The following is a 60948-nucleotide window of genomic DNA, read 5'->3' on the forward strand; positions in this document are numbered from 1 at the left end:
GGAAATAAAGACGATAACACCAGTGTCGTCCCTGTCTTCATGCTTCAAGTCATTTTGGCTTTTGTCACCTCCAAGCTAGTCTATTTTGTTCTCAAACCTTTGAAACAACCGTACTTTGTCTACAATGTCTTGGTAATTATTAATTTGCCTACATCTAAATCAATTCAATTTGAAGCATCTCTTAATTATCTTCTGATTGCATATCCTTTTTCCTGCTAAGTGGAATTATTTTAGGACCCTTTGCTTTGATTGTAACTAGAGATTCTTGGACACAATTTTTCCACCGAGAGAGATGGTGGTGGTTAATTCATTATCAACGCTCGGTGGGATATACAAATCTTCATAGTGACAGTGAAAATGGACCTGAAAGGAATCCTAAGAATAGTTAAGAATGCTTGGAAGGTTGGTGTAACTTGCTTAATAGTTCCCTTAACAATCATAATGACCCTCTCCTGTGTTCTGAGCAACCGTATGCCTTGACTTACCAGAGGACTTCTTTTCTTTCTCACGTTCAGTTGCAGTTTGTCTCAAACTCATTTCCCTCTTATCGCTGCCATTGATGAACTCGATTTATTAACTACAGAATTAGGCCAATTCACAGTGCCTTTTGCGGTGCTCCATGAGATGGCAGGATGGTTAAATCTTGCCTTGGTAACATTGTTCTCTTGTGGAGAAAAAAGGGTGATATTAGAAACCAAACTTAGCATGTGTGCATTGATATTCATCACAGTCTTCATTTTACGACCAGCAATGTGGTGGATTATAAGGAGAACGCCGGAGGGGCAACCCGTTGAACAAATTTATGTCATTGCCAGTACTTAGTGGACCTTTAATCATGGGAATTTTAAGTGAAAGTGTAGGTTCATCCTTCGTGTGGGGGCCTCTTTTGATGGGCTTAACAATACCAGCTGAACCTCCTCTAGGTTCAACACTAGTACAGAGATGTGAAGTCATGATCTTAAACCTTTTCTTGCCTTTCTTCTATATTCGGATAGGTCAACTTATCTATGTAAATTTGATAACAAATTGGGGGGAATTTGTATCACTTGAGTGTGTTATATTGGCATCGTATTTAGGGAAGTTGGCTGCAAGCATGATGGCTTTTATATGGTTCAGAGGGAGTTTCCGAAATTCTATCATATTTAGCTTCATTTTAAACATCAAGAGTGTATTTGACTTGATTTTAATCATGCTATGGGCAAGTAATCAGGTAATATTTTAATTGTGTCACTTCTCTAATTAGTTTTTAGATGAATTTTTAGTGGGCTAAATCAATTCTTAGCCTCGTATTTTTTAGCTTGTAGATCAACAGTGTTTTGCAACACTGGTGTTAAAGGTGAGAATTTGGGAACGGACCCAAAAAAACCCACCCAAAAACCTAGGTTTAGGATCGGTCCTATAAGGTTTGGTCTTAAAGCCAAACCATGACCATGGAGGGCGGCTTGGGCCTTGGATATGTCCCTCCTTCAAGGCCCAATCCTAGGCCCGGCCCAAACCCTTTTTTTTTTTAAATAGACAATTAAAATGGTGGTTAAAATGATATTTTACCCAAAAAAATTGAAATGCAACCTACGGTCAGTTGACTGTTAAGCCAACTGTCACATAGGGGGAAAGTTTTTTTTTATTTTTCACTCCCCCCATAAACCTCAACTATAAAAACCCCCCTAAACCTCCATTTTCTTCATAACTCAACTCTCAATCTATTCTCTCATTCTTTTAATCTCTTTATTCTAATTTTCAAATTCTCTTCAATTGAATTTATGTTTACATTTATTCATATTATTCAATTTTTTCCATTTTTCCATTTCATCTAGTATTCATATTATTATTCAATTTTGTTGATGCAAAAATTACACCAACTAGAGTGATTCGATTGACCTTAGTGGAATCGGAACCGATGTGCGTGATTAAAAATAACCAGTAATGTAATATGAATGTAATAACAATAATGTAAAGAACATGAAAGGTTTTTAAAGTGGTTTGGTAAGTTTGAATCTTGAGCCTACGTCCATTGTTTTTCTTATTTGCTTAGAGCATGGTTGTTAGTATCCTACAATACTCAATATGTATCCTATGATACAATTCAATACGGGTCGCCAACGATACGTATCAGAGGATATATCGCAAACCTTTCGATACATTGATATGTATCCTACGATACAATATGTATCGGTCTGTATCCTTAAAAATATTGATACAAACTGATACGACTTTTTAATTTGGGCCTTCGACCCAAAATATTTTTCGAGTCGGGTTGAAATATATCGGGTCAGATTTGGGTCACCCGACTCGGTTCACTTAAACCCGCCCAAATTTACCCATCCCTAATTTTACCCTAGCTAGCTTCACTCATGGTGAAAGAGTAGTTGCACCTTAGCCTCTTGGTCCCTACTCCTCAGCAATTATTAAACCAATTAAATTGAAAATCACCCAAGTTCTACACGAATTGATTCAGGTAAACTACTCTTTTTCTCTTTTCATTACATATTTAATCCTCTTCTTTTTGTTAAAGACTTTACAAGTAATAAAATATTACAAAAGCCTTGATTTGTTTGTCTTGCACTCTTGCTCATCATAAATCAAAAAGTGATTTATCTTTGTTGAATACAACTGGAGGCAATTAAATGATATAATATTAGAATACCAAGAAATTACTAATTGCATTATTTTATGGATAACAAATTTACAGACCTCTTGTATGTGAGTTTTGATTTGTTTTCCTTCTGTTTATGCTTTTTCATTTGGTTTTTTGCAGCCTCTTTTGGTCTATAAAATTAAGATTGAGATTTGAATCATAAGAAATAAGAAGGGAAAATTAGATGATATCACATGAGAGCACTGTAAAAAAGTGAATAAGGAAAATAGATTGCATCTTACATGTAACTATTGTGGTATACCATATTGGGGTGGTGTAATACGAATGAAAAATCATCTTGTTGGAACCCATATCCAAGTTAAGCCATGTAGTCAAGTTCCTGAAGATGTTAAGATAAAATTTCAAGACATTTTGGTAGCAAAGAAAGTTATTATTATTATTGTTATTTTTAAAAAGGCGTATCCTACGATACGTGATACGCAATTCAAAAAATTAGGTATTCAATCCGCGATACGAAACGCAATTTGACAATCATGGCTTAGAGAGCTTACAAGAAAGTAATATAATGCCTAGAACAATTTGCTAACCCCTCTTCCATTGTTGGAAGGGGTTTATATACAAGTTTTTTACAAAGAAAAGAGCGAAATTAAAGGAATTACAATCAAGATAATAGTGCAACTTTGATATTCTCACGATTGAGTGCTAAGATCGAGCTATCATTATTGTTGATATGATCTCTCCCAAAATATCTGGGATTTGAGCTTATCTATGATTTTCTTGAACAACTGTTGAGATTGGTTGCGACTAACTTATGCTGGGTCAAGGTATCTCAACGAGCTTATGTTGGGTCAGACAAGTGTTGAGACGAACTTCTGGGTTGAACTATAACCTTGCGGAACTTTTACTTCTCCGAGCTTAATGAAAAAATCACACACAATATTTGTCCCCTAGTGTTCGGTGCTTGTTTCGAGCTTCGAAGACTAATTGTTCGATTTGATATTAAACTCAAACTTCACAAGTTGTATGTTGAATGCAAATTTGGCCAAGCTTCATGAGTCAAACTTAATTTCAGTCGACATGAAAAAGACTTAGCATTTTTCATGCTGTGACATCCACCATAAAATTGGAATTTGAAATAAGGGACATGCGAGTAATTTCCATGCGATGGTCTTGCATTAAATGCAGTCAACTTTTGTAGTTAATTTTTGTCATGCGTGAGCGACTACAACTGTCCACACGCAAAGTCGAGGTGAGGTGCATCGATGGTTATGATTGCAGAAGTTTGACAGTTGATCGCTCTTTGTGGATGATTGACATGTGGCCACATCGAGCGGTTAAGATTGCTTGACGAACAGAAGGTTGAGATTCATCGAAGATCAACGGTCGAGGTCGAATCTCGCCTCTTCGTCTCCCATGTTCACCACTATAAAAGCGAGCATCCTTCGTTAGAAATTCATTCTTACAAAATTTCAGAGTTTACTTGTTGCTTTCGCTCCATCGTTGCTCTCTCAACTTCATGGCAATTTTTCGGCGAACTCCCATCGCATTCTACTCTTCGGTAGGACTCTTTTCTTCTCTCTTATGCGTATTAAACTTTCTTTACTATTGAGGGTGGCCATTGCCGTGGCTATATTAGCTTTTTAGGGGTTTTTTTAGTGTATCCACTGGTTTTAGTTTTATAAGGGTTTAAGGAGGTGGCCGCCAGAATCTTGGTAGCTCGCTTGTATCTGTTGATCGATGCGAGCTACCCTGGGTGCCTAAACTGAAAGCAAAATGTGGATAGGTCACCAAAATTTAAAGCTCTGACATTTGATTGCTTCTACTTCAGGTACCCAGAGGCATGCTTCCACCATGTCTTTGTCCAGCAGCCACAATATAGATCGGCTCTTTGATTCCTCGACGACTTCGGCTATCTGTGGGGAAGTTGTCCCGGAGGTTTCTAAGGACTTCATCGTGAGGAGCTCGGACAGCGATGTCGCGAGCTCCTCGGACCATGCTTCTATGGAGACTCTTTCACTTAGGAGGCCTCCAATTCATGACAAGCCCCGAAAGGAACCAAGTTCCTCAATTGGAGCTGATGATATTGAGCGCATAAAAAATGTTTATGCGACTCAACTTTCATTGAGGGCTCTAGGAGATATCTCCCGGAAAAATCCCCCCAAAAGTTGGGCGGCAATTTCAAATACCCTCTTGAGGTGTAGGATGTCCATTTCCCCTCATTATTTCATTAACAACGTTTTAAATAGGTTTGACATTCCCCTCCAATTGACGGGGAACTCATATATAATCATAGTAGGAATGTACATAGCGTACATGATAGCTGAGTTGGGCGAGCTATTTGTGGAAGAGCTTGTTCACTTGTATAGGTTGAAAAAGAGTCATGACCAAACGTACTACCTCTCTAAGGCGAAGAAAGTACACTTTAACAATTTGGTAAGAGTCCCGAAGAAGATTTTGAACTAGGACTCCCAATATTTTTTGACTTTTGCCTCGAAAGCTAGTAAGACTCCGATCTTTATGCGAATAGAGAGTGTTTCCTAGTCTGAGAAGTGACTAACCCTATATTCTCTTTATTTTGCAGTAAATGTCGAGCAAAACTTCTTTCCTAAAACGAGCTTAAAACGGCTTCAACGTTTTAGCAACCTTCCCAATAGTGAGGGCGTCGTTACCGAGCTCATCACTCTCTCTCGTTTGGCAGCGTATTGCTTATGTGTAGTGACTTTGTAAAGTTCTACACCATTTTTTAGAAAGGTAAGTACTCGGTAGCTCGCTGTTTATGTCTTCATCTTGATAGGTCGCTAATAACTTATCTTTCTTTACAGACATGTGGGCCGAGAAATCAAAAGGCTTGAAGAAGAAGGCACCAGTCTGTGGGGGTGCCAAGAAGCCACCGATAGACCTAGAGAAGAAGTAGCTTGAAGATACCGTTAGGGCAGTCAGGCAAGGTATGTCGTGGTCGACCCTTAAACACAATAGAAGCGATCTTGGGTTCCAAGTGCAAAGAAGCCCACAATTGCCTCTAAGGCAATCAGGCAGAAGGGTGCCCCCGAGCCCCCCAAGGGTTCAACAAAGAAAACCCCTGAGCAAGTTGGGGGCTCGGGGAAGGAGAAGGTGTCCAAGCAACAAGAGGGCTCGGGCAAGAAAAAATCAACCGAGCAGTAGGGAGGCTCAAGCCTCGCTCTGTGAACCTCATTTGTCGGAAAACTCCTATGAAAATGATGTTCTTTGCACTGCCATTGTCGATCATTATCCTGAGTATTCGAGCATTTCCAATCCTTATTGCGATCATAATCGCATCATGGTTGTGGCGAGGAGATTGTTCACATTCTTCCTTGGTGAACCCTATCACCTTGCTTTCTGGAGTAGGCCATTCCAGCGGCCTTTGCTTATAGCTTATTACTCGGGAGATCGAGTCTGTCTTGGCCTCCCATGCATATTACTCGCAAGAGCGCCTAGAACACCCTACAATGTCGGGTCCCCCGCAGATCATACCCACCATTAATACATCGTTGTTCAGTTGGGTCTGTTGGATCTAATTATTTTGCTTGCTTTGATTTTCATGAGATGACTCCTTTTTGACAAATTCTTTTAAGTGGCCTCTTCTGATCAAATCCTCGATGACGTCTTTCAAAGCCTAACACTCATTAGTGTTGTGCCTGATGTCTCGGTGGTACCGACAATATTTTTAGCGATCACTTCTACCAGGTGCTCCCCCTCATTCCTTCTAACGCCAAAATATTGATGCAAGAATTACACCAAATAGAGTGATCCGATTAACCTTGGTGGAACCGGAACCGATGTGTGCATGATTAAAAATAACCAGAATGTATTAACAATAATATAAAGAACACAAAAGGTTTTTAAAATGGTTCGACAAGTTTGAATCTTAAGCCTACGCCAACTGCTTTTCTTATTTGCTTAGAGAGCTTACAAGAAAGTAATATATTGCCTAGAACAATTTGCTAACCACTCTTCCATTGTTTGAAGGGGTTTATATACAAGTTTTTTACAAAAGAAAGAGCGAAATTAAAAGAATTACAATTAAGATAAAAGTACAACTCCGATATTCTCCTGATTAAGCACTAAGATTGCACTACCATTGTTGTTGATTTGATCTCTCTCAAAATATTTGGGACCTGAGCTTATTTATGATTTGCTTGAACAACTATTGGGATTGGTCATGACCTTCTTATGCTGGGTCGAGCTATCTCTCAACGAGCTTATGCTAGGTTGGACAAGTGTTGAGACGAACTAATTCTGGGTCAAACTATAACCTTGCAGAACTCTGACTTCTCCGAGCTTAATGGAAAAATCACACACAACAAATTTCTTTCATTTTAATTATTTATTAATTTATTATAAATTCATAATGGATTTATGAAATTATGCATTCGAAGGATCATCCTCAAATGAGTTTTACGTTCTATCCATCGAAGAAATGGATGAGTTTGATCCATTGTCACCATTTCTAGAGGTAACAACTGCAATTCTACACAACCACAAATGGTCGGGACATCATCTAGCCAAACACAAGCAAGCTGCGACTCCATGACTCGATCATAAAAAAGGGCCATGTTTGGGGTATAACAATTCTTCTGTAAATCAAAATGGCCAAAGCCAAATGGGTTGGGGGAAGAGACGTGTGAGGAATATAATTTTTGTCCAACTGTTATCGGCATTTAGAACATGACTTTGATGATGCGGCGACACTTGGAGAAGAAGCACCCCTAATATATGCAGCAGTCCCGCAAGTTCAGTTCAACTTCAATCAGGCTTGATAAGCAAATTCAAACTCAACTTAACTTTAATCCACAATCCTCAACTCTCTCAACATGGCAATACAATGTAGTCAAAGCATGAGGGCGCACCCATGAGACTCAGGTGACCGAGACGTGCCATGTGGGAAATCTATGAAACCTGTTTATGAATGAAAACATCATAAAACTCTTCTAGTTAAAACATTTATAAGCACTCCTTTTTGTTTCTCACAAGTAAATATAACATCATTTGTAAATAAACAAATGCAATTGAATTTATTTTTCTCGAAATGAAACATATGGTATCAGATTTTTCCATATCTTTTACAATCCAAAACTTGAAATAAAATACATGATGAAGAAACATAAACTTTGCAGTGGAAAATAAAACAAAACTATGACACATATGATGAAATGAAGTCGTGTGGCCCAACCTTGAGTAAGATTCACTCCTCTGCACGATCTCCTTCTTGACCTAGTGGAGAGAAAGAAAAACATTTGAAAATGAGGGGTAAACTCAATGAGTGGGGAATGTGTTAGTATGCAATAAAATATTTCAATATACAATAAAACATTCATGCTCATAAAATCTCATTTCCATAAACATATTTTATAATTTAAACCATCTTTCATAACCAATGTTGAAATCTCTCACTATAAAAACTTCTTTCTGAAAAATTTTATGGTAACAAATCAATACTCACGTTTCTCTAAAAATATCATTTTTAAAAACATTTCATATACAGATAGCACTTGCATTTATAAATTTCCATTTCAAGCACATGATATACATATACATATCCAAACCATCTCTCAATCACATGTGAAAACTCTCACCCAACTAGTACCCAAGGGTAAATCTGCCCAACCTAGCAAGATCTAACATCGCGTGGGTTGAACCACTGAATCCATCCTGCGAGGCGGAATTGATCATCGCTCAAGTCTTCAACCCAGCGAGATCGTGCATCGCTTAGGTCGGCATAATCATATCTTGTCTAGCAATATCTGCCTCGCTCGGGCCTTTAACCCACTTGGGCTGGCAAAATCAACTCATATCTAGCGATATCTATCTGACTCAAGCCTTCGACCCACTTGGGCTGGCAAAGTCAAATCATGTCTAGCGATATCTACCTCGCTCGAGCCTTTGACCCACTTGGGCCAACAAAGTCAAATCATGTCTAGCGGTATCTATCTTGCTTGAGCCTTCGACCCACTTGGGCCGGCAAAGGACCAATCATACGCGTGCGTAAAATTAAATCAATATCATGAGAGGGATGGATACTATATATGGTGGTTTGAAAGCTATTGTCATCAATATACATACCTTTAACTCATCATTTTTCATAAATCTCATGCCTTCATTCATAAAGAAAACGTATAACATAACATTATATTCTCATGTGCAGTATAAGGCTAAAATACAAGTTTTTAACATGATTTCATAATAACACTTTAGACCAATTTTTGTATTATCAACAATAATTTTCCCAAAGAAACTTCAATTTCTCATGTAAACCAATAACATTAGCAATGAATCATATTTATATAAAGAAAATCACTAAATTATGGAGAATAGTAAGCCAAAACAACTCATTTGAAGTTTGTTACAAACATTGATTTCAAAATGAAAGGGTTTGGATTTTTCCACTCACCATTTTGGAGCTCGACCCTTAAGTCAAAAAAAGATTGAAATCCTCTAACGATGCCCTCGCTTGCCTATCCCTATATACAAAATCCAATAAATCCTCCATACATAAGTCCCCCTAAGGTAACACCTTAACATTGAAATCATTGTACACTTCACGCACCAAAAGATTAACCTAACTTCTTCTTTACCAAAACTATCTCATAAGCAAGCATTGGTTGCTCTCGGATTTTTCATAAAAAAATTCATTCATCAATTTAAGCTATAATTTTAATGGGCCATTCTAGAGACACATAAGTTGTTCCCATAATTTTCTCAAGTCATTCCAGAATCAATAACTATTTAAAAACAATTTTCTTTCAACTCATTCAAAACTGCCAACTATTTCCAGAATTGAGGTTACTGACTTGTAAAATTCGTAACAATATAACCTTTGATTGAAACCTCACAAAACTCTTCAGAATTAAACTAGACACATATAGGACTTACCAGAATTTAAAATCATTCAATTTGGAAAAGTATAGCCACACTAACTCTTTTACTAAAATGCGAGCTGTGCAGAAAACGAAAATTCCAAAATTTTCACGGCAAACTTCAAAAATCTATAAAAAAATCCAATACCTCGAATTTTTGAGTGAAATAATTTTTCAAACACTCCTCAAGAAGTCTAAAACAACATATCCGGATTTGAGCTCCAACCGAAAACCTAGAGTTTAGATAAATTTTTCAAAAATCCAAATGATCAGGCTTCACAGTGTAAACTTCCACACCCAAAATCAAATCTATAACAAATTGGGTTTAAGAACAACATATATGCTCTACCCACCTAAATTATTGCAATCAATCTCCACATTTCAGTTTTGTTTTCATGAATTTATACCAAATCATAGACAAAACAATCCAAAGAGAATTCTTTAAATCAATTGAATCATAAATCACCAAAAAGGGAAATATAAAGCTTTACTCACCTCCTATTTCTTTATATGAAATCCTTATTTTGTTGAAATGATTAAAAGTGCCTTTTGTTATTTTGGAGAGTAAAGTGTTAGATTTTAAAAGTTTTGAGGGAGTAAAGTGTAATAATCGAAAACAAGTGAGGACCAAAGTGGAGTTTGCCATATATTTTTTATGAATAGAAATAGATTTTAAATGAGGAAGGATCGGGAAGAAGAGGAAGAAAAGAGAGAAAAGAAAAGAGAAAAGGAAGAGAACAAAGAGGAGAAAAGAAGGAGAAGAAGAAAAGAAACGGAGAAGAAGAAAAGAAAAGGAAAAAGAAGAGATGGAAAGGAAGTTCGGCCAAGAAGGAGAGAGAGAAAAGTAGAGAGCGATGTTGGTGGCTGAAAAAGGTGTTGCCGGAGAGCAAATTCCGGTGATCGGAAAGTCCGTTTTTTTTTGTTGAAATGATTAAAAGTGCTACAGACTCTCATATTTCTTTATCAGAAAATCCTTTTTTCGTTAAAATGATTAAAAGTGTTTTTTGTCCAGCATTTACCCCTGTTAGTATAGGTACAATTAGAAAGGACATACTAAGATTTTATGATAAAATAAAAGATCAACTTAAAAAAGAATTTAAAAATTTTAGGACTATATCTATTACACTTACTTCAGATATATGAGCTACTAGATCAAAAACAGATTTTTTGAGTGTCACAATATATTACCTAGATCATAGTGGGCATTTACAATAAAAATTGATGGGTTTTAATGCATTATATGAAAAACATAGTGTTAATACTATTTATTTTACAATTATAGAAGTTTTGCAAGAATATTTATTATCTGAGAGAGTTATGGCACTAACGCTTGATAATACAGCTAATAACACATCGACGATTTCTTTATTTGAAAAGAGATTGGATCCACTTGGTGAAGGCAAATTTTTTCATCAGAGATGTGCTTGCCACACAATTAATTTGATTGTTGAAGCAAGTTTAAAAGTTATACATTCGAGGATTGAAAGGGTGCCCATGGGTATCAGATTCATCACCAATAGCAATTCAAGATGGATTGAGTTCCGCAAATATTGTTGACAAAAGGATCCATCGATTGAACCAAAGAAGTTATGTACAGACATACCTATCTGTTGGAACTCCACGTACTTGATGTTGCAAAAAGTTATACCAACCACAAGACAAATTATAGAGTTCGTCAACTGGAAGAACTATTCGGATGAAGTCGTCAACGAATCCAATTAGACAGTTAGTAAAATGTTTTTTTTTTTTTTTTTTTTGTTTCTTAAAGTTTTTTATGATTTCATTGCTACATTAAGGGATATTTATTATCCTACTACTAATGTAGCATTAGATATTTTACTTCGAATTTCTGCAACTTTTGCTACATATAGATATAATGAAGATTTGCGCAACATTGTTGTTCCAATGGAAAAATAATACCGGAAATATTGGTTAGATACTCCATTCTTATATGGATTAGGTCTTAATGTAGATCCTAGATTTAAAATTAATCGTATTTAATCATATGGTTGCTGAGATAGTTCATAATGTACAATATGACTACAGTTCATATTTGATAGACTTTAACAGAAAATTAGAAAGTCTTTTTTCTTTGTATAAAACTAGGCACATTCAAGTGTCTAGCGCCAGTAGAGACGAGCAGCAGGACCCTGATGAAGACCAAGGATGGCAAGGAACAAGCACCTGGAGGTTTATGGAACGCGGCAACAGTGGTGGTGGAAGTAGTAGCTCGTATAAACAACTTAGACCAAATGAGCTGCATTGACACTTACAAATGGACATGTCCTACATGACTAAGAAGGAGAAACGTGAGATGAATGTGTTTCAATGGTGGAACTACAATGCAAGTCGATCCCCTACAGTAGCCCAAATGGCACGTGACAATTTTTTTGTGCCAATTTCGACAATTGCATCCGAGTCAACATTCTCAATTAGTTGCTGCATTGTTGAAGAGAAAATATGCTCTTTAACCAATGAGATGGTTGAAGTCATAATTAACATGTTTACGAGATTGGACTCATGTATACAGAAGAGATCAACAACACCTTGAAGATCCCGAACTACTCAACCTCTTCAAAAACACAGATTTGGAGGATATAAATATTGTTGATGATGTAAATTAATAATTTAATAAAATCAAATTTATTTAACTGTTTCTTTGAGAAGTGTGATTGTGTGAATATTATATTTATATTAAAATTAAATTATTATTATCTCCTTAAAGTTTTAATTAAAAACACCCTAAATTTATAACCAGTTAAGAATTAAGTCATTATTCATTAACATTTAACCATTCATTTATATTTAATTATTTATTTACTAATTAATTAAAAAATTTACAAATTACCTCTAAAATATTACATAAACCTCTCTACATAATTTTGATTAAGTCCTTAAATAGCTAAAAAAATCAAAGGGGCAAATGAAAATTTTTAGTCCCATGGGACCGATCCAAACTCCCAAGACATAGACGTTCCGGCCCTGAAAGTTTTCCCTTTTGAAGCTGGTCCCAACCGGGCCCAGACCCGGGCCTGGTCCCTACCCATTTCTAACTTGTGTTATTCCACACGACAATGACAACAATTGTAACGCCTTTAATAAGTATCAAACCATCAATTATAGGCCTCAAATGAGACTTGAAAAGTCTGCCATGGTAAAATACGGCATTACAACTCTCCAATCAATGCCTCTGAGTATTGAATTACGAATCCTTTTCTGTGTTCGTCAAGAAGAGAATGTCCACAACATCATCACTCTACTTGAAGCACTTAAAGCATCTGAATGCAGCACAATTCGTGCATATGTTGTCCACCTTATTGAGATTATTGGTCCAGCCGCACCAATTTTAGCATCCTACAATGGCAAAGGAACGAAAACGAAGACAAATTCCACTGATGAGATCATGAAAGCATTAACGAAATACACAAAAAACTCTGACCATGAGCTTGCAATTCATCCTTATGCAATGATTGCCTCAAACAAGTCAATGCACCAAAACATTTGCAGGCTAGCTCGAGGCAAATGTATCCCGCTCATTATCATCCCTTACCATCAAACAGAAGAAGCTCATGAACGAACCGCCCGCATGCACACGCACCATGCACGGTTGGGATTTTTCTAGATAGGAGTTCGCGAAGCTTTTTCAAGCTAATCCATGATTTCTCTTACCATGTTGCCATCTTCTTCTTGGGAGGACTTGACGATAGAGAAGCTTTGGCATTGGTGTCACGAATGTCACTGTGATGAGGATCGATTTAAGAGATTATCATCAAGAGGAAGATAAATTTGAGAGGGAACTTGATGATAGTGCCATTAAAGAACTTATGGCAGGAAATATAGGTAATACAAATATTGAGTATCTTGACTTGAAGGCGAACGACACAAGGCAAGTAATGGAAACAATTCGTTGGGTAGAAAACTATTTTGACCTTGTAATTGTGCGAAAGAGACGAGCGATTTGCAGGTTGGAGAAAGAAATGATGCCATGGGTTGAATATGAGGAGCTTGGTGTAATTGGTGATTTGCTAGCATCGGTTAATTTTTGTGACGCGTTGGTTGCTGTTTTGGTGATACAATGTGTTGCGAAAATCACTGAAAACAATCATGATAAAATAAAAGATCAACTTAAAAAAGAATTTGAAAATTTAGGAATATATCTATTGACATACTTCACGATATATGGGTTGCTAGATCAAAAACATATTTTTTGAGTGTTACAATATATTACCTAGATCATAGTTGGCATTTCAAAAAATTGATAGGTTTTAAAGTCATATGAAAAACATAATCTTTACACATTTATTTATATTATTGAAGTTTTGCAAGAAATTTATTATCTGAGAGAGTTGGCACTAACGCTTGATAATGAACTAATCACACATCGACATTTCTTTATTTAAAAAGAGATTGGGACACTTGATGAAGACAATTTTTTTCACCAGCGATGTGATTGCCACACAATCAATTTGATTGTTCAAGCAGTTTAAAAGTTATACATACGAGGATTGAAAGGGTACCCGCGACTATCAGATTCATCACCGATAGTAATTCAAGATGGATTGAGTTCCGCAAATATTGTCGACAAGAGGACCATGATTGAACCAAAGAAGTTATGTACAGAATACCTGTCTCGGGTGGGGTGTTATGTTTGGTGGATTGGTTATGCCCGTTGTCTGGTGGTGTTTTCCCTGGGTTTTCTTCTGTTGTCCTGCTTTTCTGTTTTTGGATTGTTGTTTGGCTTTGGTTGACAAGTCTGCCCAGATCTTTGTCTAGTTTCCAATGCTTCAATCTATTTATCAATTGAACTTTTATTGAGCAAATTATGACCAATTTACCACTAATAATTGAATTCTGGCAAATAAAATGTCTACCTCCAATATCTCGGTAAGATCTAACATCATGCAAGTTGAACCACTAAATCCATCCTACGAGGCGAAATTGATCACCGCTCAAGTCTTCGACCTAGCGAGATCGTGCATCGCTCAGGTCGGCATAGTCATATCTTGTCTAGCAATATCTGTCTTGCTTGGGCCTTCAACCCACTTGGGATGGCAAAATCAACTCATATCTAGCGATATCTGCCTAGCTCAAGCCTTCGACCCACTTGGGCTGGCAAAGTCAAATCATGTCTAGCAATATCTGTCTCGCTTGAGCCTTCAACCCACTTGGCCGGCAAATGATTAATCATACGCATGCATAGAATCAAATCAATATCATGAGAGGAATGGGTACGATATATGGTGATTTGAAAGCTATTGTCATCAATATACATACCTTTAACTCACCATTTTTCATAAATCTCATGCCGTCATTCATAAAGAAAACATATAACATAACATTATATTCTCATATGCAGTATAAGGCTAAAATGCAAGTTTTCAACATGATTTCAAATAACACTTTAGACCAATTTTTGTATTATCAACAACAATTTTCCCAAAGAAACTTCAATTTCTCATGTAAACCAATAACATTAATAATTAATCATATTTATATAAAGAAAATCACTAAATTATGGAGAATAGTAAACCAAAACAACTCATTTGAAGTTTGTTACAAACATTGATTTCAAAATGAAAGGGTTTGGATTTTCCCACTCACCATTTTGGAGCTCGACCCTTAAAACAAGAAAAGATTCAAATCCTCTAACGATGCCCCCGCTTGCCTATCCCTATATACAAAATCCAATAAATCCTCCATACATAAGTCCCCCTAAGGTAACACCTCAACATTAAAATTATTGGACACTTCACACACCAAAAGATTAACCTAATTTCTTCTTTACCAAAACTATCTCATAAGCGAGCATTGGTTGCTCTCAGATTTTTCATAAAAAATTTCATTCATCAATTAAAGCTATAATTTTAATGGCGCATTCTAGAGACACATAAGTTGTTCCCATAATTTTATCAAGTCATTCTAGAATCAATAACTATTTAAAAATAATTTTATTTCAACCCATTCAAAACTGCCAACTATTTCCAGAATTGAGGTTACTGACTTGTAAAATTCGTAACAATATAACCTTTAATTGAAACCTCACAAACTCTTTAGAATTAAACTATACACATATAGGACTTACTAGAATTTAAAATCATTCAATTTGGAAAAGTATAGCCACACTAACTCTTTTACTAAAATGCGTGTTCTGCAGAAAACGAAAATTCCAAAATTTTAAGGCAAAGTTCAAAAATATATAAAAAAATTCAATACTTCAAATTTTTGAGTGAAATAATTTTTCAAACACTCCTCAAGAAGTCTAAAACAACATATCTGAATTTGAGCTCCAACCGAAAACCTAGAGTTTAAATAAATTTTTCAAAAATCCAAATGGTCAGGCTTCACAGTGTAAACTTTCATACCCAAAATCACATCTATAACAAATTGGGTTTAAGAACAACATATATGCTCTACCCACCTAAATTATTGCAATCAATCTCCACATTTTAGTTTTGTTTTCATGAATTTATACCAAATCATAGACAAAACAATCCAAAGAGAGTTCTTTAAATCAATTGAATCATAAATCACCAAAAAGGGAAATATCAAGCTTTACTCACCTCCTATTTCTTTATATGAAATCCTTATTTTGTTGAAATGATTAAAAGTGCCTTTTGTTATTTTGGAGAGTAAAGTGTTAGATTTTAAAAGTTTTGAGGGAGTAAAGTGTAATAATAATAAACAAGCGAGGACCAAAGGAATTTGCCATATATTTTTTTATGAATAGTAATAGATTTTCAATCAGGAAGGATCGGGAAGAAGAGGAAGAAAAGAGAGAAAAGAAAAGAGAAAAGGAAGAGAACAGAGAGGAGAAAAGAAGGAGAAGAAGAAAAGAAAAAGAAAAAGAGAATAGGTGGAAAGGAAGTTAGGTAAAGAAGGAGAGAGAGAAAAGTAGAGAGCGATGGTGGTGGCTGAAAGAGGGTCGTCGACGAGCAAATTCTGATGATCGAAAAGTCCATATTTTTTGTTGAAATGATTAAAAGTGCTACAAACTCTCCTATTTCTTTATCTGAAAATCCTTATTTTGTTAAAATGATTAAAAGTGTTTTTTGTCTAGCATTTACCCCTGTTAGTATAGGTACAATTAGAAGGGACATACTAAGACTTTATGATAAAATAAAAGATCAACTTAAAAAAGAATTTGAAAATTTTAGGAATATATCTATTGCACTTACTTCAGATATATGGGTTGCTAGATCAAAAACATATTTTTTGAGTGTTACAATATATTACCTAGATCATAGTTGGCATTTACAACAAAAATTGATAGGTTTTAAAGCATCATATGAAAAACATAATCTTTACACTATTTATTTTATAATTATTGAAGTTTTGCAAGAATATTTATTATCTGAGAGAGTTGTGGCACTAACGCTTGATAATGCAACTAATCACACATCGACAATTTCTTTATTTAAAAAGAGATTGGATCCACTTGATGAAGACAATTTTTTTCACCAGCGATGTGATTGCCACACAATCAATTTGATTGTTCAAGCAAGTTTAAAAGTTATACATACGAGGATTGAAAGGGTACCCGCGACTATCAGATTCATCACCGATAGTAATTCAAGATGGATTGAGTTCCGCAAATATTGTCGCCAAGAGGATCCATTGATTGAACCAAAGAAGTTATGTACAGACATACCTGTCTGTTGGAACTCCACATACCTGATGTTGCAAAAAGTTATAACAATTACAAGACAAATTACAGAGCTTGTCAACCGGAAGAACTATTCAGATGAACTCGTCAACGAATCCGATAAGACAGTTAGCAACCTTTTTTTTTTTTTTTTTTTTTTTGTTTGTTTCTTAAAGTTTTTTATGATTCTATTACTACATTAAGGGATATTTATTATCCTACTAGTAATGTAGCATTAGATATTTTACTTCGAATTTCTACAATTTTTACCACATATAGATATAATGAAGATTTGCGCGACATTGTTGTTCCAATGGAAAAATAATACCGGAAATATTGGTTAGATACTCCATTCTTATATAGATTAGGTCTTATTGTAGATCCTAGATTTAAAATTAATCATATTTAATTGTACAGTTACTAAGATAGTTCATAATGTACAATACGACTATAGTTCCTATTTGATAAACTTTAACAGAAAATTGGAAAGTCTTTTTTCTTTGTATAAAACTAGGCACATTCGAGTGTTTAGCGCCAGTAGAGATGAGTAGCAGGACCCTGATGAAGACCAAGGATTGCAAGGAACAAGCATCTGGAGGTTTGTGGAACGCGGCAACAGTGGTGGTGGAAGTAGTAGCTCGTATAAACAACTTAGACCAAATGAGCTGCATTGGTACTTACAAATGGACATGTCCTACATGACCAAGAAGGAGAAACGAGAAATGAATGTGCTTCAATGGTGGAACCACAATGCAAGTCGATCCCCTATAGTAGCTCAAATGGCACGTGACAGTCTTTTTGTGCCAGTTTCGACAATTGCATCTGAGTTAACATTCTCAATTAGTGGTTGCATTGTTGAAGAGAGAATATGCTTTTTAACCAATGAGATGGTTGAAGTCATAACATGTTTACGGGATTGGACTCATGTATACAGAAAAGATCAGCAGCACCCTGAAGATCCCGAACTACTCAACCTCTTCAGAAACACAAATTTGGAGGATATAATTATTGTTGATGATGTAAATTAATAATTTAATAAAATCAAATTTATTTAATTGTTTCTTTGTGAAGTGTGATTGTGTGAATATTATATTTATGTTAAAATTAAATTATTATTATCTCCTTAAAGTTTTAATTAAAAACATCCTAAATTTATAACCAATTAAGAATTAAGTCATTATTCATTAACATTTAACCATTCATTTATATTTAATTATTTATTTACTAATTAATTAAAAATTTTAAAAATTACCTCTAAAATATTACATAAAACCTTCTACATAATTTTGATTAAGTCCCTAAATAGAAAAAATAAATAAAAGGATCAAATGAAAATTTTTTAGTCCCATGGGACCTATCCCAGGACATAAGACCGGTCCGGCCCTGAAAGTTATCCCTTTTGAAACTGGTCCCAACCGGGCCAAGACCCGGGCCTGGTCCCTACCCATTTCTAACTTGTGTTATCCCATGCGACAATGACGACAATTGTAACGCCTTTAATAAGTATCAAATATCAATTACAGGCCTCAAATGAGACTTGAAAAGTCTGCCATGGTAAAATACGGCATTAGAACTCTCCAGTCAATGCCTCTGAGTATTGAATTACGAATCCTTTTCTGTGTTCGTCAAGAAGAAAATGTCCACAACATCATCACTCTACTTGAAGCACTTAAAGCATCTGAATGCAGCACAATTCGTGCATATGTTGTCCACCTTATTGAGATTATTTGTCCAGCCGCACCAATTTTAGCATCCTACAATGGCAAAGGAACGAAAACGAAGACAAATTCCACTGATGAGATCATGAAAGCATTAACGAAATACACAAAAAGCTCTGACCATGAGCTTGCAATGATTGCCTCAAACAAGTCAATGCACCAAAACATTTGCAGGCAAGCTCGAGACAAATATATCCCTCTCATTATCATCCCTTACCATCAAACAGAAGAAGCTCATGAACGAACCGCCCGCATGCGTGATTTTGACATAAATGTTCAAGCACACGCACCATGCACGGTTGGGATTTTTATAGACAAGAGTTCGTGAAGCTTTTTCAAGTTAATCCATGATTTCTCTTACCATGTTGCCATCTTCTTCTTGGGAGGACTTGACGATAGAGAAGCTTTGGCATTGGTGTCACGAATGTCACACAATCCTAGTTTGACAATCACTGTGGTGAGGATCGATTTAAGAGATTATCATCAAGAGGAAGATAAATTTGAGAGGGAACTTGATGATAGTGCCATTGAAGAACTTATTTGCAGGAAATATAGGTAATACAAATTAATATTGAGTATCTTGACTTGAAGGCGAACGACACAAGGCAAGTAATGGAAACAATTCGTTGGGTAGAACACTATTTTGACCTTTTAATTGTGGGAAAGAGACGAGCGATTTGCAGGTTGGAGAAAGAAATGATGCCATGGGTTGAATATGAGGAGCTTGGTGTAATTGGTGATTTGCTAGCATCGGTTGATTTTTGTGACGGGTTGGTTGCTGTTTTGGTGATACAATGTGTTGCGAAAATCACTGAAAACAATTTTTCATGCCCCGAGAAAAATAGTTCTATGACAGAGACTAGCTACTCTTATTTTTCAACATCAAATTGCCATAGAAATCAAGATGATTATAATGTTATAGGAACTGATTCAAGATTTTGTACAAAAGTATAAATCGATTGCGATTTTTATTTGTTTTGTATTTAGTTGTTCATATATATATATATATATATAAACAATTTTGATTTTACAGTAACTTATGAATTCATTTAAATAGCTGGAGAGTTTTTATTTATTCCTTTTTAGTAGAAAATATTAAATTTTTAATCTATTTAAATTTATAAACTCATAAAACTCTTATTTAGAAAATAGTAATTTATCAAATTAATATTATCTTTATTTATCTTCCTTCCCAATATATAGTACACATTTTAAATGATAAAAAAGCTCAATATATCAAGTGAATACTCTTTTATTAATGCGAGTGTTTAACATCAATAAGATCTTTCATTATATTAAAAATTTTGTTAGCCTACGACCAACCTGAAAATCAATTTCAGGTTTGTTGAGTGTAATTCCTTAAAAATAATATTAAATTCTTATTATAAAAGCTTTATTCTAATGAAAATTTTATGAATTAAAATTGTACCATGTGATCTATTTATTATGCTACTTAAGACCCTATTCATAATGTTAAGTCGTTATAGCACTCAAAATTAAGAGTTGGACTAAAAAACAATTAAATCCTGTGAGTAACTATTGGAAAATTATATACACAATGACCAACAAATTGAAGACTCAACAACTTTGACCCCAGATTAAGTCGGGGTCTCTTTGAAAATAAACAAACTTTATTTGCCAGAGTACCGCCACCTCGTTACAACTCATTTTCAATTGACGAAGTTACATAACTGGAATCCATCCGTCGACTCCAGATATAACCATCCAGCTTAAACGCGCGCGCTGTCTCAGATTTATAGTGTAAATTAACCAAGTCTTCTTCAATCCCTTTTTCTGTCCGCAGGTGGAGATTTTGCAGAGAAAGAAGAAAGAGTGTTTCATTTCCCAAATACAAATTAAGATACTATAATGGCAACCTTTATTAATGTCTCATCCTCCAATGAGTTTAGTTTCTTACTTGATAGAGATTTTAAGACTTGTGTTCTAGAAAAGAAGGACGTAATTTACAAAGGAGGCATTCCTTTCGCAGAAAGACACAGCTCCACCAACGTCTTTCCCATATTCATGATTCAAGTCATCTTCTTCTTTTTAACCTCTCAATTCTTCTACTTTATTCTCAGACCTCTCAAGCAACCAAAAACTGTCTGCAATCTCTTGGTATGTATGCTTTGCCTAAGCAATTTTTTCTTTTGTTTTTCCTAATTATTATATATAATTGCATATGAAATAGGGCACTAATGAGTTTTAATTGTTTCATGCAGAGTGGAATGATCTTAGGACCCTCTGTCCTAGGCCGCAACAAGAAACTCTGGGATAAACTTTTTCCGGCAAAAGAGATGGTTCTTATCAATTCAACATCGTTGTTCGGCGTAATATACTTGTTCTTTTTACTTGCAGTAAAAATTGACACGGTTATGACCATAAACATGGCAAAGAGTATTTGGAAACTTAGTTTGATAGTCTTAATGATTCCTTTCATAATCACTATGACCCTCACGGGTCTGCTTATACGCTACATTCCTGGACTTACACCAGGACCCTTTATATACTTTTTCAGCATGCTTTTATCGAGTTCTTATTTTACGTCTACTGCAAATGCCGTTGGTGATCTGGATCTACCTACTTCTGACTTAGGCAGACTTGCCCTTGCCTGCTCAATATTCCATGAATTAATTGGGTGGGGTAATATGGCACTGGGAATAATGATTTCAGGAGGCAGTAAATCTGCAGTAATTAAAGCGGAGATTAGTATGTTTGCGTTGTTATTATTCGTATTCTTCATTGTACGGCCAGCAGTTAAGATGATTATAAGAAGAACACCCGAGGAGAAGCCAGTGAAAACAGAATACATTATTGGAATATTAATTCTCACGGTGGTTGTTTCAATCGTGAGTGATCATATAGGTTCATCTTTTGTAGCCGGGGCTCTACTAATGGGTTTAGTTATACCAGCTGGGCCACCTCTAGGTTCAGCGCTAGTAGAAAAAAGTGATGTAATAATCTCAAATATTTTCATGCCTTTCCTCTACATTCGTATTGGTCAGAACATCAATATACCCACAATAACCGATTGGAGTCAATTTTTTGCGATTGAGACCATCATGATCATGATCTATATATCGAAGATCGCTGCAAGTATTTTGGCCTTCATCTTCTTCAAGAAAAACGTTAGAAGTTCTATCTTATTCGGCTTTATTTTGAACTTCAAAGGCATACCTGATTTTGTCCTAATTTCAGGTTGGAATGTGCGCAAGGTTAGTTAATACTTATATCCCTACTTCTTATTATTATTATTATTATTTGGTTACCGGGCGTGTCGGTGTTAGCTCGACTAATCCTTCAACCTAGAACAAGGTTTTTGAAATAGGACAAATCCTATATTCTGTGGTTAATAATATTATTAATCATTCTTGTGGTTCGAACGTGAGACCATAGGGGAGCAAACCCCTTAACCCCAAGCCTTTATTATTCAGCCAACCCATTGTCGGTTAATTTCTACATAATTTGGCTCATTTGCAAATTTCATTCTTCACGAACTTGAAAAATTGGCTAATTTTATGCACATATTTATTTCTGATTGTGCAGCTGGTAGATGAACAGGTTGTAACTACAATACTGTTGTCCCACATGCTAATATCAGCAATTGCGACTCCTATAATAGAGATCTATTATAAGCCTGAAAGAAGACTCATAACTACTGACTCAATTGGACAACGCATGATGAAACCACTCCAAGGGATGCCACTTGAAATGGAATTACGAATCCTTTTCTGCATTAACAATGAAGATAACGTCAACAGTCTCATCACTCTGTTTAAAGCATGGAATCCGATTGAAACGACTCCATTTTGTGCCTATCCAGTCCACCTTATGGAGCTTACTGGCCGAGCTGTACCACTTTTAATCCCTTACAATAACCATAAGTTTAAGTTAAATTCAAATTCCACTGACCGAATCATGCGTTCTTTGACAAAATTCACAAAGAAATCGGGTTTTTCTATCACAATTCAGCCATTCACAATGATTGCTCCATACAAAAACATGCACGAAAGCATCTGCAATCTTGTGCGAGATAAATATATCCCTCTTGTTATCATTCCCTTTCATAAAAGCCTACAAGAAAATACAAAAACAACCATCTTCCGAAAATTAAACACTAAAATACAAACCTATGCACCATGCACAGTTGGGATTTTCATAGATAGAGGCTTGCATGATCATCATTTGAGCTCTCGCCCCTTCTTTTACAATGTTGTGGTTTTCTTCTTAGGAGGGCCTGATGACCGAGAAGCAATGGCATTTGTTTCACGAATGAATAGTCAACCTGGTTTAGTCATTACCGTGTTTTTGATAGACTTCAAAGGAGATTATCTCGTTGAAAATGAATTTGAGACGGATCTTGATAACAGCATTATAAAAGAATTTCGAGCAAGGAGTATCAAAAATCCATGTGTGGTGTTTCAAGAGGTTGTGGCATATGATTCAGTTCAAGTCATGGGAGCAATCCATTCTATAGAAGACAAATATGACCTTGTTATTGTAGGAAAGAGGCGAATTGCAAAGTCTATATTAGATAAAGAACTGGTGCGATGGGTTGAGCAAAAAGAGCTTGGTGTTATTGGTGATGTGGTAGCATCTTCAGATTTTTATGGAGGAATGACATCTGTTTTGGTTATACAATCTTGTGTAACAAATGGTGAAAATGTTGAATCAACTATATTTACATCTTCAGAAGGAACAAGTGATTTCTCTACGTGTAGTGGAGATGATAGCTATGGTGGAAGTTTTCATACCCAACCTGAAAGAGATCAGTTGAGACTTTGTACAAAAGTATGAGATCAGTTTTATTCCAAAACTTTTCTCTTATACTTCCTTTTTCGATTAGTTCTTGTGTATTTTTGTAGATTTATATTTAGAATCAATCGATCATTAGATTATTAAAAGATAGTTGTATATTATTACTACATATTGTAGGTTTTAATTTGTAAATTTATGCGATCGTCACACTATATTTATATATCTAATTTGGTTAAGAAATAATTTTAATTCTTTAATCTCTAATTTCGGCTCCTTTTGGTATTTTGTATAAACTTGTGCCTTGGCTATGCCCGAGGTCTTGTCTCTAAAGGGTGATCCTTTTATAGGTTGTTATTTCTATTATTTCTTTTAATACAATTACCGAGTTTACCCAAAAAAAAAAAAAAAAAAAAATTCTTTTGTGCATACTTAAAAAAATTGGTTAGCCTAACCTGGCCGGAAATTAATTTATCGGTCGTTGAGAGCATTTTGTGATATTAATTTTCTTTCAATTTAAGGTATGTACTAAATATTTTTATTTTTCCTATAAATAAATGACTACTTACCTAAACACCTCAATAAATCAGAAATATTAACAAAACGTTATAAATGAGACTTTTGTTAGTTATCTATCTGAAAATTGTTCGATGTGTTGAATCAATTTCTTATTATAAGAGCTTTATCCATGATATTTTTATCAAGAGTAACATTATATTTACAAAATCTTTAATAAACCAAGTTGATTATCCTTTGATCGATTTGAAACTAGTTTAATATTTACACCCCGAGTCTTTATACAAGAAATGAATACAAATTGATATGGTATTACTCATTAATGAATGAAGTTAATTTTGTAATTTTATCACTTTACTATTTTGATACATCGTTATAATATATATATATATATATATATATATATATATATATATATATACAATTTATAAGTATAATTTTATATATGTTTAATGAGCATATTCTAATGAGATTTTTATTGAAAAAAACTGGATATCTAATTTATTAGATATGCATACTTAAAGGAAGAATATACGCTGGTGCCTAGAAAATGGATAAGAGAATTTTTTTTAGTATAAGTTTCGGATTTCAGCAAAACAATATGATTTGAATGGGTTGGATTAAAAAATTAAAATAGAAAACCTCACTGGTCACAGCTCCGATGAGTCCTGTCCTGTATGAGCAGTGGCGGACCCAGGATTTTTGTCCAGGGGAGGCCCCCTCGCTTTGCCACTGCTTGCCAATCAATTAATGAAATAAATTACAAAGAAACACAAGAAAATTGTTACGTGGAAAAACCTCCTCAATGTGAAGAGAAAAAACATCACGGGAATCTAACGATCCACTAAATCTAATATATTAAAAGAGTCTACTGATGCGTATTTTATTAAGGTGGAAAAGTAACCGCGGCCCGGCCCGGGCGGGTTACTTTGTTTGGCGGGGGCGGGCTTAACCCGCCTGCCAACAAAGGCAGGCGGTTAGGCCGGCCATTTTCTCTAAAATGGTGGCCCGCCAGCCCTAACCCGCCGGTTAGGTGGCGGGCCTGGGTCGGGTTAGCCCGATTTTCCTGTTTTTTTGTTTTTTTTTTTTAACTTTTCAAATAAATAATTATAAATACAATTGTTTTTAATTAACTTTTCAAATATCATAATTCAATTCAATTTTTTTGTTTTAACATTTCAAATATTAATTCAATTTTGATACAATAAAATTATAATATAGAAAAATTAGACTTATTCATTTATAAAAAAAATAAGAATTACAACAATTATTGCCTCGTTAAAACTCACCAAGAAAAACCCAATGGGATAAAACTTGATGTAGAAAGAATAAAAAATAAGAAAGAGAATTGAGTATGGAAATTGGAATTTGGAAAATTGGAAATATGAATTAAAAATTACAAAAACTAATAAAAATTAAAATATGAGCAAATTGCAAAACTAATAAATGATAATTGAGAGATTAGAGATTAGAGAATATGAGAGAATGAGAGAATTTGAGTTGTGAGAAAAATGTGAGAACTTAGGGCCAATTTATAGGAAAAAATGGGAAAGAGAAATGATGAAAAAAACCCTTCCAACGGCTATATTTCAAGGGTAAAGGGGTAATTTGAAAAATAAAATAAAAAGTTTATTTTTTTTCGGCCACCCGCCGGGTTGCACATAACCAACCGGCGGGTTGCCGGGTCTCTTGCAAAAGAGACAAAATAGCAACGCCAGGTTGCGGGTTGCCATGTGCAACCCGGCCCGCCGGGGGTTGCTGCCGGGTTAGGTCAACCCGGACCGCCATCTTGCTGGCGGGCTTAACCCTCATTTTCCCGGGCCGGGTTAGGGTTAACCCGCCTAACCAGGCCCAAATTTTCCACCTCTATTTTGCACAACATGCAAATGTAGCAAGTGCATAGTCGCAAAAAGTAATAAAATGATAAGTAGAGTATCGTTCCCACGAGGATACTGTTACTAAGTACCGATTTCTCTAGTTTAAGTCCTAATTGAAGCAACAATAAATTAGATTGATGGAAAAACGAACTAAATACAATTTAAGAAAATATAAAGAATTATAATGAAATTAAAGCAAAACCCAACAACTAACTATTAACAAAATGCAAAAAAAATGCTAGGGTGTTGATTTCACCTAGATACGCTAACCCAAATCATAGAATCTATTACCAAGTTCAATTCCTTGATAAAAACCATCCTAAGTTGTAAAAACATATATTTCAGGCTATATTTTCCTACTTATCCTATAGCTCCGCACCCAACAAAATGAAGATTAATAGTTCAAAGTTTTTTAAGCTTTATGGAATTCTATCTAGATTTCATAAATCGGTAAAACTATTTCTAGCGTTTGCTTAATCTACGGTATTATCTCAAGAGGCACAATCAATCACTTCTTAGTCCCATTGTCAACAATACACATTTGAATGGTGATACAGCATCCAAAGTCATTAAGCAAAGGATAACACTCAATCATGAAATTAAAACTCAAAGTAAATAATTAATAAATTTGAATCATGTATCAAAGTTACATCAAACCCTAGCTAAACAACTCAATTCATACTCAAAAACAAATAAAATAACAAAAACAAACTGAATCAAGATTCATCATTGAAAAAAAAGCAAAAGATGGAGAAATCTTCTTAATTTGAAGATCAAATCTCAATAATCTTCTCTTCCAAGAGCTGCCTTCCAAATGAAAAACAAGAACCTTTTTCTTCATTTTCATGCTAATTTATACCTCTTTTGCTTAAGGACGAAGCCCTAGCAAGCCAAAACACTTCATTTTATTTTTCACATCTGACGCAGTTTTACCGCGGCAAAGCTTTTCCTTATAGCAGCGAGAATCTTTCGGGCCAAATTTGAGCATTAAAGAGTCTGAATCTGGGAAAAGTGGTTAAACACATGAATTATAGCCCTTTAAATTATCTTTACTATGTTCAAGAATCAGCACAATCCGAGGTCTAAAGCTCAAGTTATGGCAGAAATACTAAAGCACATCCAAAGACGTTTTTTTCCGTTTCAACATTCTGTTCCCGATTTCAAGCCAAGTTTTCACCCTTGTCCAGTCAGAATTAGGAAAAACCCAAAACCTGAAAGTTGTAGCTCTGGTTCTTAGCTTTCCAAATCTTCTAAAATCAGGTCATTCTGTGTTTCCAAGCTCAAGTTGCAATTTATAGTCAAAACGTCATTTATGCTCAAAATCATCGGTTAGGCTTACAAAGACAAATTAATAGAATTAGGTAACAGTTAAGGCCCAAATTGTAGGAAAATCCTAAATCCTATCGAAATTAATGCAAAATCATAGGAAAAAATATGATTACCATTTACAACACCACAATCACCAAAATATTCTATATAAATTTAGAGCTCAATCACAACTCTAACAAAAATAAAATAACACAAAGGTTTACTAAAAGATGAATTACAATCACTCCAAATTCAGATCCGCATGTAAGAGGAAAGTTGGGAATTGGGAAAGAAAAACTTGAATATAAAAAGATAAAACCTACTTTTTATTTTTAACTTTTAACTTTTCTTTTTAATTTTTAACTTTTAACTTTTTTTTTTTTTTTTTTTTTGACCTTTTAATAAAACTTTCCAATTTTTCTTTTACAGTTGAGGGCAGGCTTGGGCCTACCCTCAAGGGCCTGGGTCCGCCCCTGTGTATGAGTAACTATATATGAGAAAATTAATTGACCAACAAATTGAAGACTCAACAACTTTGACCTCAGATTAAGTTGCAGTTTCTTTGAAAATTTTATGTGCCAGATTACTGCCACCTCGTTACAACTCATTTTCCTGACAAATTTTAACAGGAATTCATTTTATATGCGCCATCGATCGACGCTCTCAGATTGATATTGCAAATTAATTAATTAACCAGAGTCTTCTTCTTCTTCAAACCCTTACCAGTTCTGCTAGATTTCATTTAGGTAATGGCAATCTATAATGTCTCAGCCTCCGGAGGATTTAGTTTCTTACTTGATAGAAATTTCAAGACTTGTGTACTAGAAAAGAAGGACGTATTTTACCGAGGAAGCATTGCTTTCGGAGAAAGAAACAGCGCCACAAACGTCTTTCCTATATTCATGATTCAGGTCATATTGTCCTTTTTGTTATCTTGATTCATCTACTTTATTCTCAGACCTCTCAAGCAACCCAAAACTGTCTGCAATCTTTTGGTATGTATGCTTTGCCTTCTCTATTATTGCCGATTATACTGTTGAATCCAAAACCTTTTATGCAACATATATAAAGAAAATCATTTGCCATATGTTGTTGTCAAATGTTCTTTGGTTAGTTTATTAAGTAATCAAAATATAAAAATGAAAAAATAAAATAAAATAAAATATATCTGGTATTTAAAAAATGATGAAAAATGTTGAATGATGTATTTTCATAAAGAGTAAACTAATTTTTCCCAACCCAAGGTTTGCCTTAATGATACTTTGCCACCCAAAGTTTATATTTTGTTAACACTCGAAGCTGATTTTAGTTGATTCCGAAGACAAAAATTCTCTCTGTCACTACCATTTGAACATTCGGTCTCTTCTATACAAAACTCATTTTACTCTGGCACCTAATTTCTCGCCGATTGTTGACTACCGCAAATCTAAGATTTCTTGTTCTTAGCTGATTTCTAGCTGATTCCGATAGTGAATATTCAATCGGTCACCACCATTCTATCCATTGTCCTCCACTTTATAAAACCCCTCTTACTCTGGCTCCTAGTAACTCACTGAACGTCAGCTGAGAAAGTGAAGTATATTTTGGGTATTAACAGAATATAAACTTTGGGTGGGAAAGTGGTATTTTGAAACTTTTTGAGTGGAAAAATGTCGGCAAACCTTGGGTGGGAAAAAGTTGTTTACTCTTTTCATAAAATGAAATAAAGGGGTGTTAATGTTAAAACACAAAATAGAAGGGTTTTCCAAATTCAGGGGAGCATGAGCACCCACTCACCCCTTAGTGGCTCCGTCCCTTTATACTTGCAGATTTAATATATTAGTGATGAATTTTAATTTCTTTCCTGCAGAGTGGAATTATCTTAGGACCCTCTGTCCTAGGCCGCACCAAGAAACCCTGGGATAATTTTTTTCCAACAGAGGAGATGATTATGATTAATGCAACCTCTTTAATCGGCATAATATACATATTCTTTATAATTGGAGTAAAAATTGACACAGTCATGACCATAAATATGGCTAAGAGTGTTTGGAAAATTAGTTTGACAATCCTGATGATTCCTTTCATAATCACTATGATCCTCACGAGTTTACTTATAGGCTACATGCCTGGAGTTACACCAGGACCCTTCATATACTTTTTCAGCATTATCTTAACGAGTTCTTATTTTTCGTCTACTGCATGCACATGCCATTGTTGATCTCAATCTTGTTAATTCTGAGTTATGCAGACTTGCCCTTGCTTGCGCAATATTCCATGAATTAGTTGGGTGGTGTAATATGGCACTGGGAATATTTCTTTCAGGGGATGATAAATATATGATAATTAAAGCGGAGGTTTTACTGATTGCAGTGTTATTATTTGTATTCTTCATTGCACGGCCAGCGGTTATGATGATTATAAGGAGCACACCGGAGGGGAAACCGGTGAATAAAGAATATATCATTGGATTATTAATTCTTACCTTGGTGGTTTCTGTGATGAGTGATTTATTAGGTTCATCTTATATAACCGGAGCTCTAATGATGGGTTCAATTATACCAGCTGGGCCACCATTAGGTTCAGCACTAGTAGAAAAAAGTGAGTTTATAATCTCAGATATTTTCTTGCCATTCTTCCACATTCGCATGGGTCAGAACGTCAATATATCCACAATAACCAATTGGCAGCAATTTTTTGTACTTGAGTCTATCTTGGTCACCGCGTATTTATCGAAGATCCTTGCTAGTATGTTGGCATTCATCGTCTTCAAGAAAAGCCTTAGAGATTCTCTCTTATTCGGCTTTATTTTAAACTTCAAAGGCATGCCTGATTATGTCCTTATTGGAGGTTGGAGAATGCGCCTGGTTAGTTAATACTTCAATCGCTTATTCTTTTTTGTTTTTATTCTCTACATAGTTTGCCCCTTTTTTTTTTGGTCTAATATATATATATATACAAGTATTTCTTGTTGTGCAGTTGGTAGACGACGAAGTTTTAACTACATTGATGTTGTCTCATATGATAGTGACAGCAATTTCAGCACCTATAATACATATCTTTTATAAGCCTGAAAGAAGACTCATGTCGACTGGCTCATCAATTGAGCAACGCATGATGAAGCCACTCCAAGGGATGCCACTAGAAGTGGAATTACGAATCCTTTTCTGCATTAACAATGAAGATAATGTCAACAGCCTCATCACTCTGTTTAAAGCATGGACTCCTACTGAAATAAGTCCAATTTGTGCCTATGCAGTCCACCTTATGGAGCTTATTGGTCGAGCTGTACCACTTTTAGTCCCTTATAATAACCATAGGTTTAAATTGAATTCAAATTCCAATGATCGGATTATGCGTTCTTTGACAAAATTCACAAAACAAATCGCGTTTTTCTGTCACGAGTCAGCCATTCACAATGATTGCTCCATAGCAAACCATGCACGAAAGCATTTGCAATCTAGTACGAGATAAATATATCCCTCTTCTTATCATTCCCTTTCATAAAAGCCAACAAGATGATACAAAAACAGCCATCTTCCGCAATTTAAACATTAAAATACAAGCCTATGCACCATGCACAGTTGGGATTTTCGTAGATAGAGGCTTGCCTCATCATTTGAGCTCTCGCCGCTTCTCTTACAATGTTGTGGTTTTCTTCTTAGGAGGGCCTGATGATAGAGAAGCAATGGCATTTGTTTCACGAATGAGTAGTCAACCTGGTTTCGTCATTACTGTGTTTCTGATTGACTTCAAAGGAGATTATCTTGTTGGAAATGAATTGGAGACGGATCTTGATAATACTGCGGTTAAAGAATTTCGAACAAGGACTATTAATAATTCAAGTGTGGGGTTTCATGAGATTGAGGCATATGATTCAGTTCAAGTCATGAAAGCAATAATCTCTATAGAAGACAAATATGACCTTGTTACAGTAGGAAAGAGGCGAGTTGCCAATTCTATATTGGAAAAAGAAATGGTGCCATGGGTTGAGCAAAAAGAGCTTGGTATTCTTGGTGATCTGATAGCATCTTCAGACTTTTATCGAGGAATGACATCAATTTTGGTGATACAGTCTGCTGTAACTGTTCGTGGAAGCCTTAAATCAACTGTAATAACCTCTTCAGAAATATCAAGTGGTTTCTCTACTTCTACTGGAGATGATAGTTATCATGGTAGAACTTTTGGCCGTGCATCTGAAAGAGTACTTGAGATAATTTGTACAAAAATATGAAATCCTTTTTATTCAAAATTTGTCTCTTTTATACTTCCTTTTCGGGATAGTTCTTAGAGAATTTTTGTAGAAATAAATTTAGAATTAATTTTCTTTTAGGAAACTTATATTTAAATTATTAGGAGATCCATTTATCTTATAATATTGTAGGTTTTAATTTGTCCATATTATGTAATCGTCACTATATATATATATATGATTTTATTAAAACTATATTTAGTGTTGACCTATAAAAAACACAATACCTTGAAAATAAAATGTCGCATTTGATTTCCTTCATATCTTCCTCCTTTGTGTGACGCCTCTCAAGCATTTTATCAAATACTTAGTGTGCGTCACCCCGATATTTTAGAACCTTCCGAAGTACTCTTGTGTGATGCCTCTCAAGCATTTTATCAAACACTTAGTAAGCGTCATCCCAACATTCTAGAACTTTCTAGAATACTCTTGTATATGCTAGATTCTTGTAATTAATCCGGTAATTGGTAAATGATAGTTGATAGGTGGTAGTTTGGAGTTAACTAATCTCCACCATTATAGAAATATTTTTAGAAATATATATATTTTTTTAAGGAAACTTATATTTAAATTATTAGGAGATCCATTTATCTTATAGTATTGTAGGTTTTAATTTGTCAATATTATTTGATTTCTTTCGTATCTTCCTCCCATGGCATTAAAAGTATATTATTTTTCTAAGGGTGCAAACCTTGGAATTGAAGTAAGAATTTTCTCTTGATCAGTTAATAAAATTAATAATCATTAATTTTGGTACTCAACTCATCAACCGTTCGAGTTATTTGAACTCAAGTTCGACCTGAGCTGCTCGCAGGCAGCTCGGCTCGGTTACACCCCTACATGGAGAGCCTAAACACGGCCAATATAATGAGTAACTAACAAAAATCAAGAAACTACAATGAATCAAATCATAATGCGTCATGAAGATTAAAGAATTCTTAATCAAAACAATAACAAAATCAAGAAAACACCAAAATGAGGCAATTTGAAAGGCCGGACCAAAATATATAAATCAAATGAGCTATCGAAATGGATAATGTATACATACTCGTACATATTCCAGCTTCTCCTCATCCATGACCATTCCATTTATGGCTTTAACTCTTTGCAAAAAGATTATCAATAAATCCTGAGAATGACTTTTGCTTGTAGCGTAATCTTCTCGAATTGATCTCAGATTTCACTTCAGCTAAATATTTCCCACTGCAAGTTGGTTCTCTTACGATGGTGGGTTCTCTTCAATCGGCGTTGGATTCTACTGCGGGTCTTGCGGTGGGTTCTCTTCATCCATCTTCGAAGGAAAGTAAAGGAAGAGAAAAAAAATGTATAAATTTCAAGAAGCAAGATTTGCTCTCCTCTGAAACACTATGCTCCCAGTAGCTAACGGTTTATGGGCGGGAATTGAGTGGGGAAACGTTGTCGTTTCATCTTCTTATGATAAATATCCATTACATCCTTCAGTTGTCCTATTAATATCAGTTAAGTCCATCGAGATCCAGAATCCTAAAAAGTGGGCTTTCTAGAGATTTACAGAACCATAAAGGGTTTACTGATCATTTCAAACAACGATGTCGTTTCATATATATATATTTTTTAATAAACTTATACAGTATTTAAATTATTAGAAGACCACTTTATATTTTATATATATATATATATATATACATATATACTAAGATTATCTAAAACAGAGGAGAAGAGGCATTAGTGGGCAGAAGGGCAGTAAGAATGAGTTAGGCATTAATTTGTTACTTTTTTATCAATATAATTCATCTCAATATAATACTTATAATTTTAGTTTCTGTGCTTGCATGATTGTGAGTGTTTGGTTCATTTGAATTGTTGATTATATTGAAGTTCCTATTAAATCGGTATCAGAATTGAGTTAGGGAATGGTTAAAACAAAAGTGGAGAATAGAATTGATGGTTTGGAAAAGGAGATGGGATCTGTGAAGGAGGATTTGGGAAGCGTTAAGGAGTATCTACTGGAATTCCGAGAGTGGATGAGGTTAAGGGACAAGAAGGAGGAAAGCCAGAGCTGTGAAAAGGGCAAGGTTGCTATGACGGAAAATTCAAATAGTGAAGAAAGTGGAGTTCATGACCGATCAAATGGAGGAGAAATTGGTAGAGAAGACAAGAGAATTAAGAAGCTAGAATTACTTGTTTTCAATGGGGATGATCCATATCGGTGGACCTTTAGGGCTAATCAGTATTTCGTTATCAATCAATATGAAGAGGAAGAAAAAGTGGAGGCTACCGCCGTGTGTATAGAGGGCCGGGTATTAAATTGATAATATCTTGGGGAACCTTTAAGTCGGCCTTGATCAACAGATTCCGGCCATCTTTCAAAAGATCAGCTTATGAGGCTTTGGTCACCTTGAAGCAAACTAGCACTGTAACTGAATTCCTGGAACACTTTGAAGCACATGCAGCTCCTCTGCAAGAGGTAGGAGAAGACTTACTAATGGATATCTTCTCTAATGGGCTTAAGGAGGAAATCAAAGCAAATTTACTTTTATCTAAGCCCATAGAATCGAAGAGAAGAATTGGGTTATAGAAAAATATCGGACCAAAATCAATAGGGCCCAGGGTAGGCGAATGGATAACTACTCCTAGGTTACCCCAGGCCCAAAGACGTTGCGCCCAAGTTGGTGGTCCAACCTAACTCACAACCCTATATATATATATATATATATATACTACTTAGCTAATTTCATGGTGTACTGATTAGTTAGTGAAGAGTGAAGTCTTCTGTGGGATGGGTATATGTGTGACCATCCAATCACGTCCAATCACATTGTATTGTGATTGGACGGATGTACATATGTCTATCCCACAGAAGAACTTTTGCAGTTATTGTCTTTCAAGTAAAGAAAGTATACGACCATTCAATAAAACTCCACCGTCTATGCATTTATCTTTATTAACCACTCTTAGCAGTGGTTAAGTGGAGAAAAGAGAAAATAAATGTGTGTGTGTGTGTGTATAACGTCTTATTTGATTTCTTTTGTATTTTCCTCCCTTGGCATTAAAAGTAGATTATATTTCCAGGGGTGCAAACCTTGGAATTGAAGTCTTAAATTTCTCTTGATTAGTTAATGAAATTAATAATCATTAATTTTGGTACTCGACTTATCAGTCGTTCGAGTTATTCGAGCTTGAGCTTGACCTGAGCCAAGCCTGAGCTGCTTGTAGGCTGGTCAGGTGCAGCTGGACTCGATTACACCCCGACACGGAGAGCTATAACACAACCAATATAATGAGTAACTAACAAAAATCAAGAAACTACAATGAGTCAAATCATAATGGATCATCCAGATTAAAGAAATCTAAATCAAAACAATAACAAAATCAAGAAAACGCCGAAATGAGGCAATTTGAAGGGCTGAATCAAAATATATTGTTGATGTGCGTTTTTGCACCAACGAAACGCACGTGTGAAATGCTATGTGGACCCAGAAGACACACGTGAATGTTATGGATTAAGAGATAGTACATGCAATGGGGACAGTTTTTAAAGTGGTTCGGATGCTAAGGTAGCAAGTCCTACGTCCACTGATGCTTATATGGATGATAAAGGTCAGGTCGCTTTTAGCTGACTGACTTTACAATAATGTTACAAGGTATCAAATGCTGAGAATTCTAGGAAAGAGAGAGTACTTAATCAAGCGTAAAATGTGCTAATCCCTTTTAATGAGAGAGGAGCTCCCATTTTATAGTGGGATGCCTTGAGGTAATGATCACTAAATCTGTAAGTTAGTGGGATTATCTGTGCAAATCCTTCGTTATGTCACATTGCCCACCTTCCAGAGTGATTTGCGAGATTTAGAGTAGGGATTGGACACGTGCAAGCACCACAGCTCTTGACTAGCCTGACGCGCACCCACTATCCTGACGGACGCAGGCGGTGGTTGTTCCAATGATCTGACTTTTGTGGGCTAAATAGACCTGACGTTAGCCCTTGTATTTTTTGGACGTAACATATATAAATCAAATAAGCTATCAAAAGGGATAATGTATACATACCCGTATATATTCCAGCTTCTCCCCATCCATGACCATTCCATTTATGGCTTCAAACTCTTTGCAAAAAGATTGTTAATAAACTATTAAGTATAATTAACTGGAATTTTCATTACAAAGGGTTTCACATGTCCCTCTAGCAAGACGTATTTTTATTTTTACCAAAAATTTTCTCACATATCAATCGTCGAGGTTCAAAAAAAATAATAATAATAAGGTTTTAATGAAATTTTTAAGTACTAGTGATGTTCAAATATTTGCTAAGGGTCATCTACCGGATATTAATTACCCTTAATTTAGAACAATTTAAAAAATTAAAACCAAATACATCTTTAAAAAAAGTTAGAAAATATGTAATGCAGATAAAGTTCTTACAATTTTAGCAAGAGTTTTTATTGGTAGAAAGATGATAAATCTTCCTTAAAAATTTGAGCTTCTTGCCCCTCTTGTGGAGCTTATTTTTTATTTTATAAATTTAACTAGATCTATTAATGTATATTAAAACCCTTTTTTGGTGAATTAGAACTAGAAAACTCTTTTACATTCTCCTAATCAAACAAGCAACAATTTTTTTTCATAAAAACTAGATTTTCGAAAGTTCTATTCAAAATAAGCCAAATTAAATGAGCCCTATGATTTCATCCTAGATTGGACTATTAATGGGCCATAAATTTCATCATTAATTCCCGTCTGTTAATTGTAAAATTTTGATATATATATACGATTTATATTGGTATTGAACATAACATAACTACTGTCTTGATGACAAGTAATCGTTGGTTAAAACTATATATTAATTTTCTTTAAATCCAATTATTTATAAGAAGTTGTACGTTTGTGATTTAGCGTTGACATAGAACAAAAGTTATACCTGGAGAATAGGACTTATTATTTACCCAGTGTTTGCAGCATATCCGACTCTAATTTCCCGCAAATAATTTGAGCCTCCTCTTTTCTAGAGCTCCATTGTTTATGACTGAAAAAAATCAACGATATGTTTCAATTCATTCTTTAACAATTTCTCTAAATCATTTTGTGCCAAAAGTGAATAAAAAACAACAAAAAGATTTCCCGTGAAATAGTTCTGAGATTTGTTATATGTTTCAATTCATCCCTGGAATTATGCGCAGGTTGTATTCATTTCGTTAGACAACCCAAAACATTGACATTTGCCGAACAAGATGAGTAGTACTAAAGAGAGAAACAGAATTTGTATGCCATATACTCCAAAGAGTTACTCTGGAGGCATTTTTTCTGGAAATGATCCTTTGAAATCAGTTTTCCCTGCCATTTTGCTTCAAGGCATTATATTTTTTTTCACCTCCCGAATTATGTACTTTGCTCTCAGGCCTCTGAAACAACCGAAAGTAATTTCCGATTTGTTGGTATGTCATGCTTTTATTTCATTCTTATATTGAAAGAATTAATTAGCAATTGTTCCTAATTATGTATCAATTAATTAATGTTGATGTTTTGTGAAGGGTGGAATTATTTTAGGACCCTCTTTCCTTGGAGGTTACAAGGCATTCAATGACAAAATATTTTCACCAAAATCGCTATTGTGGGATAAGACAATAGCGAGAGTGGGGATAGTTTACTTCATCTTCATATTTTCTGTGAAATTGGACAAGTCTCTTATGCTACACACGTTAAAAAGGAGATGGGGTCTTGGTCTCACAGGCTTCATTTTTCCTTTCATCACCAGCTTTTGCGTTAGTCGTTTGGTACACAACCAGATTAAAAATGGAATTTCTGGAGACTGGGCACTTATGACAATACTTTCTCATTTATCGTTAAGTTATTTCTCCGTTGTTGCTCACGCCTTGGATGATCTCAACCTCGTAAATTCTGAGTTAGGTCATCTAGCTCTATCTTGTGCACTAAGCAAAGACATAGTTGCATATGGTGTAATGATACTTTTTTCAATTCTCCAACAAGGTTTCACACTGGAGCTACTTTATAGCAAGCTTTCCACAATTGCAATGTTATTATTCTCAGTCTTTATTCTACGTCCACAAATGATGTGGATTATCAAGAAAACGCCAGAGGGAAAACCGATAGAACAAATTTACGTCGTCGCAATACTACTTGGAGCTTTAGTCATGGGAGCATTGAGCGACTGTAATGAAGGAAACCTTGTCCAGGGGGCTGTATTGATGGGTTTAATTATACCGGCTGGACCTCCTTTGGGTTCAACAGTAGTAGAGAAATGTGAATTCGTTAACTCAAACATTTTACTCCCTTATTTGCATATAAGGATCGGTCTTTACACCAACATTTACTCATTAAAAAATTGGGTAGAAATCATCTCTTTTGAGCTGATCCTTTTGGCAGCATATTTTGGGAAAATGGTTGGAACTTATTTCGGCTTGCTATACCTCAAACCAGGTCTCCGAAATGCTATAATAGTCGGCTTAATGTTAAATGTCAAGGGTATACTTGACTTTATTTCACCCATAAGTTGGACAGTAAATAAGGTTAATTATACTTATATATATACTTTCTTTAATTTCTCTTTCTTCTGTTATTTGGTTTTATATTATGTTCTAATTCTAGTAAATTTCATATGGTGCAGATAGTGGATGAACAATATTATACACAAATAATGATTTCAAGAATACTACTAACCGCAATTATACAGCCTCTAATAGCTATTTTGTACAAGCCTCGTAAAACAGCAGGTAAGCCTTGTGACCCAAAAGAAATTCGCAGGAGAACACTCCAAACAACGGCACTAGATAGTGAATTACGAATCCTTTGTGGTGTTCACTTTGAAGATAATGTCCACAGCATCATCACTTTTCTTAAAGCTACCAACACAAATACTACAGGTCCAATATGTGCCTATATAGTCCACCTTGTTGAGCTTGTTGGTCGACAAATACCCATGTTAATACCTTACGATCTCCGTAAAAGGAGATCAACAACAAATGCTACTGATCGTATAATAGCTGCTGTTTCAAAATACTCCAAAACCTCTATTGCTCCTGTCACCATTCAGCCCTACAGGATCATCGCATCCTACGATAACATGCACGAAAGTGTTATCAATCTAGCTGAACATTACTTTGTCCCTTTGATATTAATTCCCTTTAATAGTAGCCTAGAAACTTGCCAGAGATCAACCGGTTTGCGCAATTTTAACCTTCATTTGCAAACTTATTCGCCATGCTCGGTTGGGATTTTATTAGATAGGGGCTTGCCGCGTAGTTTGAACTCAACCCATTTCTCATATAATGTTGCAGTGTTCTTCTTAGGTGGACATGATGATCGAGAGGTAATGGCATTGGTTAAACGCATGAGTACCAATCCAGATGTTAGCATTACTGTGTTAAGGATACTCCTGGTAGAAGTTTACGGTCAAGCGGACAATGATAGCGAGAAGAGTCTTGATGAAATGGTAATAAAGGATTTTATGGCAACAAATATTGGTAATGCAAGTGTGGTGTGTCATGAGACAGTGGCAAATAACACTAAAGATTTGGTTGATGTAATTCGTTCCGCAGACAACAATTATGATCTTGTTATTACAGGAACAAGACGAGGGCCGAAATCGATATTGGAGAAAGAACTGTTGCCATGGACGGAATACAAGGAACTGGGTGTGATTGGTGATATGATTGCATCTTCAGAATTTTGTTGGGGGATGGTGTCTGTGTTGGCTATGCATAGTTTTGGGGATGCTGAACGTAGTGGCTTTTTTGCTCCTTTTTTGAGCTATACAGAAGTGACAAGTGATAGTTCTTCTAATTTCTCATCATCAAACTTAGAGAACACTTAGTACATCTCATAGATAGTGCCACACCAGATGTAAAAAGTCATGAGAAAACAAGTTTTAAATAGAAGTATATATAAAATTCTTGTTCCGTGTCTTGAAGTCGTATACTGATCTATGCTTGTTTTCTCTACATTGTTACAGTGCAACTTTTAAAATCAAATTTTCTTAGAGAAGTAAACCATATATTCCCTTTAACGAAATCCAAAGTTGATACGATCGCATTTATTCCAGATTCTCACTCTCAAACTAACACCGTTAGTTACTGTTAGAAATAGTCGAAAACGGTGAGTGGGATCGACAAATGAAGATATGAGTTTTGTAAAAGAGGTTGTAGAGAGTCTAACGGTGGTTTTGGAAGTGATTTTAGACTTTGGAATAGGTCAAAAAAGCCAAAAAGCTGCTTGCTTGGACAATGGTAACGTGAGTCACCTTCTGCTAACATGAGCTCATCTTCAGCCAAAGAAACACGGTACAGTAAAAAGTTAGGAATCTGTTAAATAAAGAAAACGACATTACTTTAAATGTGTAAATTTGAAATAAATACAACCAAAAGTATTGGGATTTCATTAATCCTTAAGTGGGAATATGTCGTTTGCTTTGTCTATATGTAAATTTGTTCAGGCTGGTTTTTTGGTTTGATTTAAGGCCTGCCTTTTTCGTGTTGCTGGACTGCTGTCTTAGGCTTCCGTGTGGTTTGCCCACAGGATGTTTGAACTTTTTTTGCTGTTTTTTTGCTTTTGCTGTGTTTGTTTGGTTCCTGAGAATGTCCAGGATGTTTAAACTGTCGTAGAGATTCCCTTGTCGGGGGTCTCATTCTGTCATTCTTTATACTATTTCCATCTACCCAAAAATCATGTGGTTTACTCTTTCCTAGAGTAATACTACACTTCCAAAGACTTTGTACATAAAAAGTGACATATCAAAATATGATTGCATGAATTAATATAAAAATCAACTTAATAAATGTATAGTAAATGATAATGAATGATTTTTATATTAATTTATCCAATCATATATATTTGATATGTCGCTTTGTATGAAAGATTTTTTGTGATAATATCTAAAATTTAATTATTATCTGGCAAATTTTTTTAAGTATATATAAGATTACAATTACCAGCCCATATTGGATAAATTGGGAGTTGGCATTGACCAAACACAAATTATGTCTTTCTTCAGAGCTTTATTGAAGGAAAATTGAACCGTTTATGCCACCATGTTACAACTCATTCTTTGACAATATTTCCGAAACGTTCTCAGGCAAAAAATGTAAAATCTAAACAGATAACAACAAGAAGTTTCAAAGAAACAGTTGAATACTTGAATTAACGAATAGAAATACCAAATTTTAACCTATATTTCTTTTGATATAATATATTTATGCTGTCACAGATTTTCTTCTCTTGTTTAAAATACCCTGATCATTAATATTTTGTCTTTCAATCTAAACCTCGATTTTTTGCAATTGAGTGATCTTCTCCAATTCCTTTTCTGAGGGTAATTGGAGGAGATCATTTCTGGGACACCTGAGTTGACAAAATTGAATGCAGCATTTGCCAAACAAGATGGTTGATGGAAACAGGGTTTGTGCATCATATAGTGAGAAAGGTTACTCCGGCGGAATTTTCACTGGAAATGACCCTTTGAATAATGTCTACTCGACTATGATGTTTCAAAGCATTTTGATGTTTTTCACCTCCCAAATGATCCACTTTGTTCTTAAGCCTTTGAAACAGCCAAAAATCCTCTCTAATGTCTTGGTATGTGCTTTATCATATTCTATTAATTGTATATTATCAGAGTTCTTTATTGAAATTTCTGTATTGGTGATGGTGTTTGGTTGATTTTCAGAGTGCATTTATCTTAGGACCCTCTTTCATGAGTCAAAACAAGGCATTCAAGGACAGATTTTTTCAACCAAAAGAGATGTTGGCGATTGTTTCAATATCGAGAATCGGGATTCTTTATTTCATCTTCATAAGTACAGTGAAAATGGACAAGGATATGTTGTTAAGAACGACAAAGAAGGCCTGGAATATTGGCTTGACAGGCTTCCTAATTCCTTTTACAGTCACCACTGTCACCACTTATTTGCTACGCGGTTACATTCTTGAAGCATCTGGGTTGACCTTCATTTTTACCTTTAGTTCCAATATGTCGCTAAGTTATTTCTCTGTCGTTGCTCATGCCTTGAATGAACTCAACCTCATAAATTCTGAGCTAGGCCAGCTAGCTTTGTCTTGTGCAATAATCAAAGATGCAATTGGATGGATTCTCTTGGCGTCTTCATCACTAATTATCCATCAAGGAGACAGTTTGAATGGGATAATCGCGAGCAAGCTTAGCATGTTGGGATTGGTATTATTTGCCTTCTTCGTTCTTAGGCCAGCAATTCAATGGATTATCAGAACAACGCCAGAAGGGAGACCAGTAAAACAAATTTACACTACTGCAATACTTCTTGGACCCTTAGTTATGGGAATGGCTAGTGAAGCGTTTGATAAGACTTTTCTGCCGGGGGCTCTATTGATGGGCTTAATTGTACCAGCTGGACCTCCTTTAGGTTCATCAATAGTAGAGAAATGTGAGTTGGTGAATACAAACTTTTTTATCCCTTTCTTGTTTGTTCGGATCGCTAGCTACACCAATATATACGCCATCACGGATTGGAAGAAATTTGTCTTACTTAATTTGGTCATCATCTCATCATATTTAGGCAAAACGGTTGCAACTGTTGTGGGCATGCTATTCTCCAGATCAAGTTTCCGAACTGCTGTCTTACTCAGCTTCATCTTAAACCTTAAAGGAGTAATCGACTACATAGCAGTTTTGCGTTGGAGAACAGTCGGGGTAATTAATCATCTTATTCTTATACCTATATTCAAACTCTTACATACAATCTGACCTGATAACATCATTAATTAATCTTTAATTTTATACGGTGCAGATCATAGATGATGAGTTTTTAACTACATTTGTGTTATCGCACGTAGTGATGACTGTGATTATAACGCCATTAATAAGTATCTTCTACAAGCCTCATATAAGACCGGAATCAACTCACTGGCGTGATTTCCACATGAAGAATCTTCAAACAACATCACTTGAATCTGAATTACGAATCCTTTGCTGCCTTCACTTTGAAGACAATGTTCACAGCGTCATCACTCTGCTTAAAGTAACCAACACAAGTGGGGAAAATCCGATATGCGCCTATGTAGTTCACCTCGTTGAGCTTGTGGGTCGATCGGTACCGCTTTTACTCCATTACAACACCAGGAAAAAGAGAATAATATCAAATTCCACAGATCGTATCATGCGTGCTGTCATGAAATACTCCAAAACCTCTTATATTCCTGTTAACGTTGTACCTTATACAATAATTGCGCCGTACAACACCATGCACGAAAACATTTGTAATCTAGCTAAACATAGCTACATCCCGCTCATTGTTCTTCCCTTCCGTAAATCTCGAGAAACAAACGCAAAATCGACCAGCTTGCGCAATTTTACCCTCAATGTGCAAGAATACGCACCCTGCACGGTCGGCATTTTATTCGACAGGGGCTTGCCGCGAAGTTTGAGCTCAACCCAGCTCAGATATAACGTTGCAGTGCTCTTCATGGGCGGACCTGACGACCGAGAGGCAATGTCATTGGCTGCACGCATGTCTCGCAACCCGGATGTGAGCATTACAGTGTTCAGAATTTTAATGGCGGAAGAAAATGAAATGGAGAGGAGTCTTGACGACAGTGTATTAAAGGAATTCATGGCAAGGAATATAGGAAATTCAGGTGTGGTGTGTTATGAGATAGTAGCTGAGAACACAATGCAATTAGTTGATGCAGTTCGTGAGGCGAACAATTATGACCTTGTGATTGTGGGGAAGAGACGAGGGCCGAAATCAAGATTGGAGAAGGAAATGAAGCCATGGATGGAGTACGAGGAGCTTGGAGTCATTGGTGATATGATTGCATCCGGGGATTTTCGCATGATGTCTGTTTTGGTGATACAAAGTTTCGTGGATTTTGAGGCGAGCAGCCTTCATTGTAATATAGATATGACTAGTGAATCCTCTTACTTCTCATCGACGTAGAAATGTTTTCATAGGTAGTTCATTAGATGTAAAACTTTGAAGAAATATTTGATCAAGAAATGTTTTCCAAGTCTTGAATCTTTTGTGTTTTTGTTTTGCGATATACAATCCTGATTTTGTTTACTCTTAAAGATTTTTTGAAATATGAGTAGAATTTAGACATTACACTTAATCAAGGGATATAATTAATTAATCAGCTTAATTTGCACAAATAAACTCTAATATATCGTCGGACTAAACATAATTTCCGATGGGGATTAATGTTATTCCTAATAGGAACCAAATCTCTTATCAAGACTTTTATTTTAATTCCTATTACAATTATATTCATATTCTTAATTATATTCTTAAAAGAGAAATAATCTTACCCTAGAAACATATTAGAAAAATTCATATCCTAATATAATAGTATTTTGGATTGAAATTTAGCTCCAAAATCCACCTTAAGTCGTCGGTTGTTTCAACCTTGCCCTTCACTTCACTTAAAAGCTATATTAGCAGTGATAAGTTTAAGGTATTATTTTAAGGTCTTTGAGTATCATTTAATCATATATAGGCCCATGAAATCTGCTTAAGACCAAATATTTGGGCTAAATGTTGGACCTTATTAGCCCATTTTGCCATACTGGACTGGTATACCCATTTTAAGTAAGAGCGGTGCAATTATTGAGGCCCATGAGATTAGTAGTACTAGTAACTAGGGGTGTTCAAAAGAACCGGTTGGAACCGGAACCGGCAAATACCCTGGGTTTAGTTTCGGTTCCCACCCAGAACCAGTCGTCAATAGGTAGGTTCCGGTTTCAAATTTTTGGAAACATTACTGTGCGGTTCTGGTTTCGGTTCCTATAGTTAGGAACCAGAATCAGAATCAGAAACCAGGAACCGAGACTAATATAAAATAAAATTAAAGATTAGGAGGGTTAATAAAAATTTTTGTAGAAAAAATAATGTGAATACATTTATATTTATATTTCATAACATTTAAAGTAAGTTGGTTTGACTTTTGAGAATCTACCTTTACAAAGTAATGGAGTTTGTAATTTTGAATTTATAATTTGTAATTTTATTTTTATTAACAAGTGCCAGGTGGGGGGGTATTTGTAAGTTTTTAAGGGTTTTTTTGCCATTTTAAAAACTTTTGGGGGGTCATGAATTTTATAGGGTACCCAGAACCGGAACCAAAACCGTTGTTACAGGTTCTGGTTCTGGGTACCTAAGAACCGGAACAGTCAGTTTCGATTCTGGTTCCAAATTTCAAGGAACCGTGGGTTTTGGTTCCTTCTAAAAGTGTAGGGTACCAGGAACCGAACACCCCTACTAGTAACTTATGTTCTGACTTTTTTTCCTATAGGCCCATGAGGTTTGTAAAATAACAAATACACCCTATATGTTCTGACGGCACGATAACACTATTCAAAAACTGAAATTCTATTGTTCCCTATAGGAAAAAAGAGTACATCTGTAAATGAAAGAAACGCGGCGGGTCTTTATCTAAATAGGATGATGGTGCTCACTGTTGCAACCATGGCACCATCTCCTCTAGACCCACTTTACCTATCAAAAGAACATAAAAAAAAAAAAAAAAAAAAAAAGAAGCAAGAACTATGTCCCCAAATGCAGGGAAAACAACACTCAAACAAAATAAGACTACCCTTCTTGTAATTGGGCTTATGAATTTCAATATAATTATGATGTATTTGTAATTAACTATGTTGATCGTCTTCAACATAGAGGCAAATCTGGTGGTGGTGCTTCCAGTGCCTCCAATTCTCCTACTCCATCCTCTACCAAAAAGGCCATGGCCAGACCCCATGTAATGTGAACATCCAAGTGACAGTGCATTATCCACACTCCTGGAAAAAGAAAATTTTGGTTTAAGCATCATATTTTGAAATGGTTTTGGAAGAAGAAAGATGTGAAGTTGATTGTAAATTTATGTACCTGGATTGTCTGCAACAAATCTAATGACTGCCCATCCTCCTACAGGCACACCAATTGTGTTCCTGAGAGGTGGATCCACAAGGTTGAATTTAGAAGTATCAGTCCTGGGATTGAAGTTTCCGAAACCCTCAGCGATGATGTAGAAATCATATCCGTGGATGTGAATTGGGTGGTTTTCTGGTGTGAAGATGCTTGTGTCTTGTAACACAATCTGCACTTTTGAGCCAAACTTCAACTTGTACAATTTAGTTCCGGGAACAGGTTGCCAGAGCGATCGGCTAACGTTTCCGGTGTAATCGAATTTCAACGGAGGGTTTGCAGGAAAATCGGTGGTGAAAACTCCTGGAATGCTTTGGTGATGTGCTTGCAGGAGAGAGAAGTTTGCTGGTAGCATAAAAGATACATTGTTCATACTGGCAGTGAAACGAGTACCATTGGGTCCTTGGCATTGATTGGAGTTGAAATTTGGAGGACAGTTGTTGAGTCCAAGACCAACTGTGAAGAAGAGGCTGTCATCAATCTCAGTTGGGACTTGAACTTTCTGGGGACTTCTGAACTTGGTGGTGAATGCTGTGACAGTATTTGTATCATTAAAAGCTGGTAAGGGTGGCATAACTGGTTTGACAGAGACACCCTTTTTGGGACAAGGGGCAGATTTGTATTCAAGAATAGCTGTGGTTGTGGTGTTGTCAAATGGGGCATTTGGGGCGCTGGCGTAGGCTCGCGCAGCGATATAGTATCGAGATGGAGGCTGGTCACCTTGGATTAGAACATCGGTGGTTTGGCCAGGTCCCAGGACAATAACTGAAGTGGTGAAGGGTTTGAGATAAGAGGCATCAGCTCCAACAACTGTGAACTTGTGGTTGGCAATTGTGAAGAAAAGTGGCTGGTTTAAGGCCGAATTGATAACTCTCACGAGGTTGGTCTCACCAGCGTCAATTGGAACAATCACAGTATCTGCACAACAATCAGGACAACCCATGTCTTTATCAATAAGCTAGGAATTCAAGCTGTCTAATCAATATCGAGATAATGCAATCTTTTTCAAGAAGTTAGGTGAAACACAACAAGATGAGTCAAATTTTATAGGGAACATGACATGGCGTAACCAACAAGCAATCAAATCCTGAAGAAATTAAGCATGCTAATTAATTGACCTTGGCTGGAACAGTTGTAGAGATCTCCAGGTTGGCCATTAATGGTGTAAGCATCGGATACATTTGGAGCTGCTCCAGTTAAAGTAGCCTGTCTCACAACATCCATAGGATTGGCATCCCACCATTCCCCTGTTCATTAACAAGGCACATAATTATCAGTAATTGTTAAGAAAGTAACTGAATTCTTGAAGCGAACTAACAGATGAATGTTAAATCATTACCAAGAAGAACTGCGGTTTCACGTTTTGGCTTGGGGAATGGATAGGAAGAGCCTTCTTTAGGATGAATAATCAGAGCTCCATAAACAGTGGCTCTAAGCCAAGAGCTATGTGCATGCCACCACAATGTGCCTTCTTGATTCTGGATAGTGAACCTGTAAGTGTAAGTCATTCCAGGTCTAATCGGACACTGAGTCACAAACTCTGGACCATCTGCCCACCCAGTTCTGAGTTGTCGAATGCCATGCCTAAAGAATTAAGGAAGGGTTACTGATTTATGTGTACGAAGTTTATCTGCATGAAAAGAAGCTAGCAAAAGGTGCAAAGTAATTTATACCAGTGAATGGTGGCATTATATCTGGCTTTGTTGGTAACTTTGACAACAAGAGTATCACCATTATTCACCTCCAAGGTTGGTCCAGGGTACATGCCATTGACAGTAATGGTACTGTGAGTGTTGCACAGCCTCTTCACTGGTGTTGCTTGAATCTGTTTCAATATCAAAATGTACAAGTTTAGTATCCAACAGGACAATCAAAACAGATATAAGAAAAGAAAAGTTTGAGAGAAAATAATGAAACATACAACAAAATCATGGTAGTGAACTTTGGCATTAGCAGAGGAAGCAAGGAGAAGCAAAAGGCCAAATGAGAAGACGAAGAAGAAGAAAGAGCAATGAGAGTTGTTGAAGAACTCCATTTGTGTAATTCCAAATGAGGTAGAGAAGGCCTTTGCTTAATAGAAAATTAAGTGAGGAAGTGAGAAAAGAGAAGGGTCGTTTATATAGGTAGACTAGAGGAGGAGAGAGTTGTTTTAGGTTGGCGGGATTAGGTTTTGGTTCAGCAAGATGGTCAGACTCCAGGGCAAAACTTAGTTCAATTCTGAAGGAGTTGTTGCACCCACTGGCTTTCAAAAGTGAATTATTTCTTCAATGCTTCATTCACAAGTCTTTCTTACTGCTTAAATTTCAACAAAACATCATAATTATTCTTATATTTTAGCTACAAATTAAGTTTCATTCAGCCTTCCATATGCATATTTAATTTTAATTAGTAGCATAATATGCATAGTTTAGATGTACTAGCTTACATGCATAACAGTCCAAGACCAAGAGAAAGCCAAAAAGTCACCTTTTCATGAAAAAAAAAAAAAAAAAAAAAAAAACAGCTGCCCTTAACCCTACTCTATAATAATCCAACATATTCCCAACAAAACATCTTAATTAACTCTAATACCATTAATTCCTAACATATATGCATTCACCCGGTAAGTGTTAAGTCATTTATAGGTTGTACGTTTGAGTTTACAGTATTACGTTACAATAACTTTGACAAGACTCATAAGTCATATCAGGTTATTCAAGTGAGGTTAAGGGTCGTAATGATTTACAGTATAACATTATGATATATCGAACAACACCATGTTTTAATAATGTTTATAATTGTTATTCATTAATTACTCAATATTTTTTTTTTTTTGGGAGATTAAAGGATCTCAATTTGGCATAGGAGAAAAGGGTTGCTAAAGGATATGATATCTTTTGGATTAAGGGAACTTTAATTTTATTAATAAACAAGTGTTAGATTGAGAAAAATAAACCTTTGGGTGCTGAAAGTCACCATTTTGAAGCAAAGGATGTCGTGTTCTTGATTAATGAAAAAAAAAAAAAAAAAAAAAAGGGAGCTCCCTTAATTAAACTTGACTTTTACTTAGAATGGTGGGGAAATAAAAGGGTTTCTTAAGTAGGATTAAAGGAAAAGTAATTCATATTAGTAAATTAATTAATTAATTATGGTGGGCCTTTGTCCTTTCTAGATAAACTAGTCAATGTACACCTACACATTGAGAGAAAATTTAATCCATGCATTAATTGTTAGGAAATTAATTCTGAGCCATCGATATTGTTATTAGGTATCATAATCATATATTGGTTGTTTTATTTATATGTGTTATTTATCTTTAAGTACATAAAATTAAACTCATCGCCTGTAGGTAGTACAGATAGTTGGGGAGAATTTGGTATAGTATGAATAGATACACAGTTTTAGGTTGATAACCGAGATGTTTAGGCCAGTTTACGTACACCTCAACTAATCTCTAGGGTTTATTGAACATCTTACAAACCCAAAGGACTAGATAAGTGGAACTGTTATTGTGGTAGGTGCCCCAAAGTTTGAACCTAAGAACTCAAAGAAGGGAATACGCATCCTTGACTGTTAGACCAATCCCTTATGATTATAATAGAGTCTCTTACGCTGAAATATGGATTAGACGTTAGATAAGTGAGAGTCAAACCTATAACTCAAGAGATAGATTGAAGAATTTGAACTTAAAAAAGGGCATTTGATTGACTCCTATATCATATAGAAAAGCAAAATAAACTCAAGAGAAAACGTATATGAGCTATGCATTAACAAAATTCTGCAAATTATTAAATAAAGAAAATGTTCAGAAATCGACCGGCAACTGGTGGGGAGAACGAGAAGGACATGTGGGCATGTAGTAGAAGATGAAGTACTTATAGTTTAGGTTAAATGTGGACCAAACGAAACCTAGATCGAATAAAGTCTCTTAAGGGAGAAGGAAAAAAGATTGATAGCAAAAGTCTTGTTTTTTTGGGTGGATATTCAATATAATATATTCTTCTATGCAATTTGATCGATTGCGAAGACAAAAGTCTTAACAAGAAGACACTCAGTGTTGGAGCTTTGATTTGGAAAGTAGCTACAGTTAATTTATTTGCATATTAGGTATAGCTCATGCCTCGTGCAAACTATTTAATAATAAACATATGTAATGTAGGAGACCTATAAGAGAAAATAATCCTATCATCAATGAATTACTTTATCTGTTTGGATCTCTTAGAATTGAATACGTAATACTAGAAATGATACTTTTTTCAACATAAAATGTACATCGAAAGTCATAAATCTTGTTTTTCAAAATATCATTTCCGGTGCGATACTTTATTCAGAAAACAATAATGCTAGACGTATAAAGAAATCTTATAAAGATTTCTATACAAAATGATATGAATGGAAGAGTGAATACAAAAAGTTATTCATAAATATTTATATATAAACTCATCATATTCACTTTTCTATTTATTTGCTGCCACATCATTTTATACAGAAATCTTCGTATGATTTATTTATACGTCTAGGATTATTCATTCAGAAAACTGTTGAGCCAATCTTGTCAAGGACAAAGTTACACAACGCAGAATGTAGCATCAAAAAAATTTATTAAAACCCTGACACAGAATGCATCACATATGTATTTCTACTAGTAGAAGTGTTTCATGATCAATTTAATTATTGGTGGTAGAGTTTCATGCGAAATAAAATATATAACAAAGTTAAATTATTAGGTAGAGAAAATTAGAAACCAAGAGAAAACAGAAGCTCAAAGCTACTTTTTTCAAGTGGGTTTATCCGAATTGATGTGGACAAACACTTGGTTAACTTAAGAAGAAATTAGAGAAAATCAATAAACAAAATATAGCCCAACTCACTTCAAGGTTGTGGTTATTATAGCATGGTTTTATAAATAAGTTTATGGCTAAAACGTGATCAATTTGCATGAAATTATTGGAGGAAAAATTTAAATTTCTTAAAGCAAAAGGAAAAATCATGATTAATTAAACTAAAGGGAAGGATTTGCTGCATAAAATCAAAGGCTTGATTGGCTGCAACTAAGTCAAAAAAAACAAAAACCCTAAGTGACAACCGTTAGGGATCTCTTGGAAAACAAGCATAGACATGAATAAATCAACATGAATATCAGAAGAAAACAAGAGAAAGCAAAAGATCATAGAGAGATAGTGTTAGGATTAGATAGGTTAACAAGAAAGAAAGAAAAATAAAAAAAAGTTGGTTGTTTGTTTTGACTTTGAAGAAATATTAAGAAAGAAACTCAGGGGGGTTCCTTGTCAAACTTGTATGGTGATTCTGTCTAGTAGCTTTCTTGATTCATCATTTCATAATCGGTAGTTATGAGTGGGTATGAATAAAGTGTTCGATTAGGGTAATAAAAATGGGATAGATTATGATATGATATTATTCTATTCTGTGAAATGTTAATGTCAAACTTTGGCCCTCCAATGGATTCTCTTGTCTTCCTTTCTGGTCTTTAGATCATTGCTTAAGTTTGAATGGAAAGTTTGTTGCATAAAATCATTGCCAAATAACAGAAATTATATTTGTAAAACCACCCTTTTGTTTTAATGAAATTTAACGTGGGAAATACAAAAAAAAAAAAAAAAAAAAAAAAAAAAATTGTTTAGGACAAGTGTTGCGAGAGTCATAAGTTTCTGTTTGAATGTGTTGTGACTACACAGATTTGTTTAACGTAAGATACGTGCAATAGGTGCATGATTGATGTTACAAAGACATGGCGGAATTGTCGTTGTTATAGGACAGTTTGGATAAAAGGTGTATTCGAATTATTGGATGGACATGGAGATTAATAGTTTTTGAGAAACAAATTACAGCTAACAAAATCAGAGCTTAAATTCAGAGCATGTCAGTAGACAGTTAAATGACCTCCCAACAAATGTTGATTGTGATGTAAATGGGAAGAATTGAGAGAAAATGACATAATAATCATGTCTTGTACTGGTCCAGCAAAAGAAAATTTGCACCAAACAGATCATGGAGACCCAACAAAACCTTCTTTTGGTCCCGTCAAAGAGTTCTTGCCCCTCTGGAGTTCAACATCCAACAACAATTTAGAGTCTATGCTGATATATACACATCGACTATAGATTAATTTACAAGCCACCAAACATGTTGATTTTTAGTATAGATACTGTAATATCTTGGATCCAATAAAATAAATATTGTTTGTTTTGAGTCTAAGTTTACACGATTGGCTTTTGGACTTCCTGCAGGTCTGCTTAACCCAAAACAGGTCTACACCGACTACCTTCTTCAGAAATAATTCCAACAATTGGCGCACGGATTTGCTTTTGGACTCAGTTTCAGAAGAAATATGAAGAACACTTACCTGAAGCCTAAAAGAAAATCCGTGCGGGCATGGGCCCAAAGCGGATGAGAAAAAACAATGCATACAGAACATGAATATATTGAACTACTAGTACAGTACTTCTGTATGCTGTAGACTGTTTGATATTGGTTCAGAGAAATTTGAGTGAAGCTAAAAGTTGTTGGTAAGATTATCAAGTTTACTTCGGTTTGAATTCAAGCTCCACCTCAGGATGAACTGAAGCAGCAGAAGCTTTACCCAGTAGTACTCAGTTATAGTTCACCTGTCATATCACATAAATAGTTGGTAATTCTTGGAAAATTTGAGTAGTCACTTGTGCACCCGACCAAAGATAGAGACCGAACAATAAAGAAGTGAAGCATCTTTTTTCTCTAGAACTTCAGTCAGTTTCAACTGATGAGTTGAAATAGCAAAATCATGAATACTGGGGAACTTTGTATTGATCATTTTCTTCTTTATAGGTGAATGAAAGTAACTTGTGGTCCTCGAAGAAGATTGAAATAAAGTAGTTTCAATGTGTTTAATGTGTTTGATTAAAAGTTCATAAGCTTGATGCTGAATGGTCAGAGCAATGGTGAAAGATAAACTAGCAAAGATTACTTGTAGCAAAAGCTGGAACTTAAACCTTTTTTCCAGCGAGTCAATCAAATATCAAAAATGTTCAGTTCTTCCTACTCAGCCTGGAAAAACTATTGGAATGGAATACGGGAACACCTCGAATAAATTGAAACAAACTGATATTTACAGACACAATAGACTCTAAAACACAAAATTAATATTCAAGAATGAAAGAATAGTAGTACTAGTCTCTACTCAACCTCCTAATTGTCTCTCTGCCAACTACATAGCTCATAACATTCGCGTTACTCACTTGTTGAAGGGACTGCAGCTCCTTCATCACCGGAACTGGTGGTAGCTGTCTCTGGTCTTATTTCTTCTAGTTGCTGCAGAACTTGTTGAACTTCCGGTCGTGCTGAGGGTGAAGGATCAACACAATGCAAAGCCAATTTCAGTGTGTTGAGCAACTCATCACCAATTATTGATGCATCCCTCATCAATTCTAAATCAAAAACTTCATTAGTCCACTCCTCCTTTACTATGGAGGCAACCCATTGAGGCAAGTCCACTCCATTCATTGCCTCGCCTGGAGACTTCCCTGTTAGGAGTTCCAACATGATAACTCCAAGGCTGTATACATCAGTTTTTGTGTTGGCTTTCTTGAGCTTTGAAAGCTCAGGTGCTCTGTAGCCTAATGCGCCTGCAGTTGCAATCACATTTACATTAGCTGCAGCAGTCATTAACCTGGACAGGCCAAAATCTGCAATTTTAGCATTTGTACTCTCATCAAGGAGGACATTGGTTGATGTCAGGTTCCCATGCATAATGTTCTCATGATTGTGAAGGTAGAGTAGGCCTCGCGCCGTGCCTCGAATGATTTTCATCCTTGAGGGCCAATCAATTGATGTGTCAGGCCCTCGAACTGCAACAGAAGAAACAGATTATTAGCTTCTAAATTGAAGTATCTAGTAAATGAACAACTAGGAATTTAACTAAAGTCTACATTTTACTTACCATGGAGAAAAGTTGCAAGACTCCCTCTAGGCATATAATCAAAAACAAGAAGTTTCTCACCCTTTGGGCCCATGTAATAAGCCCTTAGAGCCAAAAGATTTGGATGCCTTATTTTGCCAAGCAAATTAACTTCAGCTTCAAATTCTCTCTGACCTTTTGTTATCTTTTCTCGCAATCTCTTCACTGCAACTTGACTACCATCCTCCAGAGTTGCCTTATAGACAGTGCCATAAGTACTCTTTCCCATGATTTCTGCAGTCGCACACAAAAGGTCATCGGCTGTAAAAACCAATGGTCCATCAAAATGGACCAATTTGCCCCCGGTCTCTCCACCAGCTTCGACTTCACCAGCTTCAGGTGAAGCCCCCTTTTCGCCCCTTGCTGCAGCAGCCCTTGATGTTGTGGCTTGACCATCCTTTTCTTTTGATGCAGTCCTTCTCCTTATCAAACAGCAGAGCAAAATGCACACAAGGATAAGCAAAACTATAAGAAGAGCTCCTGCTGCAATGAGGATTATATCTTTTGTACTTAATTTTCTTCCATGAGACTTTGGTTTCTCAGCGGGTGCACCTGGAACATTTGAAGAAGGTGCTGGAGAAGGACATGGAGCTGACCCACTAAACCCACATAACTGAATATTCCCCACAAAAGAACTTGAATTGAACTTTTGTGAGAGAGAAGTAGGGACAGGACCTGAAAGGTTATTGTAAGAGACATTGAAGGAACTAAGACTTCTTAAATTGGCAAGAGAATCCGGAATTTCTCCACCAAGCTTATTTTGTGACAAATCAAGTTGTGTAAGTGTGGAAATGTTTCCAATACTTGAAGGGATGTTACCACTAATTTGGTTTCTTTTCAAGTTAAGAACAGAAAGGTTATGTAACCCACCAAAAGATTCAGGGATTTGGTTATTAAGGTTATTATTCTCCATATTTAATGAAACAAGTGAGGAGAGATTGGAGAAACTGTCAGGCAAGCTTCCATTAATGGCATTATTTGAAAAATCTAGAGTCCTAAGCCTGGAAAGCTTGCCTATTTCATCTGGAACAGCTCCAATGATTTGGTTATGACTAAGTGAAAGCTCTTGAAGCTCACTTAGCTTTCCAAAAGAGACAGGAATGGTTCCTGAGAGGGAGTTGTGATCAATGGTTAAGTACCGAAGTTGAAAGAAGCTATTCTTTTGAGGTTCACCCCAAGAATCAGGAATGGAACCTGAAAGGTTGTTGTGTTGTAGAGAAAGAAAAACAAGTGAAGAAGAGCGAGTGAAACTAAGAGGTATTGAACCCGACAATGAATTGAAGCTAAGATTGAGTCTATAAAGCTTGGTAGAGTTTGCCAGACTAGCAGGGATAGTCCCAATAAGTGAGTTATTAGTAAGGTCAAGAGTTTGCAGAAGGGGACATGAGCCTAAAGAAGGAGGAATTGAACCTGAGAGACGATTATTGAAGAGTTGAACACCTCTAAGATTAGGGAGAATCCCCAATGCTTGAGGAATTGAACCACCAATGCGGTTATCATGAAGACTTAGCTTTCGCAGCGCTTGAAGTTGACCAATTTTTTCAGTTATTTGGCCTCCTAATCCCTTCCAAGGAAGCTGGATTACAATAACTTGTCCTTGAGCACATTTGATACCAATCCAACCGCCAGAACAAGCTCCATAGCCACTATCGTTCCAGCTCCTCAAGAACCCTTTAGGATCAATCAGCTCATGTTTAAAAGCTTGTAGAGCTTGAAAATCAGCTTCAGTGACAATAATCCCATCCCAAGACTGGCTCGAAACAGGTTGAATAAAACAACAAACGAACAAGAAAAGATAAACATTATAAACCACTAACTCCTTCCACTTCTCCTTCTTCTTATTAAGCCAACGCTCAAGAATCTCAAAAGGGTATTTGTTAAAACAAGTAACACTCTCACTTTCACTCTCCATTCCCCAACCTAAGAAAGAACAAAACAATTCTAAGAAGAAGAAGAAGAAGAAGAAGAGAAATGAAATAGTTAAACAAGAGGGTGTAAGAGGGGTTTTGTAGAGTGAGTAAGAGAGAGAAAGCACATGAAAACCCTGTGAGAGAGAGGGAGAGAGAGAGAAAGAGAAGGGACATACACTGTATCAGGCAGGTGAGGGCAATAAGAGAGCAGAGGCTCCATCCCTCTTCTCTTGTTGTTTTTACAAAACCAGAAGGCAACAAGTGCAACGGCTAGTTTTCATCTACTCTTCTCTCAATACAATTAAAAACCCTTGACCAGTTCATGTTTATTGCCACCCAACCGCTCCTCCAACGGCTATCTTTTTCGGGGATCTCATAAACAAATATTATAATTTACTAAGATTAATTAAACCATAAATTACAGAACTTGACTGGTTTAGAAGATAGTCATAATCAACATAATACCTTTAGCTTGGAGTTTGTTTACGACTGCTTTTGAGACGGCCATTAGTACTTTTTTGAGAGGCACTTTTAATATTATTATAATGTTTGTTTTTATGAAGAAGACCATCGCCACCAGGCTAATCAAGGTGGGGTTTGAATTTAAGAGGAGGGTTTAAAATGAGGTGACTGCCGTTTTGTCTTGTACCAATGTGAGATTCTCCTGAGAAAGTGGGTCCTTTTTGTTGAACACCGTTGGAAACTTGCACACGAGTGGTTACCTTTACTATTTAATGACAGGGATCCGGAGCCCAGTTTGTAATTTGTGAAAGGCTCCATTTTTTCCAACTCTGAAACACAAAGTCATCATCTTCATGTTATTTGATGATGCCCGCTGACATTTGACTGGTCCAAATCGGAGGTCCGTCACCTTCCGCTTTAAAGTTTAAACTACAATAATATTGGACTAAAAAGTAAAAATAAATCAAACAAATATTTTTATACAAATTGATATTATAAAAAATAAATAAATATAAAAAATCAAATTTATCGTATTTATTTTTTTATTCATTTTCTATCTCATCAATTTGTATAGAAATAATTGAAAATTTATTTGTATATTTAGTATTACTCCTTAAAATTATTGCTCCGTGGCTGTTTGAGTGATTAAACAACATAATTTGCAATTTTGCATTGAAAATCAATACTTTAAGACAAACAAAATTCAAAAATAAATAAACTTAAAACTATGACTCCATCATTCACTTAGACCATCTCTAACCACAAATATTAAATTGGTACAACTTTCACACCATTTTACTACTGCATCTCCAACTCATTATACCAAAAAAAAAATATATATATATTCTCTTTTTTTTACTTTCTATTAATTCTCAACAATTAATTTATTTCACTAATTATTTTTCTATATATTAATTAAATGTTAGAAATAATATATTTTATTAATTAATTACTATTAATAACTTTAAAAATTATACTAATTTAATAAAATTAATTTATCATATCAATTTTAGAAGATCTAGAACTAATGTACTAGAAAACTAAATTGTTATTCTAGTTTGCGTAATATTTTTTTTTAACTTTAGTGTTTTCTAAATTAATACTAATTTATTTTGATTTATTAAAGTTTAATATTTATATTATAATGAAGTTTTATTTTTTATTTTTTATTATTTATTGAATTATATAATTATTATAAATTTTAACATAAATAATAATTAAATTATTATAAATACAAGTTAAAACAATTATATAAAAAATAAAATAATAAAAAATGTTTTGAATAGATGAATAATATCACATCAATCCATCAAATTTGATATAATACTATTTATTAGCTACATCACTTTGACGTGACTACCAAATTTAATGATATGATACTATTTATTTACATCAATTTAACCCATATCAATTTGACATGGCATTTGATGTTTGGTTGGAACAAAATTTGGACACCAATTTGTTGTCCTATTAGAGATGCCCTTACGAACCAAGTAATCAATTTCGAGTAATACTACACATACATCATTTTCATACAACATTTTTCATATAACATTATGTGGTAAGATATGATTGACTAATTTAAAGTTAAAATTAAACTTTCATCCAATCATATCTTGCCACATAATGTTGTATAGGAATGATGTATGTGTAGTATTATTCATCAATTTCAAACAAATCAAAGAGTGCAGGGTAAAATAATTCATAATGATAGTAACTCTCAAAATCCTGTATAACGGATGTTCAATGTTACCCAAGGTTCAAACCATTGGATTTATATACAAAATCTGCTTTTTTTCTGGGGTTAAGCGTAACCGTACAAGGAGAGAAGAGACTAATCGAAAAGGCCAAATGTTTGATTAGAACACAGAGCTCTATACCTCGTTTCCGGCGCAAGAAAATTTACAAGGAAATAAACCAACAGTAACAAACTGCTTGTCAAACAGACGGTGAAAAGTTCAGCATTTACAGGGTTATAATATTTTACCAAGTTTTTTCAAATGGAGTACAAAGATATAGTAGAAACTAGAAACCCTACAATTAAATAGTAATGTTACCTCCCACCACCCTTTACTCTATTTTTATTACATCATGACTCATATACCACATTCACACAAAATTTTAATTATTTTAAATTTTTAATATTATAATAAAATTATTATTAATAAAATGATCATAGTGTAATAAAAATGATGTAAAAAGTGGTATAAAGGTAGCATTACCCAAAACTAAAAAGGAATTTGCTGTCCCTCACTGGCCCAGTAAAGGCTATTGAAGTTGCACCTGCAAAGGTAAACGTGCTGATCAGCTGCCTCTTACTACTGACTACCGGACCAACAATGAAAGAATGTCCAACTTCAAAACTTACATAGACTTGTGCTTAAGAGCTAAGGCGAACCATAATCAAGTATGAAGAAGGTACAGAATTACATACATGGCAAGCAAACGAAGCTAGCAGTTCTTGCAAAGCTAGAAAGAGGATTAAACCACCAGAAACACTCCCAACATTCAATTTAAGACAAGACAAACCCACAAGCAAATTTTAAGAACTTTCCAAACCTTGTCGGTTGCACCTTCCCGCAGCATCAATTCTAAAAGAATCTGGCTTAACCATCAAATACCAAACAATTAATATGAACAATATTATAAATCAGTATAATTTTTTACATGTAGCCCATCAATTAGAGATCTACAGATGATAGCTCCTTTAGACAAACCATTGAACATCTCCAGAATTCAAGATCTATAATCTAGGACGTACCATTGAACAACTCAAGAATTCCAGACATATAATCTAAGACAAACAATTGAACATCTCCGGCTCAATCAGATCATCAAAAGAAAAACCAAGATCATAATGGCCTCCCTGAACTAAGAACAATGTAATGCTCATGGGCAAACTACATTAACTCAACAATCTACTTGTCCATATGAAGCATCTCTACAGATTAAGTCAGGTCTCACAATCAAGAACCTAAACAGCCACCTATACATTCAAACCCAGTCCTATGAGCTTCTCTTTATCAGCTTATTGGCACGTATATGCTCCCCTTCTCCTACTTAAAATTTATAAATATCGAACCCTCATTTGTAATATAATATAGTCCAAAGACAAGAAAGAAAAAACAGAAAAAGGTAAAAACCTATCTCAATAGATAAAAATAACACAATTGGAGCAAATAAAGCATTACTCCTAAATGTGGATTCAATTCCCACTTCAGTTGCTTATAAATCAGTCCAAATCGTGTATAAAAACATCATTATCGCAGTACTAACGAACTCAAACAAACAACCTGTGTACAAATGACAATACAACACAATCATTTTCATCCCACAGTCCCGCTCAATGTCATTCAACATGCCAGCTGCATTGTTAATCTATCCTATACATACGTGTTAAATCCAACCAAGTAGAACCCACCACAGCATGCAAATCGAAACCCTATTACACCTGAAATCTCAGTCCGATCATAAAAACAAAGACAAACACAGCTTCACTACTCACACTACTCCACTACCTTAAAACTAAAATTATTCCATGAGAGTATAAGTAAATGCGAAACCATAAATTACAGTTAACAAAAGAGAACTACATAAGATCCAAAGTAGGCCCCATAAATTGAATGACTCAGATTGATTTCATTTGAACCATTTCCCTTAAAATTAATATCTTGCATTTCAATAGCAAAACTGAAACCATACAAATGAAAAACAAAAACATCCAAACGTTACAAAAATCCTACCCCGATTCCTGCCTAAAAAAATCATGGATTAACCATACACGTTGAAGTCGTGATACGCCGGAACGACAGTTTCAGACACGTCCGGCGACGGCAGGGGCGGCAGCTGAGGCGGCGGCGCCGCCGAGGAAGGATAGGAATCCAGAGTTAACCGGCTCTTGGTCGTCCAAGAACAGATCCTCAGGGACCCTAAAAGCTCCATGTGCACACACAATCGCAGCTCCGATCATCAACGCCGAGATCAACAAAGATCCAACCGTCGTCAAGAACACGACGACAATCGTCAACAAAACCAACACTCCAAGCGTTTCGCGTTCAGAGAACGTACGACCGAAGATGACCAGAGGCTGATCCGACGGTCTGAAAAGGTAGAGGAACATCCATGCGCCGAAGAGGCAAAGAAGGACGAGGAGAGAGAAAGGATGTGATAAGAGAGAGAAAGCGAGTACGAGAACGAGTAGGGTAACGTAGTTGACTTTGAAGTAGGAGAGGTTTTTCCGTATCCGAGAGTAGGCTTCGGAGAGGGAATCGGGCCGGGCCATGGCGCTTCGGTCTACAAGTTCGTACCATGGCCGACGTTGAGAGAAGCCGTGACGGATGAAGGAGGACAAGCGTGAAATGAACGCGCGGAAGGCTGGGGTGGCGATCGGTGGTTGGGACTGAGCGTTGGGTTGAGAGTTAGAGACTGGGATTGTCGGTTGGGCGGCCATTTCTGGCGCGTAAAAGTTGGGGTTGGTGGGGCGTGAGGTTGTACAGTGGAGCGAGAGATTTGGGATCGAGAGAGAAAATAGTTACCGTGTCAGCCGTGCCAAAATTTTATATATAGTGAGAGGTGTAATTGTGTGTATTGCAACTCATGGTATTATTATGAATCTAGATCTCCTTTGGAATTTAGATCACGGTACTAGTGATCACCGTCAAATTGTGTGGTCACGATGTTTTCTACTCATAATAAATATAGTCAAATTTCTTAACATCTTTAAGCAGATTATTTTCCAAAAGAANAAAAAAAAAAAAAAAAAAAAAAAAGAACTTTTACCTTCATGGTTACGAGGCTCATAAGAAAGAGAAACTCTGGAACAAGAACATAGATAAAAGAAGGAGAAGAAGAGAATAAAGTGGTGGTTCAAAATGGCCATGGCGGTTAAAAAAGAAAAGCTAGCTAATAAGCTATGGAATGGAAACTTTTTTAACTGAAACTGATGATGATGAAGATGATCATGAAGGAAGGCGAAGGTTTTTTTTTTTTTTTTTTTTTTTTTCAAGGCCAAACAGAACTTAATTATTTGCTTAACTGGATTAAGTTCGATTTTTTAATCAGATAATTCCGGATGCTTTACGGCCTTCACTCTTTGATCAAGCTTTATGGGAATGTTTTCCCCCATAATCCACTCAGCATTTACTTGTATGAATTCAATCACAACTCAATTATTGTCTTTCCTAGACATTTTAAGAGATTCATGATTATGCAAAATGACGGTATGCGGACTCTTATATCACAACTCAAT

General features: G+C 35.5%; 7 protein-coding genes across 7 annotated transcripts; 4 read left to right on the forward strand and 3 right to left on the reverse strand.

The window, feature by feature from the left end:
• Window positions 1-20700: 20700 nt before the first annotated feature.
• Window positions 20701-23628, forward strand: LOC116111652 (cation/H(+) antiporter 15-like). Its single transcript, XM_031397804.1, has 3 exons — window positions 20701-20949; window positions 21054-22046; window positions 22378-23628. The coding sequence occupies exons 1-3, from the start codon at window positions 20701-20703 to the stop codon at window positions 23626-23628; spliced, it is 2493 nt and encodes an 830-aa protein (XP_031253664.1).
• A 4609-nt stretch (window positions 23629-28237) lies between these two features.
• Window positions 28238-31500, forward strand: LOC116111653 (cation/H(+) antiporter 24-like; the record flags this gene model as incomplete). Its single annotated transcript, XM_031397805.1, has 5 exons — window positions 28238-28282; window positions 29137-29242; window positions 29784-30133; window positions 30246-30586; window positions 30777-31500. Coding segments are annotated over 5 exons (1566 nt in total), but the record flags the coding sequence as incomplete, so codon positions are not given.
• A 1910-nt stretch (window positions 31501-33410) lies between these two features.
• LOC116111654 (cation/H(+) antiporter 15-like) lies at window positions 33411-39322 on the forward strand. Its single transcript, XM_031397806.1, has 3 exons — window positions 33411-33797; window positions 37023-38018; window positions 38117-39322. Exons 1-3 carry the CDS (start codon window positions 33411-33413, stop codon window positions 39320-39322), a joined length of 2589 nt encoding a protein of 862 aa, XP_031253666.1.
• A 1562-nt stretch (window positions 39323-40884) lies between these two features.
• LOC116111656 (cation/H(+) antiporter 15-like) lies at window positions 40885-43415 on the forward strand. Its single transcript, XM_031397807.1, has 3 exons — window positions 40885-41079; window positions 41171-42169; window positions 42267-43415. The coding sequence occupies exons 1-3, from the start codon at window positions 40885-40887 to the stop codon at window positions 43413-43415; spliced, it is 2343 nt and encodes a 780-aa protein (XP_031253667.1).
• A 1410-nt stretch (window positions 43416-44825) lies between these two features.
• On the reverse strand, window positions 44826-47466 carry LOC116111667 (laccase-12-like). The gene is made up of 6 exons (XM_031397812.1): window positions 47317-47466; window positions 47069-47220; window positions 46735-46979; window positions 46514-46642; window positions 45357-46313; window positions 44826-45268 (listed from the first exon to the last, which is right to left on the reverse strand). The coding sequence occupies exons 1-6, from the start codon at window positions 47428-47430 to the stop codon at window positions 45138-45140; spliced, it is 1728 nt and encodes a 575-aa protein (XP_031253672.1). The 5' UTR covers window positions 47431-47466; the 3' UTR covers window positions 44826-45137.
• A 5105-nt stretch (window positions 47467-52571) lies between these two features.
• On the reverse strand, window positions 52572-55240 carry LOC116111657 (probably inactive leucine-rich repeat receptor-like protein kinase IMK2). The gene is made up of 2 exons (XM_031397808.1): window positions 53311-55240; window positions 52572-53218 (listed from the first exon to the last, which is right to left on the reverse strand). The coding sequence occupies exons 1-2, from the start codon at window positions 55238-55240 to the stop codon at window positions 52602-52604; spliced, it is 2547 nt and encodes an 848-aa protein (XP_031253668.1). The 3' UTR covers window positions 52572-52601.
• A 4066-nt stretch (window positions 55241-59306) lies between these two features.
• Window positions 59307-60165, reverse strand: LOC116111672 (PRA1 family protein B1-like). Its single transcript, XM_031397816.1, has one exon. It carries the CDS (start codon window positions 60148-60150, stop codon window positions 59515-59517), a length of 636 nt encoding a protein of 211 aa, XP_031253676.1. The 5' UTR covers window positions 60151-60165; the 3' UTR covers window positions 59307-59514.
• Between the last annotated feature and the right edge of the window lie 783 nt (window positions 60166-60948).

The sequence above is a fragment of the Pistacia vera genome, unplaced genomic scaffold (genome assembly GCF_008641045.1).
Source record: "Pistacia vera cultivar Batoury unplaced genomic scaffold, PisVer_v2 Contig648, whole genome shotgun sequence".
In the NCBI taxonomy this organism is placed as follows: Eukaryota; Viridiplantae; Streptophyta; class Magnoliopsida; order Sapindales; family Anacardiaceae; genus Pistacia; species Pistacia vera.

What these genes read in the sequence shown, in the direction of transcription:
- LOC116111656 (XM_031397807.1), top strand. Translation starts at nt 40,885, where the DNA reads ATGGTTGATGGAAACAGGGTTTGTGCATCATATAGTGAGAAAGGTTAC. An exon ending in AAATCCTCTCTAATGTCTTG is followed by an intron (nt 41,080 to 41,170) that starts GTATGTGCTTTA and finishes GTTGATTTTCAG; the next exon opens with AGTGCATTTATCTTAGGACC. An exon ending in TGCGTTGGAGAACAGTCGGG is followed by an intron (nt 42,170 to 42,266) that starts GTAATTAATCAT and finishes TATACGGTGCAG; the next exon opens with ATCATAGATGATGAGTTTTT.
- LOC116111667 (XM_031397812.1), bottom strand. Translation starts at nt 47,430, where the DNA reads ATGGAGTTCTTCAACAACTCTCATTGCTCTTTCTTCTTCTTCGTCTTC. An exon ending in TTCACTACCATGATTTTGTT is followed by an intron (nt 47,221 to 47,316) that starts GTATGTTTCATT and finishes ATATTGAAACAG; the next exon opens with ATTCAAGCAACACCAGTGAA. An exon ending in ATTTGTTGCAGACAATCCAG is followed by an intron (nt 45,269 to 45,356) that starts GTACATAAATTT and finishes TTCTTTTTCCAG; the next exon opens with GAGTGTGGATAATGCACTGT.
- LOC116111654 (XM_031397806.1), top strand. Translation starts at nt 33,411, where the DNA reads ATGGTTAAAACAAAAGTGGAGAATAGAATTGATGGTTTGGAAAAGGAG. An exon ending in CCGTGTGTATAGAGGGCCGG is followed by an intron (nt 33,798 to 37,022) that starts GTATTAAATTGA and finishes TGTTTTGTGAAG; the next exon opens with GGTGGAATTATTTTAGGACC. An exon ending in TAAGTTGGACAGTAAATAAG is followed by an intron (nt 38,019 to 38,116) that starts GTTAATTATACT and finishes CATATGGTGCAG; the next exon opens with ATAGTGGATGAACAATATTA.
- LOC116111672 (XM_031397816.1), bottom strand. Translation starts at nt 60,150, where the DNA reads ATGGCCGCCCAACCGACAATCCCAGTCTCTAACTCTCAACCCAACGCT.
- LOC116111652 (XM_031397804.1), top strand. Translation starts at nt 20,701, where the DNA reads ATGGCAACCTTTATTAATGTCTCATCCTCCAATGAGTTTAGTTTCTTA. An exon ending in AAACTGTCTGCAATCTCTTG is followed by an intron (nt 20,950 to 21,053) that starts GTATGTATGCTT and finishes TGTTTCATGCAG; the next exon opens with AGTGGAATGATCTTAGGACC. An exon ending in CAGGTTGGAATGTGCGCAAG is followed by an intron (nt 22,047 to 22,377) that starts GTTAGTTAATAC and finishes CTGATTGTGCAG; the next exon opens with CTGGTAGATGAACAGGTTGT.
- LOC116111657 (XM_031397808.1), bottom strand. Translation starts at nt 55,240, where the DNA reads ATGGAGAGTGAAAGTGAGAGTGTTACTTGTTTTAACAAATACCCTTTT. An exon ending in TCTTGCAACTTTTCTCCATG is followed by an intron (nt 53,219 to 53,310) that starts GTAAGTAAAATG and finishes CTTCTGTTGCAG; the next exon opens with TTCGAGGGCCTGACACATCA.